We start from the raw sequence: 72,089 nt of genomic DNA on the forward strand, positions 1-72,089 counted from the left end.
TTCCTTAATATTAATCTCTGAATATTCAATGAATTCCTACCAAGTATGAAGCCCAGGGCTCTGGATTTATGAAAAATAAAACCGGGCATAGATTCTGTTTCCAAAGGGTTTGCTTCTTAGTCGAAAAGACAAAGCACACAGCTAGATAGGTTTGGATAAGCTGTACCACGGATTCTGAGAAAGTTAAGATCTCTGAATTTGAAGCACAGGCATAGAAGCATTCTCTCAAATCCTTTCAACTCCACAAAGGGTGAAGGGTCATAAACCCAGAACTTCTTGGTTCTGAACTGCAAAATCGTGGATTTCCTACACAGAACTCAGTGTTGTAGGGAACTCTATGAGGCCGATGGAAATGTCAAAAGGCAAAGAATCTGGTTGTTGCAACCTTGCAGGAAAGAGGAGATAATTAGTGTTAGTGTGGAGTACAATACACAGCAAATAGCTCATAGTTTTCTTCTCTTGGGCTCCACTTTAGGGACAAATAAGATTTAGTAAAGGTAACTCTGGGTTTCTTAAATTCTTCACGTTTAGGAAATTAGGCACATCAGGACAACTCAGCGTCTCCTTTCTGCCTCATATTCTAATATGTTATAAGAAGCTTTTCTAGAGATAGTCATGGTAGGAAATGTTTTTTCCAAAATGCAATACATGTTCAGAAATAATATAGCTGTTTCTGATTACTGTCCAAAAGCAATGTTTATTGAGGAGTCACTATATGTTAGTTCTCTATACATATTCTAAATGTTTTGGATAAATTTGGCTTATTCATTAAACGATCAACTATGAAAAACAAATCAGAGAAACAAGGATGCTTCACTGAATAAGAAGGTTAATAATTCACCTTTGGTAGATTTATTTGGTGAGAAAGGTTAAACTATCACTCACACTTGCCTAAGACTATTAATTTTCTATTTATTGAAAAATTTAGTAAAATATCAGAATATAAAATCAATATTTAAAAAAAACTTTAGTTGACTAAAATCAGTATTTTTAGCCATCAGCAAATAACTGAAGAGGATTAACTTACACATAATTATATGATCTATTAGGAATTTATCAAGAAAGTAAAAAAACAAAGCTCTTTTTAGTGTTATTAAAATATTTATTGTATATTAGGATCACTAGGTTAAATTGTAGAACCAAAGAGAGAATATTGGGGCGGGGGGGGGGGCGGTGTCTGCATTTACTTGAGTTATTTGTAAACAATTTAGTTTTGATTATTTTAAAACGATCTTTTCAAGCAAGGATAAATCAAATTGTCAGTTGTATTCTGTGTTTCTGTTTTTTTTTTTTTCCACTAGTTATTTCAGAAATTCTGTACGTATAAAACTAAGGAGTACAAGTATTCAAATAAAATGCTAATCAACGTGTTTTGTATAATTAAAAAATAAATTTATATAATTTAGTTTTCAAAAGCATTATCCTGCTAATGTAAACATAAAAGGAAAAATTTTTATTATGTTTTTGATGAATAAGTTCATAACACAAATATACATTTAACTTCCTTTTTTATTTTTATAAACAGCTCTCTGAGAATAGATCTTACATGTTGACTTAAGTATAAAGTTCATGTTTTCTTTTTGTACATGAATTTCTCTCTTGGTTTATCTTGACTTTTGTGCTAAAGGAATTTTACATTTATTCATACAAGCTGTTTACGGGCTTGTGACTTAAAAATAAATTATAGTTTAAAATAACCTTTGTAGCTATTTCTCACACTATCAATCTCCATTTCCCTAAGCAATTCATGATAAATTTAATTAAGATTTGCTTATTAGTGTTACATTTTTTCCTTTGCATATTACTGTCCTAAGTAGTTGCAAATCAGCTATTCCAAATTCTCAGGCAAGTCCTAATTTCTATCATTGTTTAAAAAAAATCTCGATTGCCTCTCTTTCCCTTCCGCTCTTTTTCACTGTGGTATGTCAATATTGAAAACTAAAAAATTATCTACTTTCACTGCTTATATTCAGTGTATGTCATTTTTGAAGCAGTTTGGATAGCACATTGAGGTTGCCAGATTTATCAAATAAAAAGATAGAGAATGCCCAGTTAAATTTGAATTTCAGATAAGCAATGAATAATTTTTTAGTATGTCTATAATATTGCATGAGACATGCTTATACTGACAAAAATATTAGTTGATTATCTGAAATTCAAATTGAGTTTGGTGTCCTGTATTTTATTTTACAACCCCAACACATTTCGGCACAAGTGGGATTCAATACAGGTTCTGTAGGATACAAACCCATTTCTTTCCGTACTCACAAAATCCACTAAAAGTCAGTTTCGTTTGGTTTCTGCTATTCCTAAAACTACCCAAACTACTTTAGTTTTGAGAATTACCATTCTAAAGCAGGGATAACTCCTCTCTTTTTTAACCACCTGGACAGATACTATTTTGATACTTACCATGACCACTTCTTTTCATGATTCATCTCGGACTTTTTCCAAATTGCAAATAAGTAACCACCCACAAGGGTAAATAAAGGTTCATCAAGCAGTGAAAAAGCAGCTGTTCTCAATTTGCTGGCTGCCACTGGAATCATCTAGGGAGCTTTAAAAAAATGGATACCAGCTTTTCAGCCCCAGAAATTCTTATTTAATTGACCTGGGGTATGGCATGGGCATTGGGGTTTTAAAACACTACACAGGTGGTTCTAAAGTGCAGCCACTGAGAACCATTGTTTTTAGGGATCAAGATGGAGCACAGAAGTATTTCCATAAAGAAGTGAAGGAATATGTTAATGTTACTTTTTATTTAAGAAGCTCAATTTTTTTTTTTTTGATAGCTGTGGAGTCAAACAATTATTTCACATAAAACATCAGCAAGTTAAAACTTGGTATCTTTTCCTATTTAAATGATATTTGTATTCATTTTGGGTCCTGTGGTATAAAATATGTACTTATTTCATTAATTAGGTTACTGAGTCATTCCTATTTAATCTGTAAAACTCATAACCCTCACAAAAAGCATGGTGGTCTCACATCACATCCCAGTGTAAATTTAATTATTGCACTAAGAAAATCACATTATAAAAACAGCATGAAATATCCCCAAATCAAGGTCTTAAATCCTTTTACCAATATACTTTTTTTTTTTTTTTTGATCTTTATTTTTTTTTATTTTTTTTATTTTTTAAATTTTATTTTGTTGATATACATTGTAGCTGATTAATGCTCCCCATCACCAAAACCTCCCTCCCTTCTCCATCCCCCCCTCCCCCCCAACAATGTCCTTTCTGTTTGCTTGTTGTATCAACTTCAAATAATTGTGGTTGTTATATCTTCTTCCCTCCCCCCCCCGATTTGTGTGTGTGTGTGTGTGTATGTGTGTGTGTGAATTTATATATTAATGTTTAGCTCCCTCCAATAAGTGAGAACATGTGGTATTTCTCTTTCTGTGCCTGACTTGTTTCACTTAATATAATTCTCTCAAGGTCCATCCATGTTGTTGCAAATGGCAGTATTTCATTCGTTTTTATAGCTGAGTAGTATTCCATTGTGTAGATGTACCACATTTTCCGTATCCACTCATCTGATGATGGGCATTTGGGCTGGTTCCAACTCTTGGCTATTGTAAAGAGTGCTGCGATGAACATTGGGGAACAGGTATACCTTCGACTTGATGATTTCCATTTCTCTGGGTATATTCCCAACAGTGGGATGGCTGGGTCGTATGGTAGATCTATTTGCAATTGTTTAAGGAACCTCCATACCATTTTCCATAGAGGCTGCACCATTTTGCAGTCCCACCAACAATGTATGAGAGTTCCTTTTTCTCCGCAGCCTCGCCAGCATTTATCGTTCATAGTCTTTTGGATTTTAGCCATCCTAACTGGGGTTAGATGGTATCTCAATGTGGTTTTGATTTGCATTTCCCGGATGCTGAGTGATGTTGAGCATTTTTTCATATGTCTGTTGGCCATTTGGATATCTTCCTTAGAGAAATGCCTACTTAGCTCTTTTGCCCATTTTTTAATTGGGTTGCTTGTTTTCTTCTTGTAAAGTTGTTTGAGTTCCTTATATATTCTGGATATTAATCCTTTGTCAGATGTATATTTTGCAAATATTTTCTCCCACTCTGTTGGTTGTCTTTTAACTCCTTTAATTGTTTCTTTTGCTGTGCAGAAGCTTTTTAGTTTGATATAATCCCATTTGTTTATTTTTCCTTTGGTTGCCCGTGCTTTTGGGGTCGTATTCATGAAGTCTGTGCCCAGTCCTATTTCCTGAAGTGTTTCCCCTATGTTTTCTTTAAGAAGTTTTATTGTCTCAGGGTGTATATTTAAATCCTTAATCCATTTTGAGTTGATTTTAGTATACGGTGAGAGGTATGGATCTAGTTTCATTCTCCTGCATATCGATATCCAGTTATCCCAACACCACTTGCTGAAGAGGCAGTCCCTTCCCCAGTGAAGAGGCTTGGTGCCTTTGTCAAAGATCAGATGGCAGTAAGTGTGTGGGTTGATTTCTGGATTCTCTATTCTATTCCATTGGTCGGTGTGTCTGTTTTTATGCCAGTACCATACTGTTTTGGTTATTATAGCTTTGTAGTATAGCTTAAAGTCAGGTAGTGTTATGCCTCCAGCTTTATTTTTTTTGCTGAGCATTGCTTTGGCTATTCGTGGTCTTTTATTGTTCCATATAAATGTCTGAATAGTTTTTTCCATTTCTGAGAAAAATGTCTTTGGAATTTTGATGGGGATTGCATTGAATTTGTATATCACTTTCGGTAGTATGGACATTTTCACTATGTTGATTCTTCCAATCCAAGAGCATGGAATATCTTTCCAACTTCTTGTATCCTCTCTAATTTCTCTCAGCAGTGGTTTGTAGTTCTCATTATAGAGATTTTTCACCTCCTTGGTTAACTCAATTCCTAAGTATTTTATTTTTTTGGTGGCTATTGTAAATGGGCAGGCTTTCTTGATTTCTCGTTCTGCATGTTCACTATTGGAGAAAAGAAATGCTACTGATTTTTGTGTGTTGATTTTGTATCCTGCTACTGTGCTGAAATCATTTATCAATTCCAAGAGTTTTTTTGTAGAGGTTTTAGGCTGTTCGATATATAGGATCATGTCATCTGCAAACAGGGACAGTTTGACTTCATCTTTTCCAATCTGGATGCCCTTTATTTCCTTCTCTTCTCTGATTGCTCTGGCTAGTACTTCCAACACTATGTTGAATAGGAGTGGTGAGAGTGGGCATCCTTGTCTAGTGCCTGTTCTTAAAGGAAAAGCTTTCAGCTTTTCCCCATTCAGGATGATATTGGCAGTGGGTTTGTCATATATGGCTTTAATTATGTTGAGATACTTTCCCTCTATACCCAACTTATAGAGGGTCTTTGTCATGAATGAGTGCTGAACTTTATCAAATGCTTTTTCAGCATCTATAGAGATGATCATATGGTCCTTGTGTTTGAGTTTATTAATATGGTGTATCACATTTATTGATTTGCGTATGTTGAACCAACCTTGCATCCCTGGGATGAATCCCACTTGATCGTGATGAATAATTTTTCGTATGTGTTGCTGTATTCTGTTTGCTAGTATTTTAGTGAGGATTTTTGCATCTATATTCATCAAGGATATCGGCCTGTAGTTTTCTTTTTTGGTTATATCTTTACCTGGTTTTGGTATCAGGATGATGTTTGCTTCATAGAATGAGTTTGGGAGATTTGCGTCCATTTCAATCTTTTGGAATAGTTTGTAAAGAATCGGTGTCAATTCCTCTTTGAATGTTTGGTAAAATTCTGCTGTGAATCCATCTGGTCCTGGGCTTTTCTTTGTTGGGAGCCTTCTGATAACAGCTTCAATCTCCTTTATTGTTATTGGTCTGTTCAAATTTTCTACATCTTCACGGTTCAGTTTTGGGAGCTTGTGTGTGTCCAGAAATTTATCCATTTCCTCCAGATTTTCAAATTTGTTGGCGTATAGTTGTTTATAGTAGTCTCGAATGATTCCTTGTATTTCAGATGAATCAGTTGTAATATCGCCTTTTTCATTTCTAATTTTTGTTATTTGAGTCTTCTCTCTTCTTTTTTTTGTTAGCCATGCTAATGGTTTGTCAATTTTATTTATCTTTTCAAAAAACCAACTTTTTGATTCGTTGATCTTTTGAATTGTTTTTTGGTTTTCAATTTCATTTAGTTCTGCTCTGATCTTAATGATTTCTTTCCGTCTGCTAACTTTAGGATTGGATTGTTCTTGTTTTTCTAGTTCTTTAAGGTGAAGTGTTAGGTTGTTCACTTGCCATCTTTCCATTCTTCTGAAGTGAGCATTTAATGCAATAAATTTTCCCCTCAACACTGCTTTTGCAGTATCCCACAGGTTTTGGTATGATGTATCATTGTTTTCATTAGTTTCAATAAACTTTTTGATTTCCTGCTTGATTTCTTCTTGGACCCATATGTCATTAAGTAGAATGCTGTTTAATTTCCATGTGTTTGTATAGTTTCCAGAGTTTTGTTTGTTATTAATTTCTAGTTTTAATCCATTGTGGTCTGAGAAGATACATGGGATAATTCCAATTTTTTTGAATTTATTGAGACTTGATTTGTGACCTAATATGTGATCTATCCTGGAAAATGATCCATGTGCTGATGAGAAGAATGAATATTCTGAGGTTGTTGGGTGGAATGTTCTGTAGATATCTGCCAATTCCAATTGGTCAAGAGTCTTGTTTAGATCTTGTATTTCTCTACTGATTCTTTGCCTAGATGATCTGTCTAATATTGACAGTGGAGTGTTCAGGTCCCCTGCTATTATGGTATTAGTGCCTATTTCCTTCTTTAGGTCTAATAGAGTTTGTTTTATAAATCTGGCTGCTCCAACATTGGGTGCGTACATATTTATGATTGTTATGTCTTCTTGATGGATCAGTCCTTTTATCATTAAGTAGTGTCCCTCATTGTCTCTTTTTATGGTTTTTAGTTTAAAGTCTATTTTGTCAGATATAAGAATAGCCACTCCAGCTCGTTTTTCTTTTCTGTTTGCATGGTAAATCTTTTTCCATCCTTTCACTCTTAGTCTGTGTGAATCTTTATGGGTGAGGTGGGTCTCTTGTAGGCAGCATATAGTTGGGTCCTGCTTTTTGATCCAGTCAGCCAGTCTGTGTCTTTTAATTGGGGAATTTAAGCCTTTTACATTAAGAGTTGTTATTGAAAGGTGTTGATTTATTCCTAGCATTTTATTGGTTGTTTGGTTGTCTTAGGTGTCTTTTGTTCCTTGCTTTCTGATTTACTGTTTGGTTTCTTTGTTTGTTGGTTCCTTAGGTTGTAGATAGTGTTTTTGTTAGCTTGTTTTCTCTTCATGAATGCCATTTTTATTGTACTAGCGGGTTTAGATTTTTCTTAGGTTTTTATGGCAGTGGTAGTTATTTTTCAGGAACCAAACCCAGTACTCCCTTGAGGATTTCTTGTAAGGGTGGTCTTGTGGTAGTGAACTCCCGCAGTTTTTGTTTGTCTGAGAAATATACTATTTGCCCCTCATTTCGGAAGGATAGCCTTGCAGGGTAGAGTATTCTTGGCTGGCAATCTTTGTCTTTTAGTATTTTGAAAATATCATCCCATTCCTTTCTAGCTTTTAGGGTTTGGGATGAAAAGTCTGATGTTAACCTGATTGGGGCTCCCTTATAGGTGATTTGACGCTTCTCTCTTGCAGCTTTTAAGATTCTCTCTTTGTCTCTGAGTTTTGCCAGTTTGACTATGACATGTCTTGGAGAAGGCCTTTTTGGGTTGAATACGTTTGGAGATCGTTGAGCTTCCTGGATCTGAAGATCTGTGATTTTTCCTATACCTGGGAAGTTTTCTGCCACTATTTTGTTGAATATGTTTTCAATGGAATCTCCATTTTCCTCCCCTTCTGGAATACCTATGACTCGGATATTTGAGCGCTTGAGGTTGTCTGATATCTCTCTCAGATTTTCTTCCATGTCCTTGATTCTTTTTTCTTTCTTTTTGTCTGCTTGTGTTATTTCAAACAGCCCATCTTCAAGTTCAGAGGTTCTCTCTTCAACTTCGACAAGCCTGCTGGTTAAACTCTCCGTTGTGTTTTTTATTTCGCTGAATAACTTCTTCAGTTCAGCAAGTTCTGCTACATTTTTTTTCAGGACATTGATTTCCTTGTATATTTCCTCTTTCAGATCCTGTATACTTTTCCTCATTTCATCATGATGTCTAGCTGAGTTTTCTTGTATCTCATTCAGTTTCCTTAGAATTATCACTCGAAATTCCTTGTCAGTTATTTCAAGGGCTTCTTGTTCTACAGGATCTAGAGTATGAGATTTATTAACTTTTGGTGGTGTACTTTCTTGATTTTTTGTATTTCTGGTGTCTTTTTTTTGGTGTTTATTCATTGTGGCAGGGGGTTTCACAGTCCACCGGTTTGAGACTAATGACTAACTAGGATGTTGCTGTGGTTGCCAATTTGGTATGGCTCCCGCCGTGACTGCTCAGTTGGCCACTAGTGTCTTGTGTGTGTGGTTGCCTCGGGTCTTGGGCTTCTCCGGGGATCCACCTTTCTGGTCAGCTTGTACTCTGCTGGGCTGGTGGATCACGTACCACAGGGTGTGTGATCTCTGTTGAGCTTTCACTTTCTGTACAGGACTTCTCCCCATTCGGTGTGCTCTGGCCCAGGCTGTTAGATCGTGCAGTGGCGACCCCACCGGGTGTGTGGTTTCTGTCGAGTCTCTGCCTCCCTGGCCGCACGTCTCCCCCCTCTGTGCACACTGTGCTGGGCTGGGGTGTGTCTTCTGCACCCCTCGTCTATCAGCTGGGCCTTCAAGACCCTGCTCAGCACCGCCTCGCCCAGGAAGTCTACCAGGTTTCTGCTAGGCACAGACGACCGGTCTCTCTGGGTGCCTTTGTATCACTGTGTAGATCTTTCTCGGGTCTTGTTCACCTTTGTATCCCCCAGGTATAAACCGAGTCTAGTGCCCGCCTGCAGCCTGCTCTCCGGCAGGTTCAAGCGGACCTGGGAACTCTCCTACCACACTATTCCCAACCAGAAATTCGTTAGGCTTTTTTTTTTTTTTTTTTTCAAACTGGTGGTCGCAGAGATGGTATCTGCCTCCCAGTAACAGGAAGTTTACCGGGGCCGGAGTCCAGGGTGTGGTGGAGTGACAGTCGGCCCGCCCGTACTTCCTAGCCCTCCCAAAACTGGTCGGGACGCCCCACACCCCCAGCCCCGCCAGAGAACCGCGGAGGGAGTGGGAGAGGAGGCCGGCCCGCAGGGTCCGGAAAGCCCCGCGCCAGGCCAAGCAAATGGGCTCAGTGATGGCCGAGCAGGGCGGAGCTGCCCGCACCTGGGAAAATGGAGGCAGCACCGGGGCAGTTAGTGGCCTGGTGGTGCAGGCAGGAGCCGCGTGGGCATCCACCCCCCGAACAGAGCTTTGCCAGCGATCACTCACAGTGCTGTGCCAGGTTGGGCGCTCGCTCTGTCTCTGGTTTGTTGCCTTCCGTGTTCTCGGCGCTGCCGCCTCGGGCTGTTCAGTCGCGGCGCCGCTCGGGCGCTCCCAGGAATCTTCTTTAATGCCGGTCTGAAACCTCGAATCCTGAATAGGGCAGCTGGCCGCCTTCAGTGCGGCCCCAGCCTCCGGGATCCTGGCTGCATCCACAGCAGCCCTGGCGCCGTGTTCCCTGTTTCAAGACTCGGTTTTGCAGCTAAGAATCAGTTCTTTTCCTGCTCCACACTTCAAAGCTGTTGCCTGTAAATGAGGCAGCCTCTCCTGCCGGGGGCAAAGTGGCGTTGAGCCCCCACGACCGGCCAGCAGCAGCAGTCCTCACTTAAGAGATGGCCAGAGGAAGGTCCACAAGTTTCCTGGCTGCCTGAGGCCCAGTGGCCACCTTTTCCACCTCAGCTACTCCGCGCCAGCCGCCGCAGCCGCCGCCATCTTGAAAGCCGAAAAAAACTACCAATATACTTTTTACGTCTCGTATTTGTCTCTCTCATACTAACATTGTCTGAAGTCTCAGTAAGTAAACTTCAGCAAACGACCACTTTCTCAATGTAACTACAATATTTTTTTAAACTATTCTTTAATTTTGGATGTTAATTTTTTCCTGATTTGCAAAGTTGAAGAAAAAGAAGGCTATTAGATTTACTCTAAAAACAATACAGTATAACCTTTATTTTAAAAGCAAATATTGAAGTAACAGTAACAAAACTTTTTTTTTATAAAAAGTAAAAGTGATAATTACAATGGGTTGAAAACACAAAGAGCTCAAATTGCTGGGCTGTGGCACTGAATAGATGTAGGAAGCAAGTAGAATTTAGATACAATAAGGCAGACAAAAATTTATGTTGTACTAATTTTATTATAGTCACACTGCTAGAATTTAGGCACTATTACTGTTCACACCATACAGGTAGAGAAACTGAGTCTCAAAGAGCAGGTTTTGAACTCAAAGAGACTGGTTCTATGGCCTGTAGTACTAACCACTGTATGTTATTGCCTTCCTCAAAATGTTAATGTTCAGCTCAAGTGACTGAGAAGTTGGTTATGTCAAACAACATAGACACGTAATTCAAGTCAATTAAGAGTTTCAGGGTGAGATGTTAAATGAGTTTGTAATGTAATGTACTGAGTTTGTACTTAGACATAACTTAGTTTGGGGTCCTGGATTTTTACCTTGAGGAAATATTCATCAGGGTGCTGACAATATGGATCTGAAATTCAGGAGAAAGTTCAGAGATGGAGAAAATTTATTAAATGCCTGGAGGTGGTGGTTGTGAAAGTGGCAGTGAATAAAATCACCACGAGAGGAAGTGCAAAGTAAGAGTAGTTTTAATGCTGGATCCTGTGGGAACACCTCCAATTGTGAAGCAGTGGGCACAAAGGGACTGGGGAGAAAGATAGCAAAATAACAAAGAAAATACAGCACAAAAACCAAGGGAAGAGAAAACATTTTAAAGAAAGCCATGTTGATTAGCAGTGTCAAGTGCAGCAGAAATGTACTAGAATATGGTGTGGGTAAACAGATACTGGATTTGGCTGCTAGCAGAACATTAGCAATCTTCTAAGATATAATTTTAATACCTGCGTAGGACTGAAATAGAGACTGTGTTAGCTTATTGAGTAAATGAAGAGTGTTAGTTTAGAAGTAGCTAACGTTTGTGCAGTGCTTCCTATGGGCCATGCACTACTCAAGGGTTTTACAGGTTAAGTGAGTTAACAACCCTATTTGAGGATTTGGTATGCTCAAGAGCATACAGACTTAGAGAGAGAAACAGACAGTTCCTCAAACACAGAAGAAGTTTAAGAAAACTCTCTCTAAGCAAATAATAGAACAATTAGAGCTCCCTCTACCACAAAGTAAGAATATAGAGGATCTAAACTACATGATATTCCACATTGGTCTAATTTATATTTATAGAATACCCATCAACTGCAGAATACACATTAAGATGTTTAGTAACATCCTAAGTATTGGAAATTGAACAACATACTTCCAAATAATCCATGGATCAAATAAGGAATTGCACGGGAAATTAAAAATATTTTGAATTGAATGATAATAAAAATGCTATATATCAAAAATTTTAAAGACAACTAAACAGTCCTTAGAGAAAAATTTAGAGCTTATTGATTATATTAGAAATAAGTGATCTAAGGTTCCATCCTCACAAACTAAAAACAGGAGAACAAAATCAATCTAAGTAAGTAGAAGGAAGGAAATAATAAAGATAAGAACAGATATAATGACACGAAAAACAGTCAAAAAAAAAAAAAAGAAAAGAAAGAAAAGAAAATTAACAAAGCCAAAAGATGGTTCTTTGAAAAGATCAACGAAAGTGTTAAAATTCTAATGAAATCATTCAAGAAAGAAAAAAAAAAAAAAAAAGATAAAACCAAATCATCAATACCAGAAATGAAAGATGAATTTTTCATACAGACAATACAGTATTAAAAGAATAAGGGACTATCAGAAACACTACTGTCAACAAATAAGACGTGTTAGAAAAAATGCACAGGTTTTGAAAGGCAAAAATTACCAAAGTTCACTCAAAAAAATAAAATAAAAAAAGATAACCTGAAGAGCCTTATATCAATGAAAGAAATTAAATTAGTCATTAAATATCTTCCCACAAAGAAAACTCTAATTCCTTAGGGTTTAATTGATAAATTCTACCAAATATTTTAAAAAGAAACAATATAAGGGTTGGCTGGTTACTCAGCTGGTTAGAGTGCAGCCGTGTAATAATGCCAAGGCCATGGTTTCAGATCTCTGAACTGACCAGCCACCAAAAAAAAAAAAAAATCTAGTAAGTACTCCAGAGTTTATGCCCTAAAGAGAGACAGCACAGCATAAAACGAGGTACTCTTTAAGCATAGCATTGAAAATATAAAAAATAAACTATATAAATATAATACACATTTTCAGTAAACAGGATGGAAAGGAACATTTCCAACTAATTTAATGAATTCAACATTATCTTAATACCAAAACCAGAGAAAGACATAAAAAACGAAAACAAAACACCCAATATCTCCATCAACCTAGTTGTTAAAATCCTTCTCAAGATGTTCGCAACTGAATCCTGCCATATTTAAAAAGGATAACACAACAGGACCAAGTGGGATTCATTTCAGGAAAGCAAAATTCCTTTAACATTAAAAATTAGACCAATGTAATTTAACATATTAACAGAATAAAGGAGAAAAATCACATTTACATTTCAATAAAATCAGACAAAACATTTGACAGAATTCTACATTCATTTATGATAAAAACTCTCAGAAAAGTACGAATAGAAAGGAAATCCTTCATGTGAGAAGAGTTATCTATAAAAAAAATCTATACCTAACAACATACTCCCAGTCAATGCTACTCTTCTAAGACTGAGAACAGGCAAAGATGCTCACTTTCACTGCTTCTAGACAGCACTGTATGTCATAGACATAGAAAAAAGCAAAAAAAAAAAAAAAAAAAAAAAAAAAAAAAAAAATTATAAGGATCAGAAGGAAGAGGTAAAGTTGTCTTTACTTGCAAATAACATCTATTTACTTAGAAAGTCTACAGGAATCTAAAAATCAACTATTAGAAATGAATTTTGCCAAGTTGCAGAATACAAGGTTAATAAGATCAATAGTAGTTTTACATACAAGCAGAAAACAATTGGTAAATGTAATTTTAAAGAATCATGTCAGAAAGCACTAAAAACATAAAGTGCTTGAGAATTAATTTTACAAAAGATGTGCAAACCATCTGCTTTGAAAATTAGAACAAGGTTGAGAGACCTAAATAAGTGGAGAGACATGCATTTGATGGCTCAGTAAAATTAAGATATCAAATATCTCCAGATTTATCTATAGATTCAGCACAACAGTCCCAGTCATAATTCAAGCGGTATTGTTTTTAGAAATTGGCAAGCTGATTCTAAAGTTTATATGCAAAGTTAAACCTATTTTTTAAAAAGAATGTAGTTTAAGGATATACGGTTTCTGATTTCAGTACTTACTCGTCGTAAAGACAGTGTGGTATTGGTGAGAGAACACACTTATAAATCATAGGAATACTTTAAAGAGTCCAAAAACAGATCCACACATATACGGTTGTCCCTTTGTATCCATGAGGGACTGGTTCCAGGACCTACCACAGATACCAAAATCTGTGGATGCTCAAGTCTATTATAAAATGGTGCAGTAATTACATGTAACCTATGCACATTCTCCCATATACTTTCAATTATCTCCAGATTACTTATAATACCTAATACAATGCAAATGATATGTAAGTAATTATACTGTATTGTTTAGGGTATAATGACAAGAAAAAAAAGTCTGTGTTTAGTACAGACACAATCTTTCTTCCTAATTATTTTCTATCCCCAGTTGGTTGAATCTATGGATGCTGAACTCAGAGATCTGGAGGGCCAACTGTATGTCCAATTGATTTTTGAAGACAGTGCCAAGGTAATCCATTAGGGGAAAGGAACAGCTTAAAATATCTGGCTATCCATATGGAAAATAATAAATATCAACCATTCACACACAAACAAAAATTAGCTTGAAATGGATCATAAACATAAATATAAAAGTCAAAGCTATAAAAACATCTTGAATAAAACATAGAAGAAAGTCTTAGCCACTTTAGATTTAGCACAGCTTTCTTAGATGGGATTAAAAAAAAAAGTACAAACCTTAGTGGAAGAAAATAAATAAATTGGACTTTATCAAAGTTTTAACCTTCTGATTCCTGAAAAAAAAAAAGTTAATAAATAAAATGTGAAACCACTGAATGGGAGACAATAACCACAAGACATAAATGACAAAATATATGTATCCAGGCTACATACAGATCTCTTACTATTCAATGATAAGAAGGCAAATAACTAATTTTTAAAAAGTGGACATAAAATTTAAACAGACACTTCACAAAAGAAGATATTTGAATAGCTCAAATCCCAGGGAATATGGTTAACATCATTATCATCAGGGAAATATAATTTAAAATTAAAATAAAATGCCAGCTCGTATTCATTAGAATAGCTAATACTAAAAAGATAGAAAATGCAGAATGTTGGTGAGAATATGAAGCAAATGGAATTCTCATGCACTATTAATGGGTGTAAAAAATTATACAACTACTTCGGAAAACTATTTGAAATGTTTTCTTAAAAAGATTAAACATATATACATGTCATATGACCTAACAATTTCATTTTTAGGTTTTTACCCATGAGAAATTAAAACATGTCCACAAAAAGCCTCGCACATTAATGTTCAATCATCTGATTCATAATAGCCTCCAACTAGAAACAACCCAAATGTCCATCAATAGGCAAATGGATAAACAAGATATGTCATCATATCGTTGAATGTCAGTCATTAGTATAAAGCAGAAGACTTCTAATACGTGCAACATGGCTGAATCTCAAAATCATTATGCTGAGTTAAAGAAACCAGACATAAGTGTCCATTTTGTATTACAATATTTGCACAAAATGCAAACTAATATAGGTTCCAGAAGGCAGGTCAGTGGTTACCTGGGTCCAGGGAAAAAGGGAAGGAAGGACTGAAAAGAGGCCTGAGGAATCTTTTGAAGGTGGTTTAAATGTGTGTTTTGATTATGGTGGTGGTTTCAGTATATATATAACTATTAAAACCCATAGAATTTTGCATTTTAAATTGGTGTAATATATCTTATGCAAATTATTTCTCAATAAAGTAGTAAGGCACACACAGAAAAACACATATGGAAGCATAGTAACTGAGACAACAAAGCAGAGGTAGCCGCAGCTCAGAATATTCTTTAAGCAGAATCTAGCATAAAGTAGACCCAGTTTGTCTTGGAGAACCTAGAAAGGCTTAAGATCTATAAACACCAGGCATGATGTGGGATGGGGTTAGGAACAGGGATGTGAATTGAAAATTGAACAGATTTCTCCCAGTAGTTTGTGTCAGAAATAACCTATTGATTTTTCACTATAATAGATGATTATTTAGCTTACTTACTCCTTTATTTCACTTTCCAAGCCCCATCTTCCCTACATATCTATATCAATATTTAAAATATTTTCATTAGTTATCTTTGTGGTTTTCAGTAACATCCTATCAATTTTCTCTTGCTTTCATTAAAAACAGAAAATAGTTTTGACTCTCTAATGTGTGAAATGATATTTAAATCCCTGTTGATTCCTTAAATTTCCTTTTGCCTTGTCCTTAGAATTTCTATTTTTACATTGTTGAGATTCATAACAATTTCAGTTCAATTTTATTATCATCAAGTTTGAACTTTATAACATGCCATTAAATTATTAGTTTTCCCAATGTCACTTCTTTCCCTCAATACGTATATCAGACTTGAAGGAATTTGACAGTCATTTACTGGAGCCTATTTTCCAGAGTCATTGTCTTCCCCCAAAGACTGGGCAGAAGCGGCATGGATTTATATCCTAAGACGACCTTTTCTTGAGCTGTAGACTCATTCTTTCAAGCTGTTGCTGTTAGAACTGACTGAGCTGTCAGAAGAAGAGACAAGTAACTAATTAATATTTCCTAAGTAATTAGAATGGAAGTATTTGTAGGGCAATGTTACAAGCTGCTTCATAAAGAGTCTTTGGTGTACATGGCAATACCATAAACTTCTGTTGCTGGGCAAGTATGTGTGTGCGTGTCTATGTCTGTGTACATACAAACTCTTTTGCCTCTGAAGAAAAACTAAGGTAAACACTGATGGAATTTAAAGTAATCCACAATTTGTTTTAAAACAGAATAATTTATTTAACTGATCTGAAAATAAATATATTTTCTCTTTTATAGACCTTAATAAATATGCTCAGAGTAAGGTTTTAGTGTTTAACAGCATTAAGAGGATTGTTATTGTGGTTTATTCAGTACTTCTAAAACAAAGTTCTATAACATGATTATCAGTGCCGCTATTGAAAAGAAAACATAGTATTAAAAATTAAAGTCTTCACAGAATAGTCTTAAAATAGTGGTATTGAAAGAGCAGTATATAAAAAAGGATATTAGCTTCCAGGGTAGCTGAAATCTGACTTTCCTCAAATCCTCATCTTACTTGGGACTTACAATTTATGCACACATGGATTTAATGAAGAAGTAATTTAACATGAGAAAGAAATGAACTTTTAGACACAGTACAATGTCTTGGTCATCTAGTCATTGCTTCCTTTCTAAGTAAGGGTAGCTGTCTTTCGGTCTTTCAAATTCATTTAGTTCACAGAAAGTATCACAATAATCAACTAAGCTACTCTGAAAATTGGGGACAGGCCAGCCCAAATGAATGAAGAAGTGAAAATAGTAATTCAGCCTTAAAATTTAGAACCTTTAAAATTGAAGATCAACTGTATTTACTTTTCTTTATTCCTCTAAGATGATAGGATAAGCCTTCATGTTTCATAATCTTTTTATCAATGCATTTTTTCAATGAGGTAAGAATCTAGAAGAGTTAGTAATACTAGATAAGAATTTTTTTAAATTCTTTGACAAAATCACACATAAAGTAGTTTAATAAATTTTTAAGAATAATAAGATTTGAGCTTGACAATCTCAAACTTTGATTTTGTACTAGTAAGCCAAATTTAAAGTAATAAATCAACATTGTTTAATTTGGATTTATTAGGAAAGAGATATTAGCATTTCATTAGTTAAGTACAATGGTTAACTATGCTTATCAATAAACATAATAATTATGATAATAAGTATAAAGATGGCTAATATTTTTTGAGCAGTTACTTTGTGCCAAGTGTTTTAGTTTTTACATATACTATTTCAATTAATCTTTACCAAAATCCTGGGCAATAGGTGTTGTTACTATCTCATTTTACCTAAGGGCCTATGACCAGGAAGTGGCTATTGTCAGCCTTTTGGACTCCAAAACTCAATCTTTTAAATACTGTACTAGAGAGCCTCTCATGTTTTCTGTACCTTTCTTACGTGTGGTTGTAGCTAACACAAATATTTCTATCTTTCTGAAGTTCATTCAACAAAAAGAAAAGCATCAATAATTTCCTTTTAGACTTATAAAGTAAGACTGAGAGGATGAATTTATTTTTCATTTGTTTAATTCAAAGAGAAAACTATTCTAGCATTCCATATGTAATCATTTTATCTTATCTACCCAAACCATTTTTTTCCCTTTACTTTAACATCTAACTTAAAGACAATTTGAAAGCAAAGCCTTCCATTTAGCATAGTCCTTCCAGTACTGAAAATTTCAAATTACTCTGAATGAATGACAATGAGAAAATGTTATCATTGCGTTAATATTGCTTTAAAGGAAAAACATAATTATATATATATATATACTAACACTGTAAATTGCTGATTTTAAAATACAGATTTCTTTTTTAAAGGGTTTCAAAGATACTCATTAAAAGAAATACTTGAAGATAAAGGCTAAACGTGTTTTAGACTCAAAATATCCACCACCATTTTCAACACAATCATTAAATTATAAAATCAACAATTCAGAATATTCAGGAACAGAACCTATTGTTTCTTTCCTTTTCACTGAATTCATATATGAATTATCTCTATTCTTTCATCCATATATATCAGGTACATTGGTACATTCAACTTATTTCTTTTAGTATAAATAAGCATTTGATTTTAGAAAAGTTAGAAAAACTTGCATTTGTTTTACTCTTATAAATAACAACTACTTTTTTATTGTAACATAGTTGATTGTATATATCTGTGGGGTGCAGAGTTGAATATCAGTACTTATGTGCAATATGTGATGCTGAAATCAGAATAATTATATTCAAAAATATACACTGTCATTGCTATTCATAGCCTTTTACCAATTCCTTCCTTCTCCCCTCCCCCTTTCCCACTTCTAGTAACCTCAGTTCTTCTTTTGAAAGTTCAAAGTATTATTGTGATTATTGTATCTTTCTTTCTTTCTTTGTTTTGGGTGTTTATTTTTTAGCTTCCACTTATGAGTGAGGACACACTGTATTTCTCTTTCTGTGCCTGATTTACTTCACTTGACATGAGTTTCTCTAAGTTCATCCATGTTTCTGTGAATAGGAATATTTCATTCTCTTTTTTTTTTTTTAATTTTATTTTGTCGATATACATTGTGGCTGATTATTGCTCCCCATCACCAAAACCTCCCTCCCTTCTCCCTCCCCCCCTCCCCCCAACAATGTCCTTTCTGTTTGCTTGTCGTATCAACTTCAAGTAATTGTGGTTGTTATATCTTCTCCCCCCCCCCAGTTTTGTGTGTGTGTGTGTGAATTTATATATTAATTTTTAGCTCCCACCAATAAGTGAGAACATGTGGTATTTCTCTTTCTGTGCCTGACTTGTTTCACTTAATATAATTCTCTCAAGGTCCATCCATGTTGTTGCAAATGGCAGTATTTCATTCTCTTTTTAATAGCAGAATAGTATTCCATTTAGTATATATACCACATTTTCCATACCCAGTTGTCAATGGACATTTATGTTGATTTCAACTCTTGGCTACTGTAAATAGAGCCATAATAAACATGGGAGTGTAAATAGAGCCATAATAAACATGGGAGTGCAGGTTTCCCTTTAACATGATGCTTTCCATTCATTTGGGTCTATCCCCAGTAGTGGAATTACTGGATCATAAGGAAGTTCTATCTGAAGTTGTTTAAGAAACCTCCATGCCATTCTCCATAATGGCTTCACCAATCCACAGTTCCACCAATAGTGTAGGAGGGTTTCCCCCTCCCCACATCCTTGCCAGCATTTGTTGTTCTCTGTCTTTTTGACAATAGCCAATCTAACTTGGGTGAGATGATATCTTAACATGGTTTTGATTTGCATTTCCCCAATGCTGAGTGATGTTGAGCATTTTTTCATGTGTCTGTTGGCCATTTGTATATTTTCCTTTGAGAAATGCCTATTCAGCTCCTTTGCCCATTTTTTAATTGAATTTTTGGTTTTTTGCTGTAAAGTTGTCTGAGCTCTTTGCATATTCTAGATATTAGTCCCTTGTCAGATGCATAGTTTGCAAACATTTTCTCTCAGCCTGCAGGTCATCTTTTTGCTCCGTTAATTGTTTCCCTTGGTGTACAGAAGCCCTGTAGTTTTATATAATCCAATTTTGTCCATTTTTCCCTTTGTTGCCTGTGCTCTGGGGGTCATATTCATAAAGTCTTTTCTCAGTTCTACTTCCCAAAGTGTTTCCCCTGGTCTTTCTTTTAGGAGTTTTATAGTTTCACTCTCTAATCCATTTTGAGTTGATTTTGATATATGATGAGAGGTATAGGTCTAGTTTCATTCCTCTACATGTGGAAGTCCAGTTTTCCCAGCCAGCAACATTTACCAAAGAGGCAGTCTTTTCCACATGTATAGATTTTTGTTGCCTTCGTCAAAGATCAGTTGGCTGTAGGTTTGAACAATCAACTACTATTGACTGTTATAGTACATCATATTCTTTGGATGGGTAGACTGAAGTTTCTTTTATCTGATTATATTTCTTTAGTATTTTTCAAAATTCTTCTTGGAACTTAAATTAAGAACAAAATAAATCAATGGACTAAGAAAAATAAATAAAATAAGGGCATTGCAGTTCTAGCTTTATCTCATTTCTGTATCCACAGAAAAATGCAATAATAATTGATTGCATTTTTCTGTGAATAATTGGTTTATGATAATAATCTTGAGACATTTCAAAATTCTAAGTAGAACATTAGAAGAGAGTATTTGTTATGATTATGTAAAATCAAGTATAATTCTTTGAATTCCATTGGTGGTAATGTTCAGTTTTTTCAAGTTTCATTTCTTTGATTCTCATTCAAATGCCAATATTTGCATATGTTAATACTGGCATACTAACATATGCCAGTATTTCCCTAAATATGAATAAATTAAGAGTCCATAAGTCCTTTTTCCTTTTTACTTTGTGAATTAATTAATAATGCTTAAAATTATTTTGGAAGTATTTTTTATTGGTTATTAAAGACACTGATTACAAAAAATATGGAGACCACAGATTAATGGAAAGAAGAAATAAAATCCACGGGGTTTCAAGATGGCGGTGGCTGCGGCGGTTGGCGCGGAGTAGCTGAGGTGGAAAAGGCGGCCACTGGGCATAAGGAAGTCGGGAAACTTGTGGACCTTCCTCTTGCCATCTCTTAAGGGAGGACTGCTGCTGGTGGCCGGCCGTGGGGGCTGACCGCCACTTTGCCCTCGGCAGGAGAGGCTGCCTCATTTACAGGCAACAGCTTTGAAGAATGGAGCAGGAAAAGAACTATTTCTTAGCTGCAAAAGCGAGTCTCTAAACAGGGAACACAGTGCCAGGGCTGCTGTGGATGCAGACAGGATCCCGGAGGCCGGGGCTGCGCTGAAGGTGGCCAGCTTCCCTATTCATGATTCGAGGTTTCAGGCCAGCATAAAAGAAGATTCCTGGGAGTGCCCGAGCCGCGCCGCGGGACCGAGTGAGCAGCCCAAGGCAGCGGCAGCCGAGAACGGGGAAGGCAACAAACCAGAGGCAGAGAGTGAGCTCCCAACCTGGCACAGCCCTGTGAGTGACCCCTGGCCCGGCCCTGCTCGGGGGGCTGATGCCCACCCGGCTTCCGCCTGTATCACCAGGCCACTCACTGCCCCAGGGCTGCCTCCATTTTCCCAGGTGGTGGCAGCTCCTACCTGGCTTGGCTCCTCACTGAGCCTTCCCATTTGCTTGCCCCGGCGCGGGGCTTCCTGGGGCCTGCGGGCTGGCCTCCCCTCCCACTCCCTCAGCGGTTCTCTGGCAGGGCTGGGGGCATGGGTTGTCCCCGGCCAGTGTTGGGAGGGCAAGGAAATACAGGCGGGGCCGACTGTCACTCCACCACACCCTGGACTCCGGCCCCGGTAAACTTCCTGTTACTGGGAGGCAGATACCATCTCTGTGGCCACCAGTTTGGAAAAACGCCTAACCAACTTCTGGTTGGGAATAGTGTGGTAGGAGAGTTCCCAAGTCCGCTTGAACCTGCGGAAGAGCTGACTGCAGGCGGGCGCTAGACTCGGTCCATGCCGGGGGCATACAAAGGTGAACAAGTCCCGAGAAAGATCTACACAGTGCTACAAAGGCACCCAGAGTGACCGGTCGTCCGTGCCTACCAGAAACCTGGTAGACTTCCTGGGCGAGGCGGTGCTGAGTAGGGTCTTGAAGGCCCAGCTCATAGACGAGGGTTGCAGAAGACACGCCCCAGCCCAGCACAGTGTGCACAGAGTGGGGAGACGTGCGGCCAGGGAGGCGGAGACTCGACAGAAACCACACAACCTGTGGGGTTGCCACTGCACGATCCAACAGCCTGGGCCAGAGCACATGGAACAGGGAGAAGTCCTGCACGGGAAGTGAAAGCTCAACAGAGATCACACACCCTGTGGTACGTGATCCAGCAGCCCAGCAGAGTCCAAGCTGACCAGAAAGGTGGCTCTCCGGAGAGGCCCAAGACCCAAGGCAACCATACACACAAGGCACTAGAGGCCAACTGAGCAGTCACGGAGGTAGCCATACCAAATTGGCAACCACAGCAACATCTTAGTTAGTCAATAGTTTCAAACAGGTGGACTGTGAAACCCCCTGCCACAATGAATAAACATAAAAAAAAAGATACCAGAAATACAAAAAATCAAGAAAGTACACCACCAAAAGTTAATAAATCTCAAACTCTAGATCCTATAGAGCAAGAAGCCCTTGAAATGACTGACAAGGAATTTCGAGTGATAATTCTAAGGAAACTGAATGAGATACAAGAAAACTCAGCTAGACATCATGATGAAATGAGGAAAAGTAAACAGGATCTGAAAGAGGAAATGTACAAGGAAATCAATGTTCTGAAAAAAAATGTAGCAGAACTTGCTGAACTGAAGAAGTTATTCAGCGAAATAAAAAACACAAAGGAGAGTTTAACCAGCAGGCTTGTTGAAGTTGAAGAGAGAACCTCTGAACTTGAAGATGAGCTGTTTGAAATAACACAAGCAGACAAAAAGAAAGAAAAAAGAATCAAAGACATTGAAGAAAATCTGAGAGAGATATCAGACAACCTTAAGAGCTCAAATATCCGAGTAATGGGTATTCCAGAAGGGGAGGAAAATGGAGATTTCATTGAAAACATATTCAACAAAATAGTGGCAGAAAACTTCCCAGGTATAGGAAAAATCACAGATCTTCAGAGTCAGGAAGCTCGACGATCTCCAAATGTATTCAACCCAAAAAGGCTTTCTCCAAGACATGTTATAGTCAAATTGGCAAAACTCAGAGACAAAGAGAGAATCTTAAAAGCTACAAGAGAGAAGTGTCAAATCACCGATAAGGGAGCCCCAATCAGGCTAACATCAGACTTATCATCACAAACCCTAAAAGCTAGAAAGGAATGGGATGATATACTCAAAATACTAAAAGACAAAGATTGCCAGCCAAGAGTACTCTACCCTGCAAGGCTATCCTTCCAAAATGAAGGACAAATAGTATATTTCTCAGACAAACAAAAACTGCGGGAGTTCACTACCACAAGACCACCCTTACAAGAAATCCTCAAGGGAGTACTGGGTTTGGTTCCTGAAAAATAACTACCACTGCCATAAAAACCCAAGAAAAATCTAAACCCGCTAGTATAATAAAAATGGCATTCATGAAGAGAAAACAAGCTAACAAAAACACTATCTACAACCTAAGGAACCAACAAACACAGAAACCAAACAGTAAATCAGAAAGGAAGGAACAAAAGACACCTAAGACAACCAAACAACCAATAAAATGCTAGGAATAAATCAACACCTTTCAATAACAACTCTTAATGTAAAAGGCTTAAATTCTCCAATCAAAAGACACAGACTGGCAGACTGGATCAAAAAGGAGGACCCAACTATATGCTGCCTACAAGAGACCCACCTCACCCATAAAGATTCACATAGACTTAGAGTGAAGGATGGAAAAAGATTTACCATGCAAACAGAAAAGAAAAACGAGCTGGAGCAGCTATTCTTATATCTGACAAAATAGACTTTAAACTAAAAACCATAAAAAGTGACAATGAGGGACACTACTTAATGATAAAAGGACTGATCCATCAAGAAGACATAACAATCATAAATATGTATGCACCCAATTTTGGAGCAGCCAGATTTATAAAACAAACTCTATTAGACCTAAAGAAGGAAATAGACACTAATACCATAATAGCAGGGGACCTGAACACCCCACTGTCAATATTAGACAGATCATCTAGGCAAAGAATCAGTAGAGAAACACAAGATCTAAACAAGACTCTAGACCAATTGGAATTGGCAGATATCTACAGAACATTCCATCCAATAACCTCAGAACATTCATTCTTCTCATCAGCACATGGATCATTCCCAAGGATAGATCACATATTAGGTCACAAATCAAGTCTCAATAAATTCAAAAAAATTGGAATTATCCCATGTATCTTCTCAGACCACAGTAGATTAAAACTAGAAATTAATAACAAATGAAACTCTGGAAACTATACAAACACATGGAAATTAAACAGCATTCTACTTAATGACATATGGGTCCAAGAAGAAATCAAGCAGGAAATCAAAAAATTTATTGAAACTAATGAAAACAATGATACATCATACCAAAACCTGTGGGATACTGCAAAAGCAGTATTGAGGGGGAAATTTATTGCATTAAACGCTCACTTCAGAAGAATGGAAAGATAGCAAGTGAACAACCTAACACTTCACCTTAAAGAACTAGAAAAACAAGAACAATCCAAACCTAAAGTTAGCAGATGGAAAGAAATCATTAAGATCAGAGTAGAACTGAATGAAATTGAAAACCAAAAAACAATTCAAAAGATCAACGAATCAAAAAGTTGGTTTTTTGAAAAGATAAATAAAATTGACAAACCATTTGCATGGCTAACAAAAAAGAAGAGAGAAGACTCAAATAACAAAAATTAGAAATGAAAAAGGCGATATTACAACTGATTCATCTGAAATACAAGGAATCATTCGAGACTACTATAAACAACTATACGCCAACAAATTTGAAAATCTGGAGGAAATGGATAAATTTCTGGACACACACAAGCTCCCAAAACTGAACCATGAAGATGTAGAAAATTTGAACAGACCAATAACAATAAAGGAGATTGAAGCTGTTATCAGAAGGCTCCCGACAAAGAAAAGCCCAGGACCAGATGGATTCACAGCAGAATTTTACCAAACATTCAAAGAGGAATTGAAACCAATTCTTTACAAACTATTCCAAAAGATTGAAATGGACGCAAATCTCCCAAACTCATTCTATGAAGCAAACATCATCCTGATACCAAAACCAGGTAAAGATATAAGCAAAAAAGAAAACTATAGGCCGATATCCTTGATGAATATAGATGCAAAAATCCTCACTAAAATACTAGCAAACAGAATACAGCAACACATATGAAAAATTATTCATCACGATCAAGTGGGATTCATCCCAGGGATGCAAGGTTGGTTCAGCATACGCAAATCAATAAATGTGATACACCATATTAATAAAGTCAAACACAAGGACCATATGATCATCTCTATAGATGCTGAAAAAGCATTTGATAAAGTTCAGCACTTATTCATGACAAAGACCCTCTATAAGTTAGGTATAGAGGGAAAGTATCTCAACATAATTAAAGCCATATATGACAAACCACTGCTAATATCATCCGGAATGGGGAAAAGCTGAAAGCTTTTCCTTTAAGAACAGGAACTAGACAAGGATGCCCATTCTCACCACTCCTATTCAACATAGTGTTGGTAGTACTAGCCAGAGCAATCAGAGAAGAGAAGGAAATAAAGGGCATCCAGATTGGAAAAGATGAAGTCAAACTGTCCCTGTTTGCAGACGACATGATCCTATATATTGAACAGCCTAAAACCTCTACAAAAAAACTGTTGGAATTGATAAATGATTTCAGCACAGTAGCAGGATACAAAATCAACACACAAAAATCAGTAGCATTTCTTTTCTCCAATAGTGAACATGCAGAACTAGAAATCAAGAAAGCCTGCCCATTTACAATAGCCACCAAAAAAATAAAATACTTAGGAATTGAGTTAACCAAGGAGGTGAAAAATCTCTATAATGAGAACTACAAACCACTGCTGAGAGAAATTAGAGAGGATACAAGCAGATGGAAGGATATCCCATGCTCTTGGATTGGAAGAATCAACATAGTGAAAATGTCCATACTACCCAAAGTGATATACAAATTCAATGCAATCCCCATCAAAATTCCAAAGACATTTTTCTCAGAAATGGAAAAAACTATCCAGACATTTATATGGAATAATAAAAGACCACGCATAGCCAAAGCAATGCTGAGCAAAAAAAATAAAGCTGGAGGCATAACACTACCTGACTTTAAGCTATACCACAAAGCTATAATAACCAAAACAGTATGGTACTGGCATAAAAACAGACACACTGACCAATGGAATAGAATAGAGAATCCAGAAATCAACCCACACACTTACTGCCATCTGATCTTTGACAAAGGCACCAAGCCTATTCACTGGGGAAGGGACTGCCTCTTCAGCAAATGGTGCTGGGATAACTGGATATCCATATGCAGGAGAATGAAACTAGATCCATACCTCTCACCATATGCTAAAATCAACTCAAAATGGATTAAGGATTTAAATATACACCCTGAAACAATAAAACTTCTTAAAGAAAACATAGGAGAAACACTTCAGGAAATAGGACTGGACACGGACTTCATGAATATGACCCCAAAAGCATGGGCAACCAAAGGAAAAATAAACAAATGGGATTATATCAAACTAAAAAGCTTCTGCATAGCAAAAGAAACAATTCACAGAGTTAAAAGACAACCAACAGAGTGGGAGAAAATATTTGCAAAATATACATCTGACAAAGGATTAATATCCAGAATATATAAGGAACTCAAACAACTTTACAAGAAGAAAACAAGCAACCCAATTAAAAAATGGGCAAAAGAGTTAAGTAGGCATTTCTCTAAGGAAGATATACAAATGGCCAATGGACATATGAAAAAATGCCCAACATCACTCAGCATCCGAGAAATGCAAATCAAAACTACACTGAGATACCATGTAACCCCAGTTAGGATGGCTAAAATCCAAAAGACTCTGAATGATAAATGCTGGCGAGGCTGCGGAGAAAAAGCAACTCTCATACATTGTTGGTGGGACTGCAAAATGGTGCAGCCTCTATGGAAAATGGTATGGAGGTTCCTCAAACAATTACAGATAGATCTACCATACGACCCAGCTATCCCACTGTTGGGAATATACCCAGAGGAATGGAAATCATCAAGTCGAAGGTGTACCTGTTCCCCAATGTTCATCGCAGCACTCTTTACAATAGCCAAGAGTTGGAACCAGCCCAAATGTCCATCATCAGATGAGTGGATACGGAAAATGTGGTACATCTACACAATGGAATACTACTCAGCTATAAAAACGAATGAAATACTGCCATTTGCAACAACATGGATGGACCTTGAGAGAATTATATTAAGTGAAACAAGTAAGGCACAGAAAGAGAAATACCACATGTTCTCACTTATTGGTGGGAGCTAAAAATTAATATATAAATTCACACACACACACACACACAAACGGGGGGGGAAGAAGATATAACAACCACAATTACTTGAAGTTGATACGACAAGCAAACAGAAAGGACATTTTTGGGGGTGAGGGGGGGAGGGAAGAGGAAGGGGGTTTTGGTGATGGGGAGCGATAATCAGCCACAATGTATATCAACAAAATAAAATTAAAAAAAAAAGAAATAAAATCCTCATAATTAATACTATGACTTGTTTTAAGATATAATGAGTGTCCTAGTCATACGTGTATTTAGATGCATATTTAGCACTTGTGTATTTAGACGTCTTAATGTGTAGTAAAACGTTTGTTATTAAGAGCTCTGGCTGCTCTGAATTCCCAAGCAAAACTTATTTCAGGTGTTTATGCTCCATGATTTCATGTATGAAATCAACTTTAAATTATGTATTTTTGTGCTCCAAAATTCACTCTAGCTCTTTGTTTTATATTTTATAACTTACTATCTTTTGGAAGTTTTGCTGAAACATTGGTTAGAAACGTCACAGATTTTACCTCCAGTCTGGGATCAAGATTTCACTGGAGTGTCATAAAAAAGAAAAATTATTAATTTTTTCTAATTCACTCATTCATTTATTTAAAAAATTAAATCCTTATTGTTTTCTTTAATGGGGTCAATGTTCAGGTGATGAATTTTTTAAAGAGAAATTTCAAAATTGGAATTCAAGGAGCCATGGAGACTCAGGTTGCTGACAGGAAGAACGAAAATCGTTAATCTCTCAGTCAAAATACTGTATATTCTATAGTGTCATTTACAAATTATTCACCTTTATTTGCTTGATTTTCCATATTAAAAAGTTATCATACAAGATTATAAGCTTAATCAGCATTCTGAATGTGGAACTATATTATTTTAGAAAATTCTCTGTGTAAAACTTACCAAAGTATTAATACATTATTTAGAGTATGTGATAGACAGGGGCATCAGCAAACAGTGAAAAACCCTAAAAATATGTGAAAATTTAGGCTATAAATTTATTTCTTTGCTCAAAGCATTTTATTTTCAGCCCATTAAATCAAATTCCAGCACAGATATGTTTAATGACTCTCACAATTTGTCATTTCAGGATTTTTTTAAAATAAAAAATTAATGAAACACAAAATGGTTTGTTTCTAGATTATTCTCTAATTGTGAATTTTAATTGGAGTATATTTGGTAGAAAATTTTAACCCATTTAGAAATTTTCAAGTTGTAAATTTTCAATTTGGGGGTAAGTCTTTTGACTGAGTGAAGCAATTTGATTTACTGGGAAATCCTTAATGATAAGTCAATTACAGGAGCCTAATCCTGGTGGATGTACTGAGATGAAAACGGGGAAACAGACAAGTTGCCTGCCCTTCACTCAAGTTTTTCTGTTAGAGGAGAGTCGAGTGACATTGACTCTGAGGAACAGTCAATGTCAAAATGCAGAGTTACTAATGATGCAGCCTGTTGGTGAGAGACAATGACATGGGTATGGAGCAGGTACTATGCTACCCACCCTCCCTGTCTTTTTACCCTTAGGTTTTGGGTCCTTGTCAATACTCCTCATGCTGCTGTCTCTGCCTTTAGCGTCCCACTTTTGTGAAGTAACAGTTTAGAGCATGAGCTCTGAAGTCAGACATTCTGAACTTTCAACCCAATTCTGTACTTCTTAGGGTGTGAGGTAAGTTCCTTAACTTCCCTCTTGGGGTTGATGTGAAAAATACAAGAGATAAGATATTGCAAAGTGCTTTGGTCTTCTGTTGGGTTTCTAAGAAACAGACCCTGAGATGAAGATTTGTGTGCAAGTAATTGTTGAGGAAGTTATCCAGGGAGAAACCAACAAGGGAGTTGGGAAGAAGCCAAACAAAATGCTCTTTCCTGTAAAGTCCCACTGAGGGTATCTTCCAAATAATCTTACAAACTGAAGTGTAATACCACCTTCAAGTGTCCTGATTGAGGCGCAGGAGCTGAGGTTTCATGACCCCAAACTAGTCAGTCATTAGCTTTTGCCTGGCATGAGGGGACATAAATGCCCAGGCATTTCTGGTTCTCTCTATAGAGACAAAGCAGCTCCAGGTGCTCAAAGGTAGTCGTCCAAAGGGAGTCACAGGTATGGGCTGTTGGAGTAAAGATGGAGGGTGGAGCCTTAGTGATCTGAAGGGTGGAAGTGGAGCACCAACAGTGTCTGCTCTAGCTTTGCATAGCCCTTGGCAACTGTTAAACTCTCAATGTGTTAGCTTTTATTGCTACTTTTCACATTATCTCTCCTTCTCATTCATTCTCTGTTATTGTTATTCTACTAGTGTTCCCTTGATATGCCTTGATTGATAGTTACCTTGGTCAAGCAGGACAAGATAGCTCACTGGAGAATAGCTCATGGATCCAAAAGGAGTATGGAGAGGAAGGCCAGGAATGTGGGCAAAAGACTAACCAGCTGTTGCCAAGTGACATATGGCAAGGATAGTTTTCCCAGGGATAGGGAGAGCTGACCAGTAGAAATCTGAGGTGGCAATATAGAAAATGATGCTAATGGAGTACATGTGTGGGCTGAACCCAGAAAGTCCTTTCTTCTCATTATAGGCTAGAGAGTATCTCAGCAGAGCATGCTATTGCCCATGCCTTTCAAACAGTTGGAATGAAATCAAACACTTTATGTGTTGATTTAAAGACCATGGCACAGTATGCAATTATTAAAAAAGGATGAATTACAGCTACTCTCCTTGGAAAAATTTTCAGAAAGTCCTGTTTACTTGAGTGAAAAATTGAGATACATAAAAGTGTGTTTAAAATGATTCTGTTCTTGTAAAACACCAACAATAAACTCCATATATATATGTATGTCTGAAAATAAAAATAATAGCACTAGCAGTTCATATGTACATAGTGATAATTATGTGCTAGGCACTGTTCTGAATATTTTACATACAAATCTAATTGATTCATTTAATCGTCACAAAGCCTATGAAGTAGATGCCATTATTACTATTCCCAAAATAGAGAGACTAAGTAACGTGTTCAAGGTTAAACAGCTAGTAAATTTTGAAGCTGGTTTTCCCATACAGGTAATCTGGTTGCACGTATATTGTATGGTGCTCGTACATAATTCTATTCCTATGAAGTCAGCATTAGGAGAAGTCTCCACCCTCACACAGAACTTCATCACTGCTTTACTGAGGACCAATGCATTTTCTCTACCAGTGACGTGACAGGGGCCATGTGCTTTCTGCTCATGGATGTTGGTTCTTGTTATGCACATTACAGTTACCAACATCATCTGAACAGGAAATGCCTTAACTATTGAACTTTGCTTCTAAACCATAGCTGATTCCTGTTAGACTTGAGTTCTCACCCATCAAGTCAAAATCCATGTTGTCTAACATCCCTCCTTATCTCCAGTTGACTTGGTGATATAAAGAGGAAGACAACTTATTTCTCCAAATGTATTGTCTTCTTGCAAATAAAAATGGATGTGCTTTTATCACACTATTAACAATAGAGCTGCTCCTAGGAGCTGTTGGACTTGGACAGCTCTTTTCCACTGATAGCTTTCTTGGTATCTGGATTCAGTGGAACTAACATGTCATGATTTCACACACAAAATATATATTACTTTCTTTCTCTTTACAAGGTAGTATTTTCTTTTTCTTTTCCTGTTGAGCTGTAGTCTTGCCTAGTTCCTATGTTGTTATCTTGCAGGAGGAAAAGCAAGCTTATAAAAGACAAATGGGTAAATGGAATAATGAGTGGTCCCAAACCAAAACATCAATAAAGAGAATCAAAATCTAGGGAAGGCAATTCGTTTCAGCAATGTTACTAGTGGACAGCTTGATTACGTATGCACCACGGCAAACCACAGGACTTGTTTCTGTTACATAGGTTGACTCTGTACAAATGAACATAGGCGTAAAAGTGAAAATATTCATTTTTGGAATATGCAAAATTATATTTAGTCATGAAATAAAAAAAATGTAAAGTAGTAAATGAACAAGTGATCCAAAATTACCTATACTATTACTTAGAATTGTTAGAGCTATCCAAATAAAGCATATTCATTTCAGAAATTTTACCATATGGCTGAAGAAACCATATATTTTTTCATTTAGAAGTAAATGAAGATTATCTGAACTATTGATATTTGTACACACAAGGCACAGAAAGTGATATACAAAATCATTTATTAAGGCACTAATGGAGATTCACACATTTCATGATTACTTCTGACATAAAATTGTTTAAAAAGCTTTGAAATTAATGCACTGTAGAGTCATCACATCTAAAATTATTTAACTGATATATTCATGAGGTCCTATTTATTTATTGAGGTCCTATTTGCTAGGCACTGTTCCCTGAGAGAAGAATGATAGTATCTGTCTTATTTACTCATGAATCTCTAGCATCTAGCACTATTCTTTGCACAAGATAGGCATCAATAAGGATTTGTTGCAAAATAAATGAATAAATGCAATATTGAGGTATTTGAAAATCTTGATTGGTATGTGTAGAAATGACACAAATGGTTAGAAACAAAAATCAGAACAAATCTGGAATACAAAGGTTCATATTTATTTTTTTCTTTCATTATTCAGAGAGAAAGTAGCTCTATAAAATGCGGTATTTGAGGTTTTCAAACATAATATACCATCTGAAGTTCCTGAATGGTATAATGTATCATTGTTTGTGTGTGACCATAGGAGTCATACAAGGCATGATTTTTCTATGACACATTACCTGAGTCTATCTTACATGTACTCCTTTTCACTGGGAACATTCCAAATATGGACTGCTGAGTGTATTTTAAGTTTTTCAATAAACTATGAATATTTTCAAATTTAGCATCAAGATGAATATTTTCCTGTAATCAACACGAAGGGTCTTGTGTTTCCCTTCCTTTCACAGTCTTCTCTTGTGCTTCAGGAGATAATTGTCTTTTCATCAGTCAGCTCTATTTTAGGCATTTGCTCTAACTACATCTTTTGCAGACTCACTGTTCATTTGCACTTAGAGTTGCAGCATATACCCACGGTACCAGTTTTTGGTTTGACAGGTCAGGATCTCTGAGTTTAGGTAAGAGTTCTCCAGACGGCCCAGAACTGTGGCTTTTCACCACTGCCCTGCCGTTTTTTTCCTTTTATCCTCTAGTAAAAGCAGTGATAGAAGGATCTACTGAAGCAATAACTTTTGCCCTGCCTGTCACCTCTCCCAGTTCTCAGACTTAACTCTGGACCATTCTAACTAACCTATGTTTCTCAGTAAATCCTGAGGAAAAATATTCGACTGAGTAAGCTTCAGAAGAGAAGACAATAGTGCCAGGAAAATACTTTGCCTACCACTCTGCCTTTCTTAATTGTTGGACAGGTGTAGGTAGCAATACTCCTCCTGGATGACACAAGATATTTTCCATTTCATAAGATTTACTAATATGAACTCCAAGTGAGTATAGTTAGAATGTATCTTACCAGGACAGATCAATAAATTTTTTCTAACTTAAGGGTTTTTTACACAGTATAAAATAAACTAAGACATGTGAGAGCAATATTTAATCTGGTAGACTAAGAAAGAAGAGATCAATGTATTTTAATAATTTTTTTTCATTTGGTAATCTCTTTGAAATTTGATATGTAGTAGGAATTGCTTCGTAGTCTAAAATACAAAGATTAATGGACAATGTTTCATCAAAACAGCTTCACAGACTAGGGGACATGCAAATAAACTAATAATTAGAATATTATATATGTTCTGATAAAGAGAAAAATGGGGTGCTATAGGAGCATATAGGAGAGCCACCCACATGAGGCTGTGCTGACAAGTGGAAAGCAGAAAATATATTGTTTCAGGTGGAGTTTTATATATATATATATATCTCCTAATTTGACCTACTGTCTAATCTAAAGTATCTGGTTAATCTGAAGTCCCTGTTAAGCTTGAGAGTCAGCATTGAATGACCTGCAGGAAGTACCTTTTAAGAGGATCTTTTACATAAACTCCAAGGCTCAACTCCAGATCAAAGACCAATCAACACCAACTTTATTCGATGACATACTTTCATTTTGGTAATGTCAAAGGAATAAGTGAATACGATTGCATTACTGTTTATTTAAATTCATGGCTTAAAATATCAAATAAATGTATCTGCTTTTAAGAAAAGCAAACAGCAAGTAATATATTTCAAGGTAAAATAGTCATGACCTTCTGGAACTTGTCTTGCACACAAATTATACAACAAAAAGTTAGTCAATATCTTGCCTTTGTGCCAAATTTCTAACAAAACTCACAACTTACGATAAATTATCTATTCCTCACATGAAAGATTGTAAATCCAATCAACATATACTTAAATACTAGATGCTTTGTCATCTTTGATTTTGATATAGGGTGTTAACGCAACAAATGGAATTATGTTCTGATATGTTATGTTGGTTTATTCTAAATTTTAATGATTCTCTCCCAACCCCCAGAAATAGACATCCATAAATAGGTCATCTCAAATACAAAGGATAAACTCACTTTCTCAATGATAATGGAAAACTCAGTTGTGTATATAATATGTAGAATTACATCTAAGACCAAATATTGGGCTTGGAGGGTACCATATGAGACAGTAAGACAGTAAATTAAAACCCAAAGAAAGGTATAATTAGAAGGAAAGAGGAGAAGCTGGAGGGAGCAGCATCATTTTAGTTTGAATGGGTTTCAAGTTGTAATAGATGCCAAAAAATTTTGGAATAAAAAAGGATAATTGAGTTTAGTAAGAAAAGAGAAAAATGCATAACTTTTAAGACAGTAATGTTAATATGTATATTAAGGATGAGAAAATATAGTAGTTAGTGTTTTAAGGAGTTAAAAGAATATTTATATAGAAAATTATTATAGCCAACATAGGATAGAATCCTTGGCAGGGAGTATGGCACAGATTGTAATTGCCACCTCATGTATACATCCCCTCTTAATTCAAGCTAAAAGACTGCATTTCCAAGGCACATTTGCAGATCATTGAGTTTATGTGATCAAGGTCTGGCCAATGTGATGTAACAGGATGTATCCTGGGGAACTTTTAGGAAGAACAACAAAGTCTGCTTAGGGAAAGCTGGACGGTATACTCTTCCGTCATTTTCTTCTTTCTCCTACTGCAGGTCTGGATGCCAGTACAGTGGCTGGAGCAACATCAGCTACCTTAGACCAACAGGGTGACCTTGAAAATAGTTTTGAACTGAGGAAGGTAGAGAGAAAGATAGGAACCTGGATTTCTGAAGACACTGTGGAGCTGCCATACTAGCCTGAGGTGTCAAGCTCAGCTTCTAAAGAAAACTATACTTCTATCATGTTTAAGGATATCTTATTTTTTATTTCAGTTTTCTGAACTTAGAGGCTGATTCTGTATCTCCAGAGCCCCTGAATTTCTACAACATGTCTGCCACTAATCGACTTCTAAAGGGAAAGGGAAAGGATTTGATGCATTGAATCATTTAAAGACATATCAATGAATTGTTCTACTTTCTTATGAAGGAAATGAAGCATATCACAAACACTTATCTAGTTGGTTTTCTTTTTCCCTTTTAGTAAAAGTATGTGTGGTTTTGGGGAAAGATTTCTTATGTAGAGACTGACTAGAGGTACCCTGAAGCAAATGGGCTAGGTTATATGGTGGCAACAAACACCACCAAAATCTCAATAGCTTAAAGCAACAGAACTTATTTCTTGCTCACTGTACATGTCCAGCACAGGTTAACTGGGGGCTCATCTCCGCATATTCACTCCACACCACATGCCTTCTCCTTTGCACAACAGGGGAAGAATGGGCTAGAGAGTTGGGAACCAGTATAATTAATGCTGGTGACACATGTCTCCACTCACATTTCATTTGCCAGAACTAGTTATGTGGCCCTAACTCCAAGAGATACCCAGAAGCAGCAGAGAATTGGATATTTGAAAATGTTAACAATATTTATTACCCCAATAAAATGCAAAAGAATCTATATGAAAACTTTTAAAGCAAAACAATGTTTTTTTACCTTTTGATTACAAAGTTTCACTTTAATTAATTTAATTTCTTAGAAAGGCTTTATTCCATAATGAACAAAATAAAACATTTCTAGACGAGAATTCTATAAGATTAATTTCTCTTTGGCAGGTGAAAGGCAATTTAACTGAGAAATAACAAGTCTCTCTGCTTGAGAAGAAGTTGAGCATTAAATCTTAAAGATTTACAGACACCCACACAAGTTTATTCATCCGTTCATTCCACAGATACTGATCGAGCATCTGCTAAGTGCAGTTCAGATAAAACTCACTGAAATCAGGGCATAGGGAGCAGGACTTAAGAAGAGGAAACAACACGACTCTAAATATTTCTAAAATACTCTCTCAAATATATTTTTATTCAGAACACAGCAACTACATTATAGCCTCCAAATACATTTAAGTTACTAGATAGTTCTTGAAAACTAATTATATCATCATGATTAAAATATTGCTATGTCATTTCTCCTAATTGGGAAATTAAAAAAAAAAAATCTAAGTAAACAAACCAGATTTCTCTGGGGATAAGCTACTAAGAAGACTTTCCTGACCAGCTAACTTTACTTATTTGCATAAACATGTTGAAACATTAACTTAACAATATGGCTATTTTTCACAAGACAAGATTCACTGGCATTTTAATTCGAGACATCAATCTAATTCTTTTTGTTTCCTTAAAATAGTATTTGTTGAGCTATTCTACATAAAGTATCACTGTACCATGATTTCTTATGACAGATTCATAGCAACAGAAGGTAACATTTCAAACAACAACTTAGGAAAAATCTCTGATGAAAAATCTCTCAATAGAAAGTTTGACAATTAATTATATTTTTATGTTCTAAATATGTTGGCATAACACTTCTGGAAGTACTTGAAAAAGTATTTTTCCCAATTATGATTATTTCCTTAGGACAGATGACTTGAAATGGAAATATTAGTTCAAAGAATATGAACATAAATTTTAAAAACTAAATTCAACACACACTTTCAAATTGCTTCCAGAAATTTACACTAATTTGTACTCCAATATACAGCCTATTGATAATTCTGCATTTTGGCTTAAAAACCTTATAAAAAATTATTCTGTTTCTTTGCTAACCCATTGCTTTCATGTTAAGAAAATACTCCCTATTCAGAAATCACATTATTATTTACCTGCATTTAATTCTATTAGTTTTATTTTATTTTATTCTTTTTCCTTTGATCTAGTTAATATTTACATTATTTTTTCCTTTAAACTGTAGATTTTTGAGAATAACAATTATCCTGTATACATTTTAAACCAGAATAGTGCATTCTCATGATAGATGTGGTGTGAATGTTTCTAGACAAATGGTTACTACGGTGGTTTTTGCCTTTAAAACATCTAATGAATTTGCTATGGCTTAGCAAGTTTTCCAAATCAATTTTGTTTCAAGACAACTTATTTTTATTTTTTTAATTATGAAAATATAGCTACTTTAATTTCATGGATTTTTTTCTGTTGTGTTAAAACGATTTGATTAAAAATTTCATTAACTATTGTTACTAATTAAAACTATAAAGTTCAATTTGATAGGCAGTATTATTTATCAGTAGACTCAACAGAAAAGGATTTTTTTAAAAATTGGATATGAGAAAACAACTTTGGCATATCATTCCTATAAAAACTTGTTCAATTACTATTATTTCTGGTTCCCTGAAGTGGTTGATTTTTACAACACATACAGTTTTTGGTATCAATACAGATATGGAAGGGCAGTAAGTTTCATAAGATGCTACAAGTAAGCAATTTCAATGAATGCTAGTAATAAAAGTTTCCATTTTTGCTAAATAAAAAGGCTTTGTAATAGAAAAAATTATATTTTTGGGTCCTTTTTGAGTGGAATTTACATTGCTTTCATACTCACATGAAATATAGACAATTAATAATAACTGACATTCTTTAGAAAAAATTCATTTCAAAAAAATCTGTTTCAATGACAGTCAACACTGTCATAGGAGGTATTCAAACTTTTTATAATTTGTTATTATGGCACTTATGTCTTTGTGTGACCATACAAAATTTTTGTCACTAACAGTTATCTCAACCTGTTTACCCTTGAGGGAAAAGAAAATATGTTTTAAAAATCAAGAGACAGTGGAGATGTCAGAAAAAAAGTCAGGTTTTGAGTAGAGAATGTTAGATGAGCCTAAGCCAACAATTAATGCAAGTGGTGCCAATTTATTTCTCTTTGTTTTTTTGAACAATAAAACTATATGGAAAAGTGCACAAATCATCAATGTACAGCTTTATAAATTGCTATAAAGGGAACATATCATAAATCACTTCTCGGATCAGGCTGTAGGACACTGTGAGCACCCAGGAAAGATTCCTTACTTCTCCTCCCAAATGTTATCATTCCACCCCTCACAAAAGTTAACCATTATGCTACCTTCCAGCGACCTAAATCAGCTTGCCAGAATTTGAATTTTGTATAAATGGAATCATGTGGTATGTACGTATCCTATTGTGCTTGGCTTCTTCTACTCAACATTATAATTATGAGATTCATATGTTTTAAAATTTTATGTATTATTATTATTATTATTTTACATTCTAAGATGTTGTTGTAGAGCAGCTGGGGGTAGGGGGAGAGGGGAAAGGGGAGGGGAATATGGTGGAAGGAGGAGGAAGAAGAGGGGTATGTGGTCCAGGACCACGGTACCTCCCTCATTCCAGCAGCGGGGGACAGGGGGCTTCTGGCGGCAGCTTGGTTGTGGCTGGGCCGGTTGTGGACTTTAGGGAGGTGTGGTTGAGGCCCTCAGCACCCCTACCCTTGGAGCCCAGGGGCTTCTGGCAGTGGCTGGGTGGTCATTGCTGGGCTGGATGCTGATCTGGGGAGGGCATGGATGAGGCCCAAGGCCCTCCCCTCACCCCATCTTAGGACTCTGGGGGGCTTCTGGTCCTTCTAAGATTTATAGGTTTTCTTCGGTGGTGTTTGACCCTTACTAGTTAATATCAAACTTTGCCTCTGATCTGTGGGTTTTTTGTTTTTTCTTTCAGTTCTGTATTCAATTATTTGCTGTTCCTAGCACTTAAACTCTGCACTGGAACTAACTTGTTGTCCTTTGCTTACTTCTAAAATGGGGGTACTTCCTATGGTTCCTATGGGAACCAGCACTTGAGCCCTGTGGTTGAGCTAAATTGCTGCTTTGCTGCTGATTCTCTGGGGAAGTCTTTTCTTTGGCCACTCAGGTTTTAATTGTTGACCTTGTAAGCACTCCCAGGCCTTGTGAGGTCAAGTGTACCTGGGTTGTATGGACACTCTGGTCTGGGCCTGAGTCTTTTCAGCAAACTTCACCTCCTGCAGTTCTATATTCCTGACCAGTGTACACTGAGTGGGCCTATGCTGACTGGAGGGCAGAAAAGCTGTCCATGCTGTGCCCCAGTGTTCCTCCAGTGGGCCAGTTTCCCCCACCCCCCACACTCCAAACATGGGACGGGCCCTGCCAACAGTCCCTGTGATGACTCACTGGCCTTTGCGTAGCTCCTTTTTTCAATTGTCTGTGTTCCCACGCTCCTATGTGGGTCCATGGGAATGCTGTTACTGGTCTTGCTGGCCTGGAGGCCACCAAGGCCCTCTTCTCCCTTGAAGCCTCCAAGCAACTTCATGTGAAGGATGCAGTAGCGGGATTTGCCAGCTCTTATTCCGTGTGCTCACCAGGGCCAGCCTTGAAGTGGTCGAGGCTCGAAAAGGTTGGAGTGGTCCTTTCTTTCTCTTATCGTGGCTTCTCCTGCCTTCATGAACTCTGTAGGTCTCTCCTCTTCCCTTGAGCTCCAGCAGCCCCAGTTTGGCAGTCATTGCTTTTTAATAGTTGTAACTTGGTTGATTGTGAGAGAGGGTGACACTGGGTACCATCTATTCTGCCAAGATTCATATTGTTGCAAGCAATAGTAGTTAGTTCTTTTTATTGCTGAATATTTCACAATTTATTTATTCATTCTACTATTGATGGACATTTGGTTGCTTTCAGTTTTAGTTCCCTAGAAGCCTTCTTCTGTTTGTCTTTTGGAGAATATATAGGTGTACATACAAGAGGTCCTCAAAAGTTCCTGGAAAATGTGTGTTATGAAAAACTCTGCATGGATTTCAAAAAAATTTTGCAGCAAAATAAACTCATACTAACTTGTTAGAATATATCTAAACAGGATGTAGTTCGAGGCACTAAGTATAAAATATCAGTTTGAAAGGAGCCCCTATCAGAGCAACATGATTTCTGCTAAAAGTGAAGCAAGTACAAACATCAAATTTATGGGAAAGCTTTGGTAGAAGAATGGTGAAGTCATTCATGCTTTTCAAAAAGTTCCTGGGGGCAATGCCCCAAAGAAATCAGTAGTTTACAAATAGGTAACTCTTTTTAAGAAGGGACAAGACAGTCTTGAAGATGAAGCCCACAGTGGCAGACAATCCACATCAATTTGTGAGGAAAAAATTGATCTTGCGTGTGTCATAATTGAAGAGGACTGATGCTTCACGGGAGAAACAATAATCAACATTATAGACATCTCAATTGGTTCAGCTTACACGATTCTGACTGAAAAATTAAAGTTGAGCAAAATTTCTGCTCGATGGGTGCCAAAACTGTTGCACCCAGATTACCTGCAGACAAGGATAGAAGTTTAATGGGAATTTTCAACAAGTGAGATCAAGATCCTGAAGCATTTCTTCAAAGAACTGTAACATGAAATAAAACACGTCTTTATCAGTATGATCCTGAAGACAAAGCACAATCAAGAAATACCTACCATGAGGTGGAAGTCATCTAATCAAAGCAAAAATTATTTGGTTAAGAGCAAAAGGTCATGGCCACAGTTTTTTGGGATGCTCAAGGTATTTTCTTGTTGACTTTCTGGAGGGTCAAAGAATGATAACATCTGCTTATTTTGAGAGTGCTTTGAGAAAGTTACCCAAAGCTTTAGCAGAAAAAATGCCTGGGAAAGTTTCACCAGAGAGCCCTTCTCCACCATGACAATGCTTCTGCTCATTCCTGCCATCAAACAAGGGCAATTTTGGGAGAGTTCCTATGAGAAATCGTTAGGCATCCACCTTACAGTCCTAATTTGGCTCCTCCTGACTTCTTTTTGTTTCCTCATTTAAAAAAATCTTTAAAGGCCACCCATTATTCTTCAGTTAATAATGTCAACAAGACTACATTGACATGGTTAAATTCCCAGGATTTTCAGTTCCTTAGAGATAGACTAAATGTCTGTTACCACTTACAAAAGTGTCTTGAACTTGATGGAGCTTACATTGTGAAATAAAGCCCATATTTTTATCTTTTATTTCCATTTTCCCACAAACTTTTTGAAGTCCTTTTGTATATCTGTTGAATAAATAGCTAGAAATGAAACTGCTTAGTGAAAGAGTATTAAATGTGCAGCTTAGTAGATACTGCCAAACAGTTTTCCAAAATGTTGGAATCTTTTTACACTCTCACAGCAATGTGTAATATTTCCAGTTGCTCATCATCCTAACACTTGGTATTGTCAGCTTTTTAAATTTGAGCTATTTTGTTAAATGTGCAGTGTTATCTCATTGTGGTTTTAACTTGCTTTTTTCTGATCATTAATGAGGTCATACATCTTTTCTTATGTTTATTGGCCATTGGCTATTCTCTTTTGTAAAATGTTGGTTCAAGTCTTTTGTTCATTTTGTGTTTAATTAGTCTGTTTCTTATTTACCTGTAAAGTTTCTTGATATATTCTGGATACAAGTTGTTCATCAATGTGTTGCAACTATCTCGTTAACTATGGCTTAATAACTTTCATAATCTTAATGAATCTTTTGGTTATTAAAAATTCTTAAAGGTAATCAAGTCCATATTTATCATTTTTTTTTTTTTTTTGCTCTTTGTGTCTGTCCTGTTTAAAAAATCTTGGCCTACTAAAAGGTCATGAAGTATGTTATCTTCTCTATTTTTTATTGTTGTCTTTTTACATATAGGATCACAGTTCAGCTGCCATTGACTATTGTGCCTGCTTTGGGGTAGGGATCATGATTCATATTCCTTCCTAGTGAAATAAAATTGGTCTAGAGCGATTTCCTCTTTTGCACTGCAGTTGCATCTTGATTATAAATCAGGTGACACTGCCTATGTGTGTGTATCTTTCTAGGCTCTCTGTTTTGTCCTATAGTTCTATTTTTCTGTCCTTGCAGCACCACCAATCTTAACTGGTTTTACAAGTCTTAAACTACCATTTAAGACATCCTGTTTTATTTTTATTCTTCAAGTGAATCTTATATATAAATCTTAGAATCCAATTTCCACAAAAATCTGATTTTGATTGAAATTATTTTGATGAATTTAGGTAGGAATTAATATATTTATAGTATTTAGAGTTTCTAACCATGGTTTATTATTCCATTTATTTAGATTTTTTTCTCAGTATTGTTTGGCAATTAGTTTGCAGAGGTCTTGCTGATCTTTCGTTAGATTTAATCCTAAGTATTGGACACTTCTGAAGCTAGCTCCCTGAGACTAAATAAACCATAGTAGTAGAAAAGTCATTACTGACTGGAAACAGATGATAGAGGAAACTAGGCATGGTATAGTACTATGCAAACAGTTATTCTTTTAAAATACTAAGAAAAGACTGTTTTTAAAATTGTTGGTAATTATGTAAATTGCAAATATTTAAGAAACAATCATATCTAATACACAATCGTTTAAGCAGCTGGCTTAATTTCATTCTCCACATCTGTAAATACTATCATTTAATGCTAGAAAGTTGGAACCAGAGCCAAGTCCCTTCGGAGATCTAGAAAATCTCAGGCCACTACTAATTTTTAGGGTATTGTATTAGTTCAGTAGGGCTGTCATAACAAAGGACCACAGACTGGGTGGCTTGAACAATAGAAATTCATCTTCTCACCCTTCTGGAGGTTAGAAGTCCCAGATCAAGGTGTCAGCAGGGCTGGCTTCTTCTGAGGCTTCTCTTCTTGTCTTGTAAATGGCCATTTTCCTCTGGTCTCTTCACATGGTCTTCCTTCTGTGTGTCTGTGCCCTACTGTCCTTTTCTTACCAGTCCTATTGGATTTGGAGCCCAATTATATGACCTCATTTTATATTAATTGCCACTGTGAAGGCCATATCTCCAACTACAGTCACATTCTGAGGTACTGTGGATTGGAACAGGTATCTTGTCATAATTTTTAAAAGTGATCGTGTGTGGAAAGAAAGTAAAGGAGCAGAATATTTTTTATACTTTTAATTGAGCCAGTGTAACTGGACTCTAGGTACAACTGTGCTAGTGTAAAAAATTGCTTTGCTGCAAAGTCACTCTTGATATTGTACTTTTTCTCTGTTTCCTTCCATTGGAGTGGCTGTCCATGACCTAGTTCTTGGATGTCTTTCTTCTCTATGTGTACTCTCACGGCTTTTCTTACAATGTACATACATGTCTTGATGACTCCAAATTTACATCTCCAGATATTTTCCTGAGATCCTATACTTATAAACACAACTATCCACTCAAAATCTCTCCATGGATGTCTCATATGCCTCTCAAATTTAACCTGTCTTAAACCAAATTACTGCTGCTTTTCTCCCCTGTTTTCTTGTTCTCTTCCATAGGTTGGTTACAGGCAACTCTGTCTTTCCAGATGTTCAGAATAAAACTCTTGGGAACCCTCCTCAGCCACTTTCCTTCTCTTTTGCCTTATATTTGATCCATCAGCAAATTCTATTGGCTCTAATTTAAAATATATTTGGAAAGTAATTCTCATAGCCTCATTTAGAGTCTTTCTTGTCTATACCTTTATAATCTCTTGCACTCAGGTTATTGTTATATTTTGCTCATTGTTTTCCCTGCTTCCACACTTGCCCCCCTCATTAATCCAGCAGTCAGAGTAATCCTGTTGAACCACAGTCAGATCATGCCCCTCCATTGCTGCACACCCTCAATGACTTTCTATCTTATTTTTAAAAAAGGTCTTCCATAAGACCTGATCCCTAAATATCTGTCTAAGTTCATTTATGAAGACACTCCTCCTCTCCTGCTCAGCCCTTTGCTAGTCCCTAAACAGAGACAGGGAATGCACTTTTTGATACACCTCCCTTAAAATTTTTTTTCCTATATATCTTCATGGATTAATTTCTATTTTCTTCTTCAGATATTTGTTCAAATAGCAGCCAGTCCATGAGACTTTCTCTGACAGTGTGGCTTAAAACTACAACAGTATGCTATCCCTATCCTCCTTACTTTCCCTTTTTTTCTTTATGCCACTTATCACCATTTAAAATACTATGTAATAAACTTATTTATTTTGATTTCTACCTGTCTTTCTGCACACATGTGTAGAGCCTATGTGGTTAGAGTTTTCATTTCTCTGATTCTGCATCAAAAAATCATATACCATCTTAATCCAAATATTTGTATTAGGCTATTTAAGATTAAAATGTATATTATAGAAAATCATAAAATGATTTAGCTTCCCTACATGAGCTTTAATTTTTGTAAATATATAAACATAAATTGCATATAAACTTAAAAATATACAGCTGGTTTCCACATTATAATAAATAAAACAAAAATTAATAAACTGGCTACCAAAAATAGGTAAGTGTGGACATTTTTTAAAAGCTTTATTTATTGATGTATTATTTATATTTAGTTTTTAATTGACATGTATTAATTGTACCTATTTAGGGGGTACAGAGTTATATTCAATACATGAATACAATATTAGCATATCCATTGTATTAGTTCATTTCTGTTGCTTATAACAGAAATATCTGAATCTGGGTAATGTGTAAAGAAACAATATTTATTGCTTATGGTAGTCAAAAGTCCAGGAAACACATCTGGCAAGGCCTTTGTTGGTAGTGACTCTACACAGCAACACATGGTATCACATGGTGGTTGGCTTGAGCAAAGAGAGACAGCTTCTCACAGGCTGTCTTTTTGAAGCCATCAGAACCATGCCCATGACCACCATTAAACCATCAATGGATCAATCCATTCTCTAGGGTGTGGTCCTCACAATGTAATCACCTTTTCAAAGCTCCACCTTTGAATTACCATAACAGGATTTCTCACTTTCTTAACACTGTCACTGTGGGGATTAAGTTTCTAATACATTAAACTTGGTTGGGGGGATACAATTCAATCCATCATTGCAAAAGTTTATCATTTCTTTGTGATGAGAATATTTGAGCTTTAAAAAGTTGTATTTAATGAGAGAATTCTGGTAGTATTTATCACAGTCAAAGGAAAGTGAAGCTCAAATATATCATGGTATTTTAACAATGTTGATGACATAAAAAATACTGAGGACATCTCCCTTTTATGTCTGAGACTTAGAAAGACTATGTTATTTGGTTTTCTTTATATATTATTAATTGGCTTGGCAAGCACTGTCAAAGGGCAATATTTACTTTATTTATATTAATTTTGAGAAATGAAAAATTCATAAGGCTGATAAAAGGCCATAGAAGATAAAAGTTATTTCTGTGACGAAAATTTAATGTCAATGCTTACTTACTGGAGCATGTTAGGTATATTCTATGTTTCATTTCTCCTAGCAGAATCTTTTTGCAATTTCAGAATCAAAAGGGAAATAGTTCCCTTGTAAAGAGACTGGCTGTATTTTCAGGTAGGAAAAAACATATATAAAAATAAATGTTTTGGCTCAGAAATAACTTCTAAATCAGGCTTTCAATGTCCAGACATTTACTTTAAAAATGTAATTTGAATTTTTTTGAGTAGTTAACAACATTTCTTATAGAAATAATTTTGGCAGGAAATAACCAAGTCAAAGGAATGAATAAAAATATTATATTTGTGTAAATAAAAAGCATTAAAAAACAGGTAAAAGAAAATAGCCTCCAAGGGAAAAAAAAGAAGTGGTCAACTATCATATTCAGCTAGTTATATGAGCTAGCCTAGCACATGGTAGGTACTGATTTTATATTTCTAAATGAAAAAATATATTCATCTTCCATAAAAATTAATATTTTTCTAATAAAAACTAGAAAGTTAGAGAAGAACTGAATTATACTGTAATAATATACTACCTTCATCTTAGTAATAGTTAATGTCCTGAGTCATAAATTATGATTTAACTCTATGACATATGCCAATTTATTCCTGTCCATTCTCTCCGTGATTATGGGAAAAACATCAGGATGTGCTGAAACCTTTAAAGGCTAAGTGACTTACCCAAGGCCTCAAATGATTGCATATTTCTGGGTCTTATTTTCTGTGTCTATAAAATGAGTCTAGAACTAGAAGATAAGATGAATTCCAGGCCCCTCCATTCCACAATTCTAAGATTACATAAATAACTCACTCAGAGCTCTTATTAGAGAGATTACATAAATAATCTCTCTCAGAGCTTTTATTACACCGTATTATAATTTGGGTTATTACACATATTATTTTATTTCTACCCCACCTTGTTGCCTGTAAAGATTTAAAGGGTATCCCATTCTGTCCTACCTACAGCTGCCTAACTATCCATCTGGTCATATGTGCATCTATTTTTTTATCCATTTCATCCTTCCAGCCTCCCACTCATCATCCGTCCACTGATCTATCCATCTAATCATTCATTCATCAAACAATTATTGAGCACTTAACATGTACCAGGCTTACAATGTTGGGGAGACATACATATAAACCACTTATAATGAGAGAAGTATCATAAACAGGTTGCATAAAATTACATGCATCACAAAGTTGGTTGTGTATAAATAGAGAAAATTTCCAATAGGAGGTACAAGTAAGAATTTCAGGATGGGGTCAAATGATTGAATAGAAGAGATGAAAAGACATATGCAGGAGTGTGAAAGAGCATGAAGAGTGGATAAAGCAAAATGTTGCTTATGGGAAAGTCCGTATGTGCTTTCAAGGCGAGGCAGGAAAGAGGGAGGTGATATGAACCCAGGCTGGAAAAATCAGTGCCGTCAGATCACAAAGGGTTCTATATGCCATATTGGGTACTATTAAGTTAAGGTTAAATCATTATAGGATAGATACGGATTAATAAGCTCAAAGCTCAAAGCTTATTTTAATAAACTATTATTTGCATGGGATCACTATATCCATTAATAAATTTAAAATAGTTTTTAGCCTTTATTATCAAACAAAACTGAATACGCCTCTTGTCTGACAAGGCTGAACTGATATGTGGTCTATTAATTGAAGAATTTATTTAAAATGGGGAGTTACAAAAAAATAATCCACACGTAGTTCACATACTAAATTGAGGATTTAACTAATAGAAACAAACAACCTGAATACTGGGACACAAATACTGATTAACAATGGTTGTTTCTCTGGAGGTGGACTACAAGGGACTTTTCTATTCTAATTTATACATCCCTATAGCAATTGTATTTTTATAACAACAATATTATATTGATTTAATAATCAGAAAAGTGAAAATAGTTTTGATTTGAGGAAAATCTTGAAGAAAAATATTAATTACCAAAATGGGGTATTCTAAAAGCAGAAACTTTAGCTTAATTAAATTTTAGAGAACGTTACATTTCCATTATTTGATGAAAACTTTGTAGTCTTCATCAGTTTCAGCAGCACTGTAATCATAAGGATTCCTCTGTGTAACAGAGCTACGCACTGAATTTTGATTAAAATTCAATTTAGAGGTCTGTTCAATTAGCTCACTTGATTAGAGCATGGTGCTGATATCACCAAGGTCAAGGGTTCGGGTCACCCTACCAGCCAGCCGCCAAAAAACCCCAAAACAAACAAAACAATCACCTGAGAGAATGATCACTATTATTTGCTATAGAAATAGGAACTTAGAAATCTAAAGACACAACACAAATCCTTTGCTTAATTAAAATGAGGACAGTAAACATCCACCAATATTATAACCAGCACAAAAACTCTTATAATTCAGATAAAACTCCTATTAATTTCATGGAAAAAAATCAAAAGTGTTTTCAAGATCCTTTTCCAATGAAAAAACTGTTTTTACAACAGGAAATTCTAAAATAAATAGAATGCAATAGAAAGTGGAGAGAAGTTAAAATTTTAAAATTACAATTTTGATGCCAAGAGTATTTTTTATTTCATTTACAGAGTCCAAAAGATTAGGTTAGGTTGATGTATTTTTTTTCAATTCCACAGTAATGTTTATGTTTTAAGTAAATTTTATTGTGTATGTTTGAGGTATACAACATAATGTTGAGATACATATATATAATAAAATGATTATAGTGTAACAAACTAACATATCCATCATATGAGATTTACTCATTTTCTCCCCCTGTGGCAAGAGCAGCTATAATCTACTCATTTAGCAAAAATCCTGAATGCAATATAGTATTATTAACTATAGTCTTCATGTTGTACATTAGATCTTTAGACTTGTTCATCTACATATCTGCTATTTTGTATCCTTCGACCTACAACTTCCCATTTCCTCTCCCTACCACCCCAGCCATGGTAAGCACCACTTTATTCTCTATCTCTGTATGTTTGATCTTTCTTTTTTCTTTTTTTTTTTAAATTTTCACATATAAGTATATAAGTGAGATCATGCAATATTTTTCTTTTTGCATCTGGCTTATTTTACTTAGCATAATGTCCTCCAGGTACATCCACGTTGTGTTGTGGCAAATAGGATCTCTTCCTTTTTTAAGGCTTAATAATATTCATATATATATATATATAAATGAATATATGTTTTATATATAAGTGTGTGTGTGTGTGTGTGTGTGTGTTACAGTTTATTTATCCATTTGTCCATTGATGGACACCTAGGTTGTTTCCATATCTTGGCTAGTGTGAACAATGATGCAATGAACATGAAAGTACAGATATCTTTACAAGGTGGTGATTTCATTTCTTTGTGTGTGTGTGTGTGTGTGTGTGTGTGTATGTATATATCTATATCTATCTATATCTATATCTATATCCAGAAGAGAGAAGGCTGGATCACATTGTAATTCTATTTTTTTTTTTTTTTTTTGTGACTGGTAAGGGGATTGTAAACCTTGGCTTGGTGTCGCCCGCACCACGCTCAGCCAGTGAGCGCATCGGCCATCCCTATATAGGATTCAAAGCCATGGCCTCGACGCTCCCAGCGCCGCACTCTCCCGAGTGAGCCACGGGGTCGGCCCTGGTAATTCTATTTTTAATATTTTTAGGAACCTACATACTATTTCCCATAATGATTGTGCCAATCTACATTCCTACCACACTGTACAAGTGTTCCCTTTTCTCCACACCCTCGTCAACACTTGTTATCCCTTTTCTTTTTGACAACAACTTTCCTAATGGGTGTGAGGTGATAGATATCTCATAGTGGTTTTAGTTTGCAATTCCCTGATAATTAATGATGTTGAACACCTTTTTACATACTGGTTGAGCATTTTTATGTAATTTTTGAAGAAATGTCTGTCCAGATCTTTTGTCCATTTTTAAATTGGATTATATGTTTTCTGGCTATTGAGTTGTATGAGTTCTTTATAAATTGTGGATACCTACCCCTTATGAGGTATATGGTTTGCAATTATATTTTCCCAATCCATAGGTTGTCTTTTCATTTTGTTGATTGTTTTCTTTTCTGTGCAGAAATGTTTTAGCTTGATGTAGACCCATTTAATTTAATTTTTTAATTTTTTTTATTTTTTTGCTTTTGGTATGATATCGAAGAAATCATTGCCAAGGACAGATAGATACGACTTTTAAATTTAAATCACTTAGTGTTCTTTCAGCTAGTTAATTTGAATTAAGATACAAAGAGAGTTCTGTCCTGGGCAACATAGTATGAGGATGTGAGGATAAATGTCTAGCATAGTGCCTGACACACATTAGGCACACAGGCAAAATGGTAGATGGACTGGATATTTCTTCCCTGAAGGCTAGCTAGGTTCCAGGTCCCCTCTAACTCTTCAGGAGAATGCTCAGGCTGCTTCTGTGACTATCAGCAGATGCGTTGAACAAGACAAAGCCCCTTTTAGTTAACGTCCTTGGGGTGAAGAAGATTGACTGGCACATAGTCAGAGGGGTGCCAGATGAGCAACACTGGGAGAAAGCAGCATTCATAGACAAGTAGGCCATCTGTTGTTCCCTAGCAATGTCACTGTTCCAAAGTGGAAGAAATCAACTATTCCCAACAGTTTCTCTTTCCCATTTGATTTTTAAAGTATTTATAATTTAGCAATACAGGAAACATTTTAAATCACTCTTCTTGTGCATACATCTTTTGGAAGGGCTTCAATTCATTATTACTACTATAAATTACTTACTCATTATGCTGCCTGCTAGTGCTTCTGTCTTCTGGTGCCAGTGCTATTAACCCATATCTTACCTGTACCAAATTTTATGAACTTTTAGATAACAAAAATTCATGAAAGTCTTACCTTCATTTTAAGGAGTTTTTAAAAGTGATAGATGCATTTTTTTTTTTTTTTAAATCTACAAGTCTGATATATTTACCCACTCAATCTGGCAAATAATGAGCAATTTAAAGGTGATAGTTGGGTGAAAACGACAAGGAGCAAGAATCATTTAGTTGAACTCAGTTCCTTTTCTCCTATAAACAGAACATGCTAATAATTTGATAAAATCCAAAGATGTATTTTGTATGGTGGGGAAATCAGTTCCAATAGTCAAACAAATTGTTTTGAAGGGAAAGAGTAGGAAATAATATTGATGGAATACCTACTCTCTGCCTGACATTTCATGTATATTACCTCATGTAATTTTCATAAGAATCCTATGGAATAGGTATTTTTCACTTCATGTTGTCAAAAGAGACGTTAAATAGCTTGGTCAATGTTATCCAACTAGTACAAGGCCAACTGACATCTGGGACTTGAAATCTGCGCCCTTCTCACCCCTACTGTTTCTGAGTAGACACACTTTGGTGTTTGAATTTTGCAAGCTATTTAACTCCCTTTAATCCTTTAGGAATAATACCTGATTCTCTACTTTAGCTTTACATTAGTGATAGTGGTAATAGTACCATTCACTGAACCTTAATCATAAGCCAGGCACCACGATAATGGTGCTGTACACACTATTCTATTCCAGCCTCTCAAAAACGCTTAGAGGTAGTTCATAATGACCAACATTTGTATAGCCTTTCTTATGTGCTGGTGACTTTTCTCAGCACTTAATAGATATTAACTCACAAGGAGATTAAGTATCTTGGTCAAAATAACCCAACAGGCAAATGCAGAGATGAGATCCATATCCAGATAGTCTAGCTCCAGAGTCCTTTCTCCTTACATTTCTATTTTGAAGATGAGCAAACAACCCAGGAAAGTTAAGTAACTCGAGGGAGACTTTTCGGTGTTAAGTAGCCAAGTAAGGACTGTAAGATAATGTGTATCCCACAAGTGCCTGATTTCAAGGAATCATATGCACCTTTTTTATACAGCATCATAATGAAATTAATGACATAACATGTAATCATTTTGAATGAATAATCTCTTGCCTTCTTAAGAGGAAATACAGAGCATAACTTCCTAAGATGACTCAGAAAGTCTCATGAAATACCACCAGTTACAATATTGCAAAGCAATGGTGCCCTCATACTAACAACACTATACAGTTGCCTTTGTTAGTTTTTTGATTAATCAGAAAACTAAAATTTGAAAAGGTTGAGTTGTTAAATCCATGTAACTGCTGAGTTGCTTTTGAACTCTGATTATCACGTTAGTTGTAAAGGTTAATTCTAGGTGTCAACTTTGTTAGATTAAGAAATGCTGAGAAACCTGGTAAAGCTATCTTTTTAGGTGTGTCTGTGAGGGTGTTTCCAGCAGAGATTAGTATGAGAGACTGAGTGGACTGGGTGGGAAACGTCCAATCAACTGGGGGCCCAGAAAGAACAAAAAATAGAGAAAAAAAGGTGAAAATGTCTCTACCTGCTGGAGCTGGGAAACGCTTCTCTCTCCTATCTGTGTGCATCAGAGCTTGACACTTTTCAGCTTTTGGGTTCCATGACTTACACCAAGGACACCATTGGCTTCCCTGGTTTTGAGGCCTTCGGACTTGGACTGAGTTACTCTACCGGCATCCAGTTTATAGATGACCTATCATGGAAATTTTCTTCACAATCACGTGAGCTAATTCTCCTAATAAATTCCTTCTCATATGTGTAACATATCCTATTTATTCTGTTTCTCTGGAGAACCCTGACTAATACATTGGTTAAATGAATGACTATTATTCACAGTGACCTGAGATTCTCTTATGATCAAGTATTTTAAACATTTTGGCATCTTGGACAGGTTTCCTCAATGTCAAAATTTTAAATTAAGTGTTTGAGATTTTCCAGTTGGGCCCTGGAGAGCCTCAAAGAATTTCTTTCCCATCTTATAGAGATATTAAATGGTTAGGTTTAACTTATACATTTTATGGGAACGATTGTCAAACAATAAGTATTACTAGATCTTCATTTAGTTACATTTACGGGTATGTTATTGACATAAATGTTATAGTTATATAAAATTCTTAAAATTTAATATGTCATCAGTCATATTTGATTATGTTAAATCTTCTTTAAAGTTATATTTGTATAGGCATTTTACTGATGTAAGTTTTCTGAAAATTATATAAAATTTATAAAAGTCTAATGATCCTTATGTGACTCTAATAGTCAAGATTCTGGTTGTTATGTTAAATTGCTGTATGCAATACATATAATCATATTTCCTGGTTAAATTTTAATAACTATTCTAAGCGTTTGTCATCCACGGGTTTGTTTTTTCTCTGCAGACATCTGCAATCAGATTCATGCAGAAGACTCTAACAAGTATTCTTAAATACTGTTCTTATAACTTTAAGATTAATGGACAAAATGGAACTTTTCAGAACTCTAATAAGGAAACTAATGGGTTTACAAAACTGCTAATCAAGATTAAGCAAAACAAAAATTAATTACACATGGTTAAATAATTGATAAAGTTTTGTAACTTTCATTTAAAATATTCTTGGTTCTTCATTTAAATGTTTTGTTTTCCAGATTTAAGGAAACTTTCTCACTGAAGCTACTTATAACTTACAGCAATTTGGTAAAATATACTTTTGTGAACAAAGGTGAAAGCATTAGCGTTTTCTCCCTACTTGATTCCTCCAAAATTCAAAACTGTTTGGGAGTACATTTATAATTTTTATAACCCTATAGTCATTCACATTAATTTAATAAGAATTTTCTCTCTCTTTATAACAGAATATAATTAAAACATTGGTTATATTACAAAGTCTTTGACTAAAATATGTTTAAAAATATATATAAAATGCTTGACTTCAAAGCTTTCTGGCCTTACAATAAACAAATAAAAGCTGTCATTGACTGGCAGGACCAGGAAATTTAAGACTGTAAGTAAAATCTAAATTCTGCCTTGGTTTGACTTCCTTGCTTCAAAAAGTTTTAAATCTGGGATTCCTATGTGATTAATGTAGAGAAAAATATATATTTCTAAAGGAAAGCAATAATACATCTGCCATTAGATTGTAGCTCTGTGCATTGTATTTGAATTTTATGTATCTACCTGTTGACTGAACTCGATCCTAAATTCTTCTAGTTTCCTCCAGTCCAACTGTCTCCCACAGAATACTAATATTGGAAACTGCTCTTTTCCTGAAGTCCTATAGGCTGAAGCTAAATGAATTTTAAGGGCCAAATCTTATCTTCTGACGTATGGGTCACATTTGAAGTTGATACAACAAACAAACAGAAAGGACATTGTTGGGGGGGAGGGGGGGAGGGAGAAGGGAGGGAGGTTTTGGTGATGGGGAGCATTAATCAGCTACAATGTATATCGACATAATAAAATTTAAAAAAAAAAAAAAAAGAAAGTTTACCAAGCCAACTGACGCCATAACCAGAGACATTCAAACTACAAACCAAGATGAAAAGTTAACAGTTTCACTCTATAGACAGCTTTTTTCCTAAGATGATGGAATAGGACTCCATATCATGATGAGACTCTTATCCCTCTAAATGTTTATCTTTTTGACTTGACAGGATAAAGTCATTTGGTTGTCTTTAAGTCTAGGGTCATGAATCAAAAACATTTAAAAATTAACAGCAAATAGATGAAATAAACCTGTAAGCCTTGCCTCAGAATTCAGTAGGGTATCTTGGGTGCCTGTCTGCCTTGTCACCCTGCTGGGCCTGAGTTGTTCAATTGGCTATAAGTCTTTCTGCCACTTGAGTTCTGTTGAGGGACTAGATGGATCCAGAGCAGGTAGCCACACCATCCTGAAACTGATATGATATCTGACATAGCATCAATTGGTCATCAATGCTGCTTACAGCGTATTTTGACTAACAGGTGAGAATATTGAAATGTACCCCAAAGGACAGACAAAATGGATTCACTGTGGTTAAAAGAGACATTCAAAGTGTTTAACAAAACCAAATGGCCAGAGTAAGGGAAAGGGCAGACATGGATTTCTCAGCCTGCAAGCATGGATCTTACTAATTTTTATGACGTTTTCTTTTCTGTAACTAAGCAAAGAGACTCTCAAAAGATAAAGAAAAATCAGCTATAGCTGGGAATTCTACATTGTCCTTCAACAAGTCCACCTGTCTCTAGTCATTGACCCCCCCTCTTTCTCATTCTTGGGGGCCCACTGTGACTCCAATTAGAAAGAAAACAGACTCCAAGGTCATTCTATGCCCTCTACTCCGATAAGAGAGGCCATATTTAAACCAGTTATGGCCAGTCTGTGGAGATTATTTTGTGATATATTCACACACACTGCATGTGTGTATAGCCTTCTTCATAAATATTTATAGCATTTCTCTAGGTTCACTGAATATGAATGTAAACTTGATCAGAGGAAGCATAAATACTAACCTCCTCCCCTTCCTGGTCGGAATGCTTCATCCTACCAGACCTTGTATTCCCTGATCTGCAGATTGTCTTTTTTTCGTTCCTTTTTCCTTCCCTGGACAATAAAGCCTCCCTTTTCTCTTTAGCAGATCCTGTGGTTCTCTTTTGTTAACAGTGATATTAGCTATATCACAAAAATATTTGCAACTGTGTACAAGAGACCCACATGCAAACTAACTGCTGTTCATTACAGCATAGATGAAAACAAAATAAAACTGAAAAAAGTATGCACAATAATGCAATTAATTTTGCTTTATGCAAAAACATTGCATTTGAATATGCAACATTTTCTGAGTAATTAAAACCACAAGTGAATCTAAGCTGAAAAGCAATGTTATGAAAAAATAATAACGTTCCTGGAACACCTCCTATGTGCCAGCAACTATACTGGCTAGTTTTATAGACGTTGTCTCATTTCAAGCCAGACTATCCCCTTGTTCAAGATGAGAAAACTGAAGGTCAGAAAAGCTGAGTAGACATATCTGCAATTTGAACTCAGGTGTCTGACTTTATAGCTCAATTTTTTTCTACTATGTCTTGCTGCCTTTGTGGTAATCATAAAGCAACCAAACATTACAATGGACCTGGATATTAAAACTGAAGATTGTAATAATCACTGGAAATAGAAGTGTTAAACAAAAGAGATATTGGTGTTTAAATTTTCTAGGGAAAGTGCCAATAACAGAATTAAACTAACTTTGGCTATTTTGCAGCATGTTCCATTTTATAGTTTTCAATACCTTTTAACAATGCCCATAATGTACCATAACAACATCCTCCTGATTATAAATCTTTGGCTTATTATCTAAATTAAATAAAATGTTATCAGTGAGATGATTCATCCTCAATCATCAGAACTGAAGTCAGAGAGCTATTGATGGGTTCTGACAAGAACAAAAATGCTGACACCAGAGATGGAATTAAATTACTCATGGGAATTTAATGCAGTTCTTCTCCTTTAGGTTTCTATATGATTTGGGGAAGAAGAGAAGATATCGTGTGGGAGAGTAGAAACACAAGCTGAGTTGCCAACTCAACAAGAACATAAGCTTGACTTGAATGGTCTGTGTTTCTCCCACCCCTCTGCATTGTACAGTAGTCAGGTTAATTACAGAGAGTGATGATTGTGGAGTTGATAACTGAGTTGAAAAATTCCTTGAAATAATTATGTCTTAGTGAATGGGACAAAGAATTTAACATACGTGGCATAATGACTAATTGGAGACTGAAGCAGCTAATTTTATAGACATTCCTTCATGAAAAAGAGGTAACTGAGTGAAATGTATGGAAAAACAACCAAGTATCAATAAAATGACCTGAAATGATGAAGAGTCTGACAGATAAGAAGGTAAAACAAAGAGGGATCAGAAATCAACCAAGTAATAGGCAGATTACTTGTAGTGTGCATAGGGATACTCAATCTCAATTCTATTCAGGAAATTAAAAGTCATATAAGGCTTTTTCAAGAAAAGGAGAGTGTTTGGGAAGTTCCATTATTATAAGAAAGAGCCCTTATAAAAAATGTTCTGGCTGAATTGTCCTGAAAGATCAACCCAGAATCCCATATGCTGGTGTCTTTACCTACCAACACCCTTAATCTGGCCTGAGATGATATTCTGCTTCCCAGAGTAAGAAAATGACGCCCCAAATCATTTGCAACAAAGGAAATGTTCATATAGTATATCAACATAAAGAAAATAGGGAAGTCAGGCATATAATATATTTATGATAAGCTTAGAAATAGCTTGTGTAATCCTCGTGACAATGTGTGCGTTTTGTTTATTGAGTTTGTAAACATTGAAGATAATTTGACATTAGAAAATCTGTCGTGTTGTATTTGTCACTTTAATTTAAATGTTTAAGAAATGTGACTGACATTAAACACATGATTTTTAATTTGAATTTTTCAAGATTTGTTTGATGTTAGAATTTTGATTTTAAGATGAAATGATTAAGAAATATATATTTTGCATTCATTATTTTAAATTGATAGGTGTAAGAAAAGAGAAGTTGTTTGTAGACAATATTTGATTATTTAACCTAATCCTTTAATTCTCTAGAAATTCAGCCTTTAGGTTTATAAGTAGTGGCTCATTGTTTAAGAGGTTGTTGTTTATTAGATTTGTAAATCATTCTTGTTAGGTGTTTGAAATGCTTGAGGGATTTAGACATTTTAAAATTTGTAATTGTAATCTAAAATGTCTAAAGAAATGGAATTAATCAGGTTTATAAGTGGTGCTAAATGTTTAGGGAGAATTAATCTGTCAGATTTATAAGTTGGTTGAATATTGATCAAAGAACAAGAGAGAACTGCACATTTTTTATTTTAACAATAATACTAGATTAATATGTGCATTTATTAGATGATATTTCTCTTTGAACATTTGAGAAGTACTAATTTAAATTATAATTTTAACAAGTTGAATACAAAATAAAATAAGAGCAACTGTAAGCATTCTTTTGTGTATATGCACAATATTTTCTTCTTGGATATTAAAAAATAATTGATTTGAGGGAGAGCTGGGAAACACTTTCAGCTGAAATGCTAGCCTTAGAACTACCATTGATATGTGTGTACTTAAAAAAACGACTTTATTTTGGAATAATGTGGAAGAATTAAAAGGGCTCTTTTTTCCTATCATATTAGTGGGTATATGATATCCACATTACATTACTGAGCACGTTACTCTTGATTTCTTAGTTAAGGTAGTTTTGATTCCAGAGACTCAGTTTCTTGGATTTCCTGAGGGAAGAATCCCACCAGGAACCCACAATAACTCCAAACTAACAATCATAGTTTATTGCAAAGTGAAAGGACATGCAGAAGGGTGCACAGGCATCCTTGTGGGTGAGGAGCACCCAGGTTTTCAGGGAAATGGCTTATATCTTGATTTCTATGAGAGGGAGTGTCTCTAGCTTGATTGGGGAGGAATGTTCAAAGAGACGGGGCAAGAAACGGGGATTTTTGGTATTTTTGAAGGAGTAAGATCTTTTCTGAGGATCAAGGAAAAAGGGGGGTTTTGGTGCTTTGTGGTTTTGTTTCCTGCTCAGAAAACCACACAGCTCAGAAGAAGGGTGAGCTGATTGATAGGGTGGTTAAGCCGCTGCTGCTATCTGTCTGCTTAGCCTGAATATCCATGTGCAGCCTCCCTGGGGCAAGTCCCTGTTCTGCCCTGCCTCAGTTTTGCAAGTTTCTCCACTGTACAGTTACGATTTTTCCCTTTTAATACTCTATTCTAAGTCTATCCCACACTCAAAGGAAGGGGTCAGGAGCTAAGCTTCACCTTCTGGAGGGATTAGTTATCTACACAGATTATATGGAATCCTTCTGTAAAGATTTGTCTCTTCTCTCCCAACTATTTATTAAACCTCTTAAAGACCCCAATCTTTAAAATTACCTGTCCTTCATTCTTTAAAGGATTGCTATCATGATCCATAATGAATATGAAAGTTTTATAAAAACTGCAAATTTGTAAGCAATTATATTCCCTTAGGTATATTTCTGAGGTTAAGGATGCAAGTTTATATTTTATGATAGGAATAAATTTTATCTAAGTGTGTTATTGTACTAAATATCAACTCAAATTGTTTTCGCTTCTGTCAGATGCCACAAAAAGCAGACCCATCATTAATGAAATACAGATTTTGGATTATCGGCTTGCATGATACAACTAAAAAAAACCACACTGCATAGGTATTATCTACGATTACATTATACTATATATACACATACACTATATTATATATAAATACATATGTATATATATAATGTATATATATATATAAGGTTTACATATTTAAGGTATATATACAAGGTATACAAGAGTACTTCAAAAAGTTCATGGAAAGATTAGTATTATCCTTTAATTCTATTTTTTTCTCAAACTTTTTGAAGTACACTCACACATCTGGGTATATAGATACATAACACAGGGTTCTAAACGTCTCATTAAAAACATAGATAACCTTTGTTGTTATCTTTTGACAACTTGATATGAGGAAAAATTTATAAAGTATTTTTAAAACATTTTAAAAAATTTATTACTTCAATGGAACCCAAATTATATTTTCAACAGAGATGCCTGATGTAAGACTTGTGATCTAAATTCAAGGCTTTCATGTCTAAATCACAGTTAAATTATTAATTTCATTTTTATATCAGAACTTTACTTATCAGAATTAGCAGGCTGGCAGTTATTGAGCTTCATAGGTTTCTAGTCATTAAATAACCAAATGGTAAATGTCAAAATGTCAAACACGGTTCATTTAAAGGAAACAAGAAAACAATCAATTTTTCTGTGGTCTGAATCATAAGACAAAATAGTTTTGCTTTTTAAAGGAACTTTTAACTGCCTAGCATTTTCCTTGTAGCATCTCAGACCTAGATATATGTGTGAGATTTTTTTTCCGTTCCAAATCTTTTTAGTCAGAAAACTTGTCCTAATTTGGAGCGGAAAAAAAGATGTTCTTTAGGTTGAAATGGATAAAATTAGATCTTTTGTGTTTTAGAAACCTCAGAGTCTTCTTTGGACAACCTGAAATCTAGAAATGAAATAGTCTTTCATTATAATTGGGGAATGGCAGGTGGTAAAATGGAAAGTATGAATTTTTTTGTATTATAAATTTAGTCATTTAGGATTTTGTGAATATACCTCCTACTGTTCTTCATGAGATAATAGTAATCATTGAGTCTAACATTTCTTGAGTATTTATTTTGTAGTAAGTACTGCACTAAACAATTTAAACTCATTATTTCATTTAATCTTTACAACAATCTTGAGGTAAGTACATTTATTCTCCTCATTTTACATATAAAGATGCTGAGTTTAGAGGAAGTGAAATAGTAAGGGCTCAAGAAGGAATAGACTGCAGAGCCTATGCTCGTTGTTACTAATTATTTAGTATTATACTTCTAAAATAATTCAGTAGTCAGATTTCTTGATATGAAAGTTTGTAAGATTAGATGGAATTTTTGACAGTCCATAAAGTCCATTTTCTTTGTCTCACAATGCTTTTCTCATCCTCAATGCATTTAGTAATTTAATACTTCTACTTCAAAGCCACATAGAATATATACTCTCACCATAGCATTATGTTTCCCAGCATTAAAATTTCCCTGAAATTATTAGAATTGCAGTGGGCAGACTCACAAAAGCAAATCTGATAAATCTGATTAAGTTTTACCTCAATTGCTTACTTTGAAAATTTCAAAAGTAGAGAAAAATTAGAAAAATAGTAAATCAGAACCCATATAAGCTTACTTATTCTTGCTACATTTTCTTTCCATCTCTGTCCCTCTGTCTCTGTCAGCCTCTCTCTCTCTCTCTCTCTGTATATATGTTGAAATACTACTCATGCATGTACACAGACACACTTTGCAGCTGAACAATTTAAGAGTTATTTGCAATTTTTAATTTTAGGTGCCAATGAATAAGTTAGAGAATTATTTTTATGAAAAGAGTTTATTCCTGTAAATGAGTAATCTCGTTAATTTACTTATAATTATACCAGGTTTCCAATACCCATTATTTATCACCAGAAAATGTTTTTCTTTATTCAATTTGAATTTTTGACATTTTCTGTTTGTCTTTTTGTTGATGTCTATTAAAGAGTTGATTAATTTTGGTGAAAAGTGTATCTTTTTCTTTAATCAGTTTTATTGAGGTATAATCTATGTATGATAAACTGCATCCATTTAAAGTGTATAATACACCTGAAAATCACACCACAGCCAAGATATGGAACTATTCTATCACTTCCCAAAGTTTCCTTGTGCCCTTTCAAAGTCCATCATTCCTTTTTCCCTGGGTCCAGACAACCATTTAATCTGTTTTTATGTCACTATAGATTAGTTTGCATTTCTTAGAATTTTATAAATAGAATCATACTGTATCGATTTTTTTGTGCCTGGCTTGTTGCACACACAAGAAGAGTTAATTTTATCAAGACTTAATTCTCAGACTGTGTTCAGGTTTTAATCTTACAGTTATACAAAAAAATACTTTTTAAGTATTAAATTTTATATCTCTTTTAAATAGAAGGGAATATATTAGAATCATTGGAAAGAAAATTTCTAAAGTTCTTTATGTACATTTAAAAGTTATGAATAGGTAACAGAAAATATATACTATCATTAAATTTATATATCATTAATGGTGTGAGAAATAAGACAGGCTGATGTTGTAAGTGCACAGATTAAACCAATGTTGCTTATCTAACTGAACTTGAACTTTACTTACAAGTAAACTTTACTTCCAAATAAAATTTGTAATAAATACAGTGTTGATTAAGCTCTATAAATGAATAATTCATTTTATGGAAATATTGGTGATACTTCACACTGTATTAGAATAAAATCATAAGAAATCTGTTTCTTGAACTGAATTTTTTTTTTTTTTTTTTTTTTTTTGTCTTTTTCGTGACCAGCACTCAGCCAGTGAGTGCACTGGTCATTCCTATATGGGATCCGAACCCGCGGCGGGAGAGTCGCCGCGCTCCCAGCGCAGCACTCTACCAAGTGCGCCACGGGCTCGGCCCTTGAACTGAAAATTTATGGATCTCGAGAACCTGGAATCTTTTACTTTAATGAACAGTTCTATATATACTAGAATGTTATGACACTAATACAGTAAAACCTGATTAAAAATGACATCTAAGGGTGTGTGTGTGTGTGTGTGTGTGTGTGTGTGTGTGTGTGTGTGTGTGTGTGTGTGTGTGTGTGTGATATTTGTGTGTTGAGAAGGTGGTTGGCTACCAATGAACTACCAAGCTGACATTAAAATAAAGTAAATTTATATGTAAAGCATCTCTGTAGAGTTACGGAGTATTATGGATTAACGCCAGTAAATAATAAAACATCAATGACATTTAATACCTTGTAATACATTTATATATATCAGTACTAAGAGTTATATCATGTTAAGTAAAAATAGAAAGTAAAAATGTAATTATTTAAACATATTTTAAATTGATAAATATTTTAATTGAAAATATGTAAAATGTTTATTCTGAGAAATTAAAGTTTAACTGCATTTAACAATTTTTTTTAAAAAAATTATTTTACATCTCAATATACATTGTGGTTAATTTTCATGTCCCTTTACCCATTCCTCTCCACCCCCTCCTCCCCTGCACATCATATCTGTTTACGTGACTTAAAAAGTTCAAGGAATTTTTGTGATTGTGTGTCTTCCTCCCTGGCTGACCCTTTATTTGTTTGTGTGTTTATTTATTTTTAGCTCCCACAAATAAATGAGAACATGTGGTATTTCTCTTTCTGTGCCTGACTTATTTCACTTAATATAATTTTTTCTAAGTTGATCCATGTTGTTGCAAATGGTAGTATTACATTCTTTTTTATAGCAGAGTAGTATTCCATTGTGTAGATATACCACAGTTTCCTTATCCATTCACATGATGATGGACATTAGGGCTGTTTCCAGCTTTTGGCTATTGTAAATAGTGCTGCAATATATATTGGGGTACAGGTATTCCTTCGGCATGATGATTTCCATTCCTCTGGGTATATACCCAGTAGCGGAATAGCTGGGTCATATGGTAGATCTATCTGTAATTGTTTGAGGAACCTCCATACCATTTTCCATAAAGGCTGCACCATTTTTCAGTTCCACCAACAGTGAGAGTTCCTTTTTCTCTGCAACCTCTCCAGCATTTATCATTCTCAGTCTTTTGGATATTAGCCAGCCTAACTGGAATGAGATGGTATCTCAAGGTGGTCTTGATTTGCATTTCCTGGATGCTGAGTGAAGTTGAGCATTTTTACATGTGTCTGTAGGCCATTTGTATATCTTCCTTTGAGAAATGGCTATTCAGCTCCTTTGCCCATTTTTTAATTGGGTTATTTGTTATTTTGCTGTAAAGTTGTTTGAGTTCCCTGTATATTCTGGATATTAATCCTTTGTCAGATGTATATTTTGCAAATTTTTTCTCCCACTCTGTTGGTTGTCTGTTTACTCTGTTGATTGTTTCTTTTGCTGTGCAGAAGCTTTTTAGTTTGATATAATTCCATTTGTTTATTTTTCTTTGCCTGTGCTTTTGGGTTCCTATTCATAAAGTCTGTACCCACTCCTACTTCCTGAAGTGTTTCCCCTGTGTTTTCTTCAAGGAGTTTTATTGTTCCCGGATGTTTACTTAATTATTTAATCCATTTTGAGTTGATTTTGGTATAATGTGAGAGGTATGGGTCTAGTTTCATTCTCCTACATATGAGAATCCACTTTTCCCTGTACCATTTGTTGAAAAGGCATGTAGACTTGCTGCCTTTGTCAAAGATCAGATGGCTGTAGGCATATGGATTAAATTGTGGGTTCTTTATTCTATTTCATTGATCCGTGTGTCTGTTTTTATGACAGTACCATGCTATTTTGGTTATTATAGCTTTGTAATATAGTTTAAAGTCAGGTAGTGTTATACCTCCAGCTTTGTTTTTTGCTCAGAATTGCTTTGGCTCTGTGTGGTTTTTTGTTATTCAATATAAATGTCTGGATAGCTTTTTCCATCTCTGAGAAAAATGTCTTTGGAATTTTGATGGGGATTGCATTGAATTTGTATATCACTTTGGGTAGTATGGACATTTTCACTGTGTTGATTCTTCTAATCCAAGAGCATGGGATATCTTTCCATCTTCTTGTTTCCTCTTTAATTTCTCTCCACAGTGGTTTGTAGTTCTCTTTGTAGAGATTTTTCATGTCCTTGGCTAGCTTTATTCCTAAGTATTTTATTTTTTTAGTGACTACTGTAAATGGGCTAGCTTTCTTGATTTCTTTTTCTGCATGTTCACTGTTGGAGTATAGAAATGCTACTGATTTTTGTGTGTTGATTTTATATCCTGAAACTTTGCTAAAATCATTTATCAACTCTAGGAGATTTTTTTTTTTTTTATAGAGGCTTTAGGCTGTTCAATATATAGGATCATATCACATGCAAACAGAGACAGTTTGACTTCATCCTTTCCAATCTGGATGCCCTTTATTTTCTTCTCTTCTCTGATTGCTCTGGCTAGTACTACTGACACTATGTTGAATAGGAGTGGTAAGAGTGGGCATCCTTGTCTAGTTCCCATTCTAAAGGGAAAAACTTTCAGCTTTTCTCTGTTCAGGATGATATTGGCAGTGGGCTTATCATAAATGGCTTTAATAATGTTGAGATACTTTCCATCTATGTCTAACTTGTAGAGAGTCTTTATCATGAAAGAATGTTGAATTTTGTCAAATGCTTTTTCAGCTTCTATAGAGATGATCATATGGTCTTTATCTTTGCTTTTATTGATGTGGTGTATCACATTTATTGATTTGCATATGTTGAACCAACCTTGCATCCCTGGGATGAATCCCACTTGATCATGATGTATAATTTTGTGCACGTGTTGCTGTATTTTATTGAGCATTTTTGCATCTATATTCATCAAGGATATTGGCCTGTAGTTTTCTATTTTTGATGCATCTTTGTCTGGTTTGGTGTCAGGGTGATGTTTGCCTCATAGAAATGAGTTTGGGAGAATGGCCTCTGTTTCAATCTTTTGAAACAGTTTGTAAAGAACTGGTATCAGTGCCTTTTTGAATGTTTGGTAGAATTCTGCAGTGAGCCTGTCCGGTACTGGGCTTTTCTTTGTTGGGAGCCTTCTGATAATAGCTTCATTCTCTTTTACTGTTATTGGTCTATTCTGGTTTTCTATATCTTCTTGCCTCAGTTTTGGTAGTTTGTATGCATCCAGAAATTTATCCATTTCCTCCAGATTTTCTAATTTGTTGGCATATTGTTGATTATAGTAGTCTCTAATGATTCCTTGTATTTCTGAGGTGTCAGTTGTAATATCACCTTTTTTATTTCTGATTTTTGTTATTTGGGTCTTCTCTCTTCTTTTCTTACTTAACCTTGCTAAAGGTTTGTCCATTTTATTTATCTTTTCAAAAAAACAACTTTTTGTTTCATTGATCTTTTGTATTGTTTTTTGGGTTTCTATTCCATTTAGTTCTGCTCTGATCTTAATTATTTCTTTCCATCTACTAACTTTAGGTTTGGATTGTTCTTATTTTCCTAGATCTTTAAGGTGACGTGTTAGGTTTATTTGCCATCTTTCCATTCTTCTGAAATAAGCATTTAATGTAATAAATTTCCTCCTTAATACTGCTTTTGCAGTATCCCACAGGTTTTGGTATGATGTGTCTTTATTTTCATTAGTTTCAATCAATTTTTTGATTTAATGTTTAATTTGTTCTTGGACCCACATGTCATTAAGTAGAATGTTGCTTAATTTCCATGTGTTTGTATAGTTTCAAGAGTTTCATTTATTGTTGATTTCTAATTTTAATCCATTGTGATCAGGAAAAATAAATGTAATAATTCCAATTTTTTTGAATTTGTTGTGACTTAATTTGTGACCTAACATGTGATCTATCCTGGAGAATGATCCTTGTGATGATGAGAAGAATGAATATTCTGAGATTGTTGGATGGAATGTTCTGTAGATATCTGCCAAGTCCAATTGGTCTAAAGTGTTGTTTGGATCTTGTTTTTCTCTATTGATTTTTTGCCTAGATCTGTCCAGTGTTGAGAATGGGGTGTTCAGGTCCCCTGCTATTATGGTGTTAATGTCTATCTCATTCTTTACATCTAATAGTGTTTGCTTTATAAATCTGGTTGTTCCAACATTGGGTGTGTGTATATTTATGATTGTTATGTCTTCTTGGTGGATAGATCCTTTTATCATTATATAGTGGCCTTCTTTGTCTCTTTTTATGGCTTTTGCTTTAAAGTCTATTTTATCTAATGTAAGAATAGCTACTCCAGCTGGTTTTTCATTTCTATTTGCATGATATATCTTTGACCCTCTTTTCACTCTTAGTCTATGTGTGTCTTTACAGGTCAGGTGACTCTCTTGTGGGCAGCATATTGTTGGGTCCATCTTTTAAATCCAGTCAGTCAGTCTGTGTCTTTTGAGTGGGGAACTTAATCCCTTTACATTTAGAGTTATTATTGAAAGGTGTTGATTTACCCCTAGCATTTTATTGATTTTTGTTTAGATGTCTTAAGTACCTTTTGTTCCTTTCTTTCTAATTTTCTGTTTGTCTTCTGTATTTGTTGGTTCCTTGGGATGATAGATAAACTATTTTTTTTCTCTTTTGTTAGCATTTTTGTTTTGCTGGTAAGTATTGTTCTTTCTTGAGTATTCATGGCAGTGATGGTTGTTTTTGTGGTATCAAACCCAGTACTTCCTTGAGAATTTCTTGTAGGGCTGATCGTGTGGTAGCAAACTCCCACAGTTTTTGTTTGCCTGAGAAATACACTATTTGTCCTTCATTTCAGAAGGGTAGCCTTGCTAGATAAAGTATTCTTGGCTGGAAATTTTTGTCCTTTAGTGTTTCGAATATATCATCCCAGTCTTTTCTGGCTTTTAGGGTTTCTGATGAAAAGTCTGATGTTATTCTGATTGGTGCTCCCTTATAGGTGACTTGATGCTTCTCTCTTGCAGCTTTTAAGATTCTTTCTTTGTCTTTGAGTTTTGCCAGTTTGATTATCACCTGTATTCGAGAGGACCATTTAGGGTTGAATGTGTTTGGGGATCTTTGGGCTTCCTGAATCTGAAGATCTGTGACTTTCCCTATACCTGGGGGTTTTCTTCTATTATTTCATTGAATATGCTTTCAAAGCCATTTCCTTTTCCCTCCCCTTCTGGAATATCCATGATTTGGATATTTGAGTGCTTAAGGTTGTCTGTTGTCTCTCTCAGATTTTCTTCAATTTTTAAATTCTTTTTTCTTTTTTCTGGTTTGCCTGTGTTAATTCAAACAGCCTGTGTTCAAGGTCAGAAATTCTCCCTTCTGCTTGTTCTAGTCTGCTGGTAAAACTCTGTGGTGTTTTTTATTTCGCTGAATGAATCCTTCAGCTCTACAAGCTCTGCTACACTCTTTTTCAGGGCATTGATTTCTTTGTACATTTCTTTCAGATCCTGTATATTTTTTTTCATTTCATTGTGTTGTCTGAGTTTTTTTTTTGTATCTCATTTAGTTTCCTTAGAATTGTTACTCTAAATTCCCTTACAGTCATTTCAAAGACTTCCTATTCTATAGGATCTAGAGCTTGAGAGTTATTATTTTCATTTGGTGGCGATGTACTTCCTTGATTTTTCATATTTCTGGTATCTTTCCTTTGGTGTTTTGTCAAGGGAGTATCACTGTCCACTCGTTTTGCCCTGATGTCTGGCTTGGATCCTGAAGGGACTGCCGATTCTGAGCAACAGGAACTAGCCTGGGCTGGGAGTCCCACTGCACCTGCCTGTTCTGTACCACTGGCTCAGGGCTTGGGGCCCAGAGGCTTTTAAGTCTCTCCTGGCTGTGAGGACCAGCCTGTGCTGATGATCCCACCCTGCCTACTTTCTCCAGCATGTCTGGTTTGGGGCATGGATGCACCTAGGCTCTTGTCTCTCCCAGCAGGGACCAGCCTGGGCTGGAAGTCTTGCCCCGCCTGCCTTCTCCCTCATGGCTGGCTCAGGGCATGGGGGCCCAGAGGTTCTGAAGTCTCTCTAAGCAGTGGGGTGAAACCTGTACTGGGGTCTCATGGCATGCAGTTCCTGCCTCTTCTGGCACAGATCTTGGGCCTTCTGTTCTCGTTCCTTAAAAGTTGCAAACTGGTCACTCTGTGGGAGCGAGTGACACCAGGAACCGAGTACTCTGCCATCTTGACCGGAACTCCCTTCTTTCCCTTAATGCAGGGAAAGTCCAGGCCTTGTGGTAGCTCTGGGTCTCCGGGCGCCACACGGGACTCGACCTCACCCAGACCGCTGCTATGGGGACTCCGGCCTTCCTCTCTCCTCCCTCCCTCCCTCCTCCTCCTCCTCCTCCGCCACCTGCTCCTTGCAGATTCCTCCCACCCCCACCGGATCCGCAGATGGCAAGCTGTGTGCCGTCTTCCGAGGAGGCTGGAAGCAGGCACCTAACGCCAGGCAGCGGTGCGTCCACAGGCTCCCGCCGCGACCCGGCGGGCCGAGCCCCGTGTGTGTGTGCGTGTGTGCCCCTGCTGTGGCCAACCTCACTGGAACCCTCTCCTCACCCTCACAGCTTCCCGCACCCTGGATGGCTCTGGCACATCCCCAGACCGGGACGGCAAGCAATTTTTTTAGGTCTCACACAATAGTGTGAAAACCCAATCATCATGCTCATGAACCAAAAAAAAAGATCTGTTACAATTATTAATGCTATATGCCATGATTCCACTTAAATTGCAAATAATGTCACCACTTTTGACTTCTAACATTCTTTTAAATTAAAAAAAAAAACTACTTTGTCGAAATTTACAGAGTCAAGAACAGATTCTTAGCATATATTATTTCAAAAGGTTCTATGTCATTAGTGCATGCATACTGGAAAAGCACAAATCAAATTCATTTTCCGCTTTGTACTTAAAAATATTTATATCTAATCTGTATTTATACACACATGACAATTATTTTTGGGTGCTAATTATATTACATCTACTGAAAGATATAAAAGAATAACAGACTTTCTACTGTATTTCAGAACATCAACAGAGTATTGCTTTTCTCAACTACAATATGACACCTATACAAAGACTCTATATGACAAATTCAAGCAAAGATCTAGGGCAAGATATGAACCAACAGGCAACAAATCACTTTTACTTTATGCATAAGAACAGCCTACACATAATTTTCTTGTTTTTATTTTTCTCCTTACTCTTGTCCATTAAAAACAAACAAACAAACAATGTGTGGGCATGCAGACATGTGTGTGCATGCAAAGTGCAAGAAAAATATAAAAAAGTGTGTGAAAGCACAATGCTTCATTTCTACCCAGAGACACACGAGTATGTTTAAAAACATACTGCCTCTGCCTCATCCTACACTGGGTGAAACAAAAGTATGAGCAAAAGTAAGAATCTGATTCAGTTGAGAAGAGCAACATTTTTTTTTTTGGTTCTATCATTGTTCTGCTGGAAATAATTTATATCAACATTTGTGGCTCAATTAGACATCTCACACATAAGTCAAATGATTCAGCATTTGCTTCATGGTTCCACTGGGCCTCTTCCGGGAGCATTGCTCAGGAAACTCTATCTCAGTATGATAGCTTAAGCAATATCTACTTTTCCTCAAGTGATTTGATAATCAATGATCTGGGTCATGAATGCTCTAAAGTTGTACACTAGAATCCTTACATGTTTCAGCTTAATCTTTTCAAGGCAAAACTTAGGCTATAGAATGTCTAATTTCATTATTGTTCACAAAAGAGTCCTCTTTATGTCTACCTCTGAGTCCTCCCCTATATTCTGTCTATTCAAACTTGACCCATTTCTCACAGTCCAGTTCATTTTCCCTCTTACATTAAAGCCACTATCAACCATTCAAGTCTATGCTTGTTTTCCATTTGTAAAGCATTTTAGAAAATCTTAAATACCAAGATATTAAAATCAAGAGAGAAATTGTATAAAATTCATTCTACTACAGGTCAGGAAAAAGTAGAAATTTAAAAGTGTAAAAGAAAGGAATGAGTTTTGTTACTCACCATCCCTTTCTCTGTACCCTTACACAGAGATAAGGACTGTTCATGTTTTTATTGATTTCTTTTTCTATGCGAATCTGCTTTACACATTTGAGCTCATATATAGTACAGTATAGTAGCAGTTGGGAGCATGAGCTTTAGAGTCAGACTTGGAGTCAGTTCAGGCTCTGCTCTTACTAAATGGGGGCTTGGATGTTACTTAGATCCCTAAATCCCATTTTCCATATTGGAAATGGGAATAATAACAGTGCTTTCCTCATGTTTGTGGTCAGAATGATAAGATAAAATGGTATAATGCACATAAAGTGCCTAGCACACTTTAATACCTTAATCATCAGTGCCTTTTATATTAAAATGAACAATTGCTTGAATAACTAGTCATGTAATTAAAAAATTTTTCACCTACAGTTTTGCAATGGTTTTCCATGCATCAATGGGAGTCCAATCAATGTTTAGTGAATTGAAAGGAAAAGGGAAAGAAATGAGAAAATTTATTGTCTGCTGTGATTAGGTGCTGGGCTAGATAACTCAGGCGTTTCCCATTTAATCCTTACCAAATACTATGTGGTAGGTAACATTATTCTATTTTCTTTTATGGCAAGCAAGAAAACTGGCTTGGAGAGGTCATATAATTTGGCTAATGTCCTAGAATGTGTATGTGGCAAAACTATGATACCTTTCCCGAGATTTTAACTTATTCCACATAGTGTATTCTTCTATATCAGTTTGCTCTCTATTTTAACTAAAATAAATGGCATGAGCCATCAAAATATGATGATTTTTCTAAATAACTTTATAGGCAAATTTTTTAATATCCTAGACCTAAAATTAATTTTGAAACCGTGATTTCTTTTTTTCTTTAAATTGTAATAAAAAGTATGTAACATGAAATTTACCATCTTAAACATTTTTAAGTGTATAGTATGGTAGTGTTCATTACACACACATACATAATTGTGCAATGGATTTTTAGAACTTTTTCATCTTGAAAAACAAAAACTCTATACCCATTGAATAACAAATCCCCATTTACCCATATCGTTGGCCCCTAGTAAACACCACTCTATATTCTGTTTCTAAGGGTTTAATTTTGTTGATATTCTCAAAAAAACAACACTTAGTTCTGCTGATTTTCTAAAGATTTTTCTATTTTCTATTTCATTTATTTCTGCTCTGATCTTTATTATTTCCTTATTTTGATTAACTTTGAGTTTTTTTTGTTCTTCTTCTTGTTACTTGAGTTGTAAAGTTAAGTTGTTGACTTGGGATGTTTCTTAGTTTTTAATGTAGGTGTTTACCTCTATACATTTTTTCTCATTATTGTTTTTGTTTCATACATAAGTTTTGGTATGCTGCATTTTCCATTTCATTTGTCTCAAAATATTTTCTAATTTCCCTTGTAATTTTTTCTTTTAACCATGGCTTGTTCAAGAGTAGGTTGTTAAATTTTCACATATTTGTGAATTTTCTAGTTTTGTTTTTACTGATTTCTAGTTTCACTTAATTGTTGCCAGAAAAGATAGTTGGTATAATTTCAATCTTTTAAAATTTGTTAAAAGTTGTTTTCTGGGCACAATTAAGTAAAATTTTTAAAGAAGAACTAATAACAATTCTTCTCAAACTATTTCAAGAAAGTTGAAGCATAGTTTATTCTCCCAAACTCCTTCTATGAGGCCAATATCACTCTGACACCAAAACCAGACAAAAGCACAACAGAAGAAAAATACAAGCCAAATCCTTGATGAATATAGATGCAAAAATTCTCAACAAGATACTAGCAAACAGAATTCAACAGCTGACCAAAAAAGATTATACACCATAATAAAGTGGGATTCATCCCAGGGATGCAAGGATGTTTCAATTTAGGCAATCCAATAAATGTGATATACCACATCAACAAAATGAAGGATGAAAACCTTATGATTATTTCAATAGGTGTAGAACAAGCATTTTATAAAATTCAAAATCTCTTCATGATAAAAATTTTCAATAAATTAGGTATAAAGGGAAAGTATCTCAGCACAATAAAAGCCATATATGAAAACCCCACAGCTAACATCATGCTGAATGGGAAAAGTTAGAAGCTTTTCCTCTAAGAAAAGGAACAAGACAAGGATGCTCACTCTCACCACTTCTATTTAACATAGTACTAGAAGTTCTAACCAGAGCAATTAGACAAGAGAAAGAAATAAAGAACATTCAAATTGGAAAAGACAACAGAAAATTGTCCCTGTTTTCAGATTACATGATCTTATATATATAAAAGTCTAAAGACTCTACCAAAAAAATTCTTAGAACTGATTAATGAATTCAGTAAAGTTGCAGGATACAAAATCAATGTACAAAAATCAGTAGCATTTTTATACACCAACAATGGACTAGCAGAAAAAGAAATCAAGAGAGCAATCTCATTTACAATGGCTACTAAAAACAAACAAACAAAAACATACTTAGGAATAAATTTAACAAAGGAGATGAACGATATCTACAATAAAAACTACAAAACACCAATGAAAGAATTTGAAGAAAGCATACACACACACACATGCACAAAATGCCAAGACATTCCATGTTCATGGATTAGAAGAATTAATATTGTGAAAATGACTATACTACCCAAAGTGATCTGTAGATAAGGTTCAATGTAATCCTTATCAAAATGCCAATGACATTCCTCAAAGAAATAGAAAAAGCCATCTTAACATTCATATGGAACAACAAAAGACTTTGAATAGCCAAAGCAATCCTGAGCAAAAAGGGTAAAGTGGGATGCATTACACCACCTGACTTCAAATTATACTACAGAGCTACAGTAAACAAAATAGCATGATACTGGCATAAAAACAGACACATGGACCCATGGAACAGAATAGAGAACCCAGAAATAAGTCCACATATTTATAGCCAACTGATTTTCAACAAAGGCATCAAGAACATACATTGGGGAAAGGATCACCTCTTCAATAAACAGTGCTGGGAAAACTAGATATCCATGTGTAGAAGAATGAAACTGGACCCTTATCTCTCACCATATAGCAAAATCAACTCAAAATGGATTAAAGACTTAAATGTAAGACATAAAACTATAGAACTCCTAGAGGAAAACAGGAGAAATGTTGCAGTATGTGTGACTGGGCAAAGATTTTAAGAATCAGACCTTAAAAGTACAGGCAAAAAAGAAAAAATAAAGAATTAGAATTATATGAAACTAAAAAGCTCCTGCACAGAAAAGGAACCAATCAACAGAGCAAAGAGAGAAACTGGAGACTGGGAGAAAATATTTGAAAATTATGCATCTAACAAGGGAATAATATCTGGAATATATAAGGAACTCAAAAACTCAATAGTACACAAATAAGTCAATTAAAAAGTGGGTTAAGGAACTGAATAGACATCTCTCAAAAGAGGACATACAAATGGTCAATAGATATATAAAAATAGTTCAGTATTACTAATCATCAGAGAAATGAAAGTCAAAACTAAATTGAGATATCATCTCATCCTACTTAGATTAGCTATTATCAGAAAGACAAAAAATAACAAATGCTGGTGAAGATATGGAGAAATAGGAACTCTTATACATTCTTGGTGGGATTGGAAATTAGTACAGCCAAAATGAAAAATGGTAAGGAGGGTCCTGAAACAAATACATGTAGAATTTCCAT

The sequence above is a fragment of the Cynocephalus volans genome, chromosome 1 (genome assembly GCF_027409185.1).
Source record: "Cynocephalus volans isolate mCynVol1 chromosome 1, mCynVol1.pri, whole genome shotgun sequence".
NCBI classification, from domain to species: Eukaryota; Metazoa; Chordata; class Mammalia; order Dermoptera; family Cynocephalidae; genus Cynocephalus; species Cynocephalus volans.